The sequence below is a fragment of the Aedes aegypti genome, chromosome 1 (assembly GCF_002204515.2).
Source record: "Aedes aegypti strain LVP_AGWG chromosome 1, AaegL5.0 Primary Assembly, whole genome shotgun sequence".
Lineage (NCBI taxonomy): Eukaryota > Metazoa > Arthropoda > Insecta > Diptera > Culicidae > Aedes > Aedes aegypti.
The window spans coordinates 189760591-189817306 of record NC_035107.1 but is presented as its reverse complement, the minus strand read 5'-3'; the positions used below and the strand labels follow the sequence as shown (position 1 = coordinate 189817306).

The window sequence follows — 56716 nt, the reverse complement described above, 5'->3', positions numbered from 1 at the left end:
TCCCACACGAATGTTGTCAAAAATAGAGAGAGCTGCATCTACCCAATGGGGGTACTTTGGCCCAATAAGCCAAATTTGGGTAAATGCAACTTTTCTCATGTTTGGGTCGAAAGAACTCAATTTTGCGTTAAATCAACCCAAAATTGAGTATATTTTTCTAATGGAATCAAAGCCAAACTACCTAGTGGGGACCTTGGAAATTTAGCCAAAATTGAGTTATTGGGCTCAACTACGGAATTGCGTTGAAACAACCCAAAATTGAGTTGAATTCCGTCTCCGTGTATGATTCGAAACGTCTCATAAAATGGCTTATTGCCAACACCGCCAACACATCCGCATTAGTAAACTTTTTTTCTATTTTTATTCTTAATTCTGCATTTCAGCAAAAAAAAAATTTTTTTTTAATTTTTTAATTGTTCTGATAATTATAGTATAATCAGCTTTTCAGATTGATACACCTGTCATTCAATTGAATTTTCTTGTTTACCCAATAGTCCATTTTACAAGACGTTTTTGAACAGCTGATCGCTTGATTTATGAATGAAATGTTGACAGTAGGCGGTGTCGTAACGTGTGAAAGTAACAGAAATTTCATCAGTGTTGCTGTTTCGTAAAATGGACTATTGCGAAGTGCATCTTCAAAAGTGCGAAACTGACAATAAAAGTGCTGGGTTTTATCGAATAGTTTTGGTGTCTTCAGAGCACTTTTTCTTTGATTTAAGAACAATGAGTTATCTGAAGACTCCGACTCGATTTGATACAATGGATCATTGAAATAACCAGAACGGTCGCTATGGAAAGCATAGATAGCGCCACCGTAGCCTTGTGTGTTTGACAGAACAGCAATGTTGTCACAAAGTTAAATCCCATATACAGTGGCGCCTTTGTTTTGATGCGGTGAGCACCTGCAAAAACTACATTCAATGATCCATTGTCCACTTTTATTACAGCGGGGATTCGCTGGTTGGAACACGACTGCCTTCCATCATGCGAATCCTGCGAATCGGACCCGTTAGTTGAAACGACTGACAGCTGGTGAAAATGCTCCACATTAACGCATTCGTGACTACGAAACAAAAAGAGATTTACAAAGCACTCGCACTTACGGAAAACCTCGTAAGGAACTGTCATCGTGTGCGTGAAAAAAAGCAAAAAATATATCTCTCCTTATTTTTCTCACAGAAAACCGAAGAAAACATCAGCAGCTTCGTAGTCCCGAATCTAGAGAGCAAATCGTCACGAAACGCACATATACATATGTATTTGTTCTACATATAGAGACTTCAATGCGACGGTACTCAGACGTCAATGGTGAAAGAAATGCGCATAATGTACACGGGAAAAAATTCTGTGGTAAAAATAACTATTTTAGCTGACTACGCCCATTCTTAAAACTACCATGGAAATTCAGACCAATTTACTATGTTTACGGTACACCACACCGCATTACTGGTACATTTGACAGAAATAAGTTACAACAATCTGATTCCAACTACAGACATGATAAAATCAAGCGCATTTCTGGTCTGCTGAAAATTGCCGGTGCGAGCGCTTAAGTTAAAAAAAAAAATGGTAGTTTATACTGCACAATTTTTTTGCGTGTAGTATAGATGTCAGATTAAACAGTTGATTCGCAATACAATGCCGTGCACGGTGCACCCTAGCTAAGCCCCACGCAAACCACCAAGGTTGATTTTTAATTTGAACTTTTAGTCATCCTACGATCGTGTATCTGGTTACATCTTGGGCTGTTTTGTTCTAATTTTGTGCTTCGGTTCACAACGTTCCATTTCGCTGTTCCATGAGTTGAATGATGTTTGAACCATGTTTTGAATGAACGAACGAAGAGCACGTTAGCCGAAAAGCACAAGTGGCCAAACCAACGGGGACCCCTAATCTAAACACTTTTTTATATGTACCTCGCTAATTTGCACATCGTTCAGATTGAAAATGGTTCAAATGTCATTTAGCTCATGGAACGGAGTAAATTGAAATGGAACGATGTGAAACAGAACGCAGAATCAAAACAAAACAATTGGGTTTATTCTACGACTGGCGTGAGGTGACAATTGTCGGTGTCGTATAGCGAGGTGACAAATGTCGACTCGAGTGAAGTGACTATCCATTTGATTTGCACGGCGAGTCACTTCACTCGAGTCGAGAATTGTCACCTCGCTATACGACACCGACAATTGTCACCTCACGCCACTCGTAGAATTAACCCGAATGAAAGAAGTAACCAGACACAATTCCAAGTTGACTAGATATCGCGACTCCAGTTGGAAGCCGGAATCATCGACACGCGTCAATCGATTATTTTTTGGGTTTTATCACCGTTGGTTGATATCTATTGATTTTATTGATGTTTTTCGGTGAATAAAAATAAACAATGTTTTGTTTGTTCACCGAAAAACATCAATAAAATCGATAGATACGCGACAATCGATTTTTCTCCAAATCTTTGCGTTGAATCTGGTGGACTACCCAGCGCACCTTACCCGACGTAGCTCCGACGCATAAGTTTGGAGAAAATCCGTTTTTCGCGTGTCAAAAATTCCGGTTTTCAACTGTGTGAATAATATTCAAATTAAAAATCAATCCTTATGATTAGCATGAGCACCGTTCAAATTAGCGGGGGTTCACAGTAGCCTGGGACACGATTATGAAACATTTAGATTCTCGCTCCAGTCCACTTTTTGGATTGCATTTGGATCCCATAACAGCTGTGCAAAATTTCAGCTTAATCGGTGAAACTATGTTTTAGCGCCAGCCGTTCAAAGTTTGTATGAGATTTACTATGGGAAAACTTAAATACTTTTGCAAAGAAAAATCGCCAGAGGTCGCCCATTGTCCTCTATAAAAATTCTTAACACAGATCTCGATAGGTATTTCTACGATGAACAACATTGCCGAAGACCGCAAAGCAATCCGATGCTTGGGACGACGCTTTGACAGAGTTACATTCGGATTTTTGTGGTTTTTATGAAGGTTTATCAAAGCCCACAGTGAACTCCATCAACTCCTGGTTCCGTTAAGCCCTGGACTTTCGTCCCTGCTGCCCCCGATGCCCATACTTTCTGGGACCCTATATGTTTTTCTTTTCCCACTAATTCGTATATATTTGAGGGTTTAAGGATCAGCTGGCCATACGTACCGTATTTGAAGGGACAGTTTTTTGGCGGACTGTCTCATGGTTTTACTAAAATTACTTGGATCTATTCTACGAGTGGCTTGAGGTGACAATAATTGTCGGTGTCGTATAGAGAGCTGACAATTCTCGACTCGAGTGAAGTGACTCGCCGTGTGAATCAAATGGAGAGTCACTTCACTCGAGTCGAGAATTGTCACCTCGCTATACGACACCAACATTTGCACCTCACGCCACTCGTAGAATAGACCCCAATGAAAATGTCCCGTTTTTAAAAAAGGGTGTCACAAAAAGCGTTGCGCATTAAGTTATAACGGACTTGAATTCAGTTGCGTGATTAATGCCACAATGCGATGATAGAGTGGTAAAGCAGGCCGGATCATGACAGATTTGCGGGATGAAAAACAGCCTATTGCGATGAGAAATTGCAAAAATATAACAATAAATAAATGAAGATAATTGTTTGGGAGCAGAGCTTGGAATATTAGGTAGGGAAAATATATATCTTAAATCTAACTACTACAGCACACACAAATTTTCAAAATTTGAAGACATTGAAGTAATCACGTATGGCGAAATAGGGAACCACTATGTCCATAACTGGTACACCTACCCTAGAATTTCCAGGAATTTTCTCAACCAGTGAAAACAACACCCATGTCAGTTTAGCACGTTTTCGTTTACTAAAAACATTTTTCTGACCTTTTCCATCGCTTTTCAGCGTTTATTTTTTCTTATTTTTGTTTCTCGTTATTTTGGTAATTATTTCTGTTGTGTATTTTTCAAAATGTGCTGTTGTTTGCTTGCAACATCTGTTGATTTTATATGTTTTTTTTGCTTTCTTTTTTCAATTTCATATGCTTGAGACATCAACATCAGATTACACATTGAAATCCCTCATCATCGGGGTACTACAGTAAGAATTTAGGGTACTTTTTCGTTTTGTATGTGTTCCTTTCTTTGTCTCCCGATCATATTAACAGTTTCATTTTGTTTGAAGTAGTGTGGAGAAGTTTTTGAAGTTAATATAATTTTTTTTTTAGTTAAACAAGGTTGAAAATTTTAACAAAAATATGATGTTTATTATGCGAGATAAATTGTACAGACGATCATCTTAAGTTTTTATGGATTGATTGTTCAATTCAACGTGCACAATAGACCTCTTATTTTAGAAATAGATATCAAAGTGGAAACAATTTTATATTTTTCTATTGTTAATGTTCCATTTATAAGATCGATAATGAATTGGATGACTGATTTTGGCTTGTTCTATGAACAAAGTACCTCTTCATACGAAACACTTGCCGTTTCATGTGGTTTGGTTTACTATTAGGCAAGGATATATTTTCTAAATAATTTAATTATTGTTTCATCTGTGCCATAGTAAGGAACATGTGGTTTTATTATTTTTTGTCTTTGTTACTCCCAAGACGAAGAAGATAAATTCGAGTAGCCGTAGTAGCATGAGCTGTAGCTGATCCGGAATATGAAGAGTTTATCGCTTGGCTATGAAAGGTGGGAGATTTTCGATGATTAAATATTGCCTAACAAGCATTCCAAAAACCTTCCCCATTGTGTCTAAAACATCCCATCAAAAATCCCTACCTAGTATCGAAATTTGAATTTTATTCTCATCAGTCTCACTCCATTGCCAATGTTTTCTTTCTTTTCTACCATACTTCTGCTAATCAATCTGAAAACGAAACGAATGGACATTCTTTGAACAACGTTATCCCATGAAATAAAGAAACTCTGGTTTTCCATCTTTCCTTTTTGACACTGCCTGAGCGTCGTCTATTTGTCACTATTTTCACAGCATCTTGAATCATCTTGGCTCTAAACAATAAATTACACAAGCTAAAGCTAAATATGGTCGGGAGTAAGTTTGTTACTAGAACTATAGTTGAAGTATCGACCATCTCTACTTTTGTTCCTGGGTTCCTACCATCTAGAAGGGCCAAATTAATCAAAAGAGCACTGCTATCGTGATTGCAGGGTATTTGAACGAACAAATTATTTTCAAAATATAGATCACCCAAATGTAATAGCCGAATCAGATCCGGAAAGTGTCATTAAAAATTTAAGTGCAATTTTCTTTTTATATTTTATTGTTAGTTCCTAACAGTAACAGTATAGTTCATTCTATGTATTAGATCCTAACACACCTGAATCAGTTGGTTTGCATTTTTATATGTGTTTAATACATATACACACATACGATTTGATTTTACTTCGGTTTGGACATTGATTAAAGTTCATTTTACTCATGAATATGCGATTAGGGCCTCTTTGCAGCCTAAAACATAAAAAATCATTCGAATCAACTACTCAACTCCTCAAAGTCCTGGTTTTTCGTGAGGTCTCCAGCGTCTTTTGCAAAATGGGATCCATTTTCGACGGGAGACATTACTTATTCAATAAAAAAAATCACGTGAGTTCCCATATAGAGGATAATAAAATACGCGCGCTCTCTGTCTCTTTCTTTCTTCCTCGTTCGCTCCCTCATTCGCAGGCCACGCCACGTGGTACTAAGGTTATCCTTGGTCCTAGGCGTTTAAGCCCTGTTTCTCCTCGACCTCATTACTCATCCTTCCGGTTGAGGATATTGGCGTGCTCGATCTCGATCTTGTCCTGATCCTTGTCGCCCCAGCCCCAGGTGGCATGCGAACCGTCTCCCGTCCGCTTGACTCGCCTCTCGATGATCTCGTTGGAAACCGTCTTCAGATCGTACGCCCATCCGATCTTGGCGAAGAAATCGATGAAAGCGGTAGTAAAGTTCAGCCGGTAGTTGCCCAGTTCGGCAGTCTTGTAGTCCCAGGGGAACACGTGATGGTAGTTGTGCCAGCCCTCGCCGAAGGCGAATGTGGCCACCGTTTTGTTCTCCGATGGGTTGATGGTGCTAAAATGCGGGAAAGGAACATTAGAACCAATCGAAAGGGGGTGTGGAAAAGAGCTTACCGGTCATAGGGGCGATGTCCCCACTTGTGAGCGGCGCTGTTCACCAACCAGGTGGCATTCAGAATGAAGGTCCAGCGGAACAGTGTGGCGACGAACCATGCGTTAGTCCAGGTTTCGTTCCAGAAGTAGACTGGGGCCATGGTGGGCAGGATAAAGCACAATAGGGGCATGAGGATCATGTAGTATCTGGAAAGGTAGTCAAGTGCAAAATGATTTATTAGTTATGGTTTTCTGCAATACTTCTTTGGAAATGTACAAAAATGTAGCTGGTATAGGTGGTGGTATCATGTGCTCGCAATTATTTAATAATTCATGGGAAACATTTAGATTCATATGTGGCTTCTGTATTACAGTAGGCGCTCTATAGAAATCCAAGATCTAGTCCACGACTTTTTTCTAACCAACGTTAGCTTTAAATTCTCTCTAGTGGGTTGAAAAAACTTAAATTCAAGTAAACTAAAAAAGTAAGTTTGACCTATCTTTGAGTGGCTTTTTGCCCTTGGAAAGTTCGCTAAATTTGACTTATTTCGACATATCTCTCTGTTTTTTGGAAACAAAGAGACAAAACAACTCAACTGCGGGTAGAAATTAAATTCGTTTCACTCAACTTTAAGGTTTCAAAACATGACACGTGTACACGACACTGAAGACGGCCTCATAGTTGAGGTTGAAATACGTTTATCTGTCAAAGGATACATACTCTAGTGGAATCAAATGGTATAGTTTTAAATTCGGTTTTTCATCTACTTATAGGTATTGCACTAAACAGCTCGAAAATTTGTTATATTTTTAAAACATATTTTATGGGTTATAATACTTCTTTGTGAAGAATGTTTAGGATAGCAAACCTTAGGACTAGCAACTGAGCGTCTTAAAAATTGGAATTTTAGACACCTCATGCATTAAAAAAGAGACCAAGCAGGAACCAATCGTGAATCAGGAGGTAAGAGTTTTTATAAAGCTTCCTAAGAAATGCCGAGCAGACACTACTCTAAGGATGTTATTCTAGAGATTTCACCAGGAATTTCTCCAGCAATTTTTCCAGAGATACGTTCAGGCAGATTTCAGGAACTCATTGAATGATTCTACTAAGACTCTTTCAACCAGAAATCAATCCAGATGTGCCTCCAAAGATTTCATAGGATCTCCTCCGAAATTATCGTTCTGGTTACCTCAGAGATTCGAACAGGAAAATCTTTTATCATACCTTCAAGAATAACTACGATTCATATTACTCCATTTCTACTGAGATTCCTCCTTGAATCCTATGAGAAATTTTCCAGAGAAGTTCTCAGTCAATTTTTAAGACATTTCTTGGGAGAACTCATGGATGATTTTTTGAAATAATTCCTATGAAAATATCTGAAATAATACTGTATGAACTCCTGGAGGAATTCTTGCAGGATTCCTTGGTGATCAATTTGCAAGATTAGGTTATGAAAGTTTTGCAAATTGAAATGGATATCATTTCCCTGTGCTTTTATTTACCCAAATGTGATAAGTAAAATGATCGTGATTTTTCTTTCAAGATTAATGGAAGTAACTTTGATTGGGATGTGCTAGTTAAGTTTCCAACAACTACTACTACTGAAAAAAAAAACACTGAAGGAAATTTTGAGATCTTTTTCTCATTCCTTCTGGGAAAGAGTTGCTTTACCTACTGGGAAGAGCCTGATCATTAGCTTATGTTCTTCTGAGCACTTCCACAGTTATCAACTGAAAGCTTTCTTTGCATACTCACTATTTTTGCATTAGTATGCTGCCAATGAAGGCCTCCTCGCCCTCGTTTGATCCATTTTACAAAACCTTGACACGTTATTTTCACTACTTTTTATGTATTCTTTTTGACAACAAAGTCAAAATTTTCAGTTGCCAAAAACGGAACTGTGGCAAAATCGGATCCCATTTTTTTTAATTTCAAGAAAGAATGGTCATTTCCGTAGGAGAGTTAGGTTATAAATCCATAGATCCGTCATACTAATTGTGACAGGCGTTCCACATACTTTTCATTGCAAAAATATCTTCAATGATGTTCTATAAGCTTTATGTGTACTATTTGTATACATAAGTTATGTAAAAACAATAAACACATAAAATACCTTTATTCAAGAACTGGACAATTCCTCAATATAGTGGAAGAATATAGAAATGCAATACATTTTATTAGAAACGTATTTACAAAAAATGTTCTAGGTCACTAGGAGTTAGAAAACTGAATGTATCTAGTTCAATGAACTTAACAAAATACATTATCTGTCAAGTCCAAGTGTCAAATGGAACAATATTCGGTAATTTTTAAATAGCTCTTAAAAATTATATTTCTTGCATAGTAAGGCATCTCATATCAACTGATTGAATACAGTCATAGGGCACAGTCAAATGATTTTTTTGAACTGTATCACCTACCGGCATACTCAAGTGGGCTGGTCATACAGCGTGAATGCTTTAGATAAGATGTTGAAAATCAAGTTGAGATATTCTTAGAGATTAATGACTTCATTAAACATTGCGAACGGACGACCAATTACAACGTGGAGCAGGCTTGCTTTTCAAATGACTAAAACAAAGAAAATAATGATATTTGCCAAAAATTCACAAATTTTAATGCTATTCAAAAATGTTACCAAAAACGGATCAGTTTTGTTGCCAAAATCGGGGGGTGCTAAAAACGGAATCCCTCTGTATATATACACAAGATACACTTCTCCGAATGTGAATTTAAGGCGAAGTAAGCCGTCATTGAAATCGTTGATGATTGTTGGTAAATCAAGTCACAATTTGGAATTGAAGAAAACCAGTTGGTATTGCATTGATGTATCTAAAAAGTATCAGCATGCTTTTTGCATGTCAGCGCATATAGTGATACTTTTCCGGATCAATATGATTTATGAGGACTGAGAATTATCATTTTGAAGTTGCGAGCTGCTTTGTCAACATGGCTGCTAAAACAAATGACAGGCTACTTAGCCTTAAGTAAATTTAAAGTGTGATTTCTACATACCGTATTCATTTAACACAACCACACACATAACTTCTATTGATAAAAAAAATATAAAATTGAACACAACTAATGTTTTGCAGTTGCAATTAGAGTTTAATGTTCATATAAAGACTGTTATGCCATTATTTTTCAATATGAGACTGCACTAACTTCATATTTTTCCACAACATATTCAAACAAAGTGTGATATTGTTTCAAATATACTGTAAAGTATATATTGAAACATGGATAATGCGACGAAAAGAGGTGTTGGTTCGAAAATCCATATGGGACATTTAATCTTATATGGACAGTATATTGTGTGGCAAAAACATTAAGATAGAGTGATGGAGATCGAAAAAAACCAGATGGAATGGATTCCTTCGCAAGAAGGAAGCAGTAGCCTTTGAAGTTTTAGTGCAATTCATGAAATTCGATTCCAAACTTTTTCAGCTTAGAAGATTACTGTGTTAGACTAAGCTTTGCGACCTTATATCAAATGATTATGGATCTGCTTTAAGCCTTTCACTACTAGTTGAAAGGGAATGACAATGCATGTTCCGGTGCCTTGATACATCATCGGAAATTGTGGACTCAGCGTTTCACATTACTCGCTAAAAGTATGGAACCAGTTCACCGAGTATTGCAACATCCCACAATGTTTAAGAATCACCAGTTGACTCTCGTTAAAGCTATTCCATACTGTCGTCTGGTAGTGTATGCCTTATTACTTCCTAATCGCGGTTTTGTGTCATGTTCCAATCAAGTTTACTTTTTACCACAATTCCCGTGCGGCAACGATTAAGAGCTAATTTCACGCTTCATGCTAAATTCAGGCGCACCATTATACCGGGAAGTCCGTTCGGGGCTGTTCATGAACTTTGTTACACACAAAATATGAATGTATTGTTAAAGTTACCAGAAGGTCAACGTGGTTCATGAAGCATTCCTGAATAAAAAGAATCAAGTGACTCAAATTCATATTCGTACAGAGCACTATAGAATGGTAATAACTGTTGTGCTCATTGAACACTAAACTGAGTAGCACTCTCTGTTCCAGTGATGACTTAATGCCAAGAAGAAGAATATGAAGAAGAAACCATCAGAAATTTCATAAAAGAATCTGGGAAAGATTATTGTTCTGGAGCTGTCATAACTTCAAAAAAGACAACTTATAACTTCTCTCGGAATTTTCACCCAAAATTGTTGAAAATAGACTTAATGTCGGAGCACGACTTAAGTATAATACATATTGGTATTTTATCTATAATTTTAAATAGAGTCCTAAAGCCTTATCCCAATTTCAATAACAAACGCTTAAGTTTAGGCCAGAAACACAAGTTTACTAATTTTTTAAAATGTTCTTCGTGGATTCAAGTTCAAAAAACATTGTTTCCGCTTTTTGTGATTTTGTCGTACCCCTTGGTTTAAACTCAAATTTCCGTGTCCCTTCCAATATGTCAAAAATGATAGGAAAAACTTCAAAGTTAAAAAATTGAAGAAAGCAAGAACAACTCTATCGTGTCATTTAATAAAAACAAGATTTTATCAACAATTTTAGGACTCTATTTCGAACTTTGTCAGATTGAAGTAAATATTTGAAAATTGCAAATCACTGTATTCCGACATTGAAGCGTTTATCACGAATAAAAATAATTTGATATATTTCATATGTTATGTCTTTTGATATTTGTGGACCCTGGAGAACAGTCAATTTGAGGATCAATTTCCGATGTTTTTATAATTGACAGAACTTAAAACTTAAAAGGAAGACCTAGAACGAATTCTTACCAAAATTACAGAACGAATTGTTTACTGAGTTTCGGAGGAGTTCCTTGAATAATACATGTTTGAAGTTTTGATGAGACTTCTTTATAAGATAGGTCAGAGATCCCTCTTGTTTATCTGCCTAGAATTACTTTATAAATTTGATAGCAATTCGTTGAACGAATTTGATAGCAATTCGTTAAACAGATCTGACGGACATCATGGGTTTCAACCAAAAAATACCTCACCCATTAAATTCAGGCCAAAATTGTTTCTCAAATTTTACCTGCGTTTCATCACAAATTCCTCCTAAACCTCGCCAATCGAATTTTAGATAGTTTGACATAAATTTTGCCCTGGTGTTTTGTAAAAAAATCGCCAGGAATCCTTTCTTGTTAAGATTAAAAATAATGGCTTTTTAGTGACCATGTCACTAAAAAGTGACTCGCTAACGGCACTGCAATATTGTCAACAACCGATCAAGTCAAGTAGTGATGAAGGGTCGTTTGGAGAAATTTCAAAAATTATGTTAAGCTTCCTTCTAAGAGTTCTGTGAAATTTTTTGCCTAGGTTTATGTGAGCATTGTGTTATATACTCATTATAATATCAGAATCATTCAGAAGCGTTTTGAAAATATTGCTCTGGTTTCTCTGAGAATGGTATCTATGATTTTTTTTCAAAACTTATTCAGAATTCAGTTTAATCTTTTTATTATCTCATCATCCCCGAAGAATTTTGATGAGACTCAGTAGGTAACAATCTGAGAGAATTTCGTTCGGAGCGTACTGCGGGAGATATGAAAATCGAATTCATGTGAGCAAAGATTGAAGGAACGGCACATAGCGAAAAACGGTTCGTTATATCCGTAATTAGTTAGAGCACCATGAAGAAATATGAAAGTACTAGAACGAAGAGGACGGTGAGGTACGTTGAAATTGAGAAGCGACAGCAAATATGGACAATCAATTTTCAATTGCAAAAGATCTGATACAAACAAAGATTTAGAAATTTCACGGCGGACGCTTAACAACGCTAAACCAATCGGTTTGCAACGGTCCTTGTAAATGGAAAAGTTTGTTGGGTTTTTTCATGGCAGATGGCGCTAGCCAAAGCGTACAAATCTGCGCTGAATTGCCTCTATGCGAGAAATACTGTTTTGATAAGAGGGCGCCCAGGCTACTGACAAAACAAAGATTTTAAACATTAAATGTTTTTAAACTGCTTTGCACTGTTTATTAGCTAACTAGCCTAGAAAAGGGAGTGCATGATTAAAACTGACCGCACGGATTAGTATCGAGCTCATTTAACCCGAGTTCCTCAATTTATCAGATTTTCGATAGGATTTCCCATATTATATGCATTTCCTAAGCGATAACAGTCTGAGCATGGATGTACATGTGTTGAAACTGACCGCACGTTCCATTAAAATGCCCATTTTAACCAAAAGCATTGGATCACAGCTCGGCTTTGTTCAAAATAATATTAGAATTAATACTGCTCATACTCACATAACAGTCCCATTTATTTAGGAAATTTTATAGAATATAGGACTGTTATGCGACTATGGGCAGAATAGTTTCGCTTAAAATTTAAGCTCCCTTGCACCTATAGTAGACCTATTGTTCCTATAGTAGCACTACAAAGAGGTACAGTTTTTTATTATACTAAATCAAGAAAGAATAAGAAATTTTTACATCAATCGAAAGCTTTTAATCCATACTTTTAAAGAAAAATATTTAACTTCTGTAAAAATACGATTTATTTTTTTTTTTGCACATGTGACACAAGCGATATTAAATAACAGAAGAGTTTTCTTAGTTTTCTTTTTTTTAGAAAACTAAGATAAAAAGCTTCTAGATGACGTTGAATTAATGAAGCTGGCTTTAGTTTTCAATTTTATAGGAATATTGATTCTTAGCTATGCGGCTATTGACACACCGACCTTACTGTACGAATTTCTTACTGAATTCTTAGTTCATTTTTGGTTGAAATTGATGGAAGGACTTGTAATAATTTCTTTGTATAATTTTTCGTTGGAATTCTAGGCAAACTTCTGGCTTATATTTGTTGAACATTCAATATAAGCTTGCGGAACCTTTCTAGCTTTTCGCTTTTTATCATACAAGTGACTTTAGTTATCATTTTATTGGAAATAGTGACTTTTTGTTGTAATTAGGAACTTTTTAGTGATCAAGTCGAAAAAAATCACCATGTAAAAAGCGACTTGCTACCAGCCCTGTCTAACACAAAGCTAAAATGCGTAGATGGCGCTTTTTTGAGATAGTGATTAGAGCATCCCAATAGAAGTTACTGGCGCAGCGCTAACATTGGAAGAAAAATCATAATCATTTTGCTGATAAGATTTTGCAATTTAAAACACAGGGAACCATGAATATGCATTTTGAATAGTATGAAATGGCGCAATCCATTGATTTCTTATGGAAGTCTCCACAATGGGTACTGTTGCACCACAAAGAGGCAATTTTTAGGCAAAATAATTATTTTTAAAACCTTTAAGATTAAATATTATAGATATTATTCGATTGCTTTCGCATCGCACATCATAGAAAGATATTACATTGTCATGAATAATTATTGAATCAATTGAATCAATTATTGATGCAAAAAATGCCACAACACATTTCCTCCGCCATTGGAGCTGCCTCCACTCACCCATCCCGTTTCCCCTAGCATTACCCACTGGTAGGTACTTACTTCCTCTGGAACCGCAGCACCGGATCGCTCATCAGATCGGAAATGTCCAGCTGGCGGCCCTTGGCGACGACTTCGGGGTGCTTCCGGCACAGCAGCCAGCCAATGTGCGAGAAGAAGAACCCACGGGTCGCATTGTGGGGATCGGCATCCGTCTCCGAATACTTGTGATGGACGCGATGATCCCGAGCCCAGTGCAGGGCGCAGTCCTGGAATGCGATGGTGTTGAACACGCACAGAATGATCCGCAGCGGCAGCTTGGCTTTGTACGAGCGATGGGCCCATAGGCGGTGAGCACCGGCCGTAATTCCGAGTCCGGACACGACGTATAGCAGGAATGCTGTAATGGGGATAGAGAAACGATTTCATTAGCTTTGGGACATTCTCGGAGTGGATAATCTGACGAGGGGTTACTAACCGAAACCGACGGTGTACAGCCTGGCCGAGGTCAACAACAGCCAGAGGCCGTACACGGCAGCCAGGTGTAGATATCCAAAGGCGATGACATTTCGCCACACGACTTTGATTTTGCGCTTCTCGGCTCGCTTCAGGGGGGCAATATCCTTCGACAGGCCTCCATCGACGGTGTCTGCATCGTTCTCGTTAAGAACACCGGTCACTTCGACCGACGCATTCGGTGCCATCTTTTTCGGTAGAGTGCTGAAAGTAGAATAACGAAAATGGAAAGCAAACGGTTAGAATTGTGAATATGGTTGACACTGAACTATTAACTTAAAACGGAACCATAGAATAAAACTGAACAAGAGTCACGGGGTCAAGTGGATTATGCACCAAATTTAGTGATCGATACCTGGAAAATTGCGCCACTATTAGAACTGCCAAAGAAGGCGTGCTTTCACAACAGAACCGCAAACACAACTGATGCGACGACGGCTAGAGCACCACACTGAACCAATTTGCGCTAGGAAATTTTTGTTTATTCTAATCGGAAACGTAAAGCGCGTCGTCGTCGGCGGAAAGCACGAAGCAAAAAGATGGGCTCGACACCGTGATTGGAATTGCTGATTAGTGAGCGCGTAAGCGCTATCTATCACCCAACAGCAGCTGGTCAGCCGCGTGCGTCGGTCGTCGGGATGGGATGATGAGTATGAGGTGATCGATGTTGTTGATTAAGTACTGGGAATGGACGATTATGGGATTCTGTTGCGATGGTAAACAAATCCAAAAAGAAAGGCAATATTTGCCGAACTGAGAGCGGGATTAAGTTTTGCGCGGGAGCGATAGAACGTGTGCAGCGCCGGTTTTGCGTCTGTGATGAGCGGCGTGGCATGTGTTTACCAATTATGTCGGTCTGCTGACGTTTGATGTGGCGCAAAAAGTCATTGATGGGCGTTGCGTGTTACTATTTTGAATTAAAGATTATTTATATAAATAACGTCTAAATTTTGAACTAGATATGGCATAGGAGAATATAGCTTTTGTTATATTATAACAATGATTTTGCATTTTACAGTCAACTCTCCATAACTCGATATTGAAGGGACCATCGAGTTAAAGAGGTATTGAGTTACAGAACGCAAAACCAGTGTAACTGCGATCCAAGGAACCATCGAGTTAGCCACGAAAACCAACGTTTACTATTAACCTTTTTCTTATTTATTTTTAATATAATTTCTTATTTGACTATTGTTAGCAACCTCATTCTCTTCGGCAGCGTTTCCATAAGAACTGCAGACGAATCTGTATGACATCTCCAAATTAGTCGTATTTTCATTTGAATTGATGGCATCCCTGGCGAAATTGTTTGTTCAGTCTCAGAAATCTCGTCAGCGGGAAGCTTACAGAACAAAGAATCATTTCAATGTTTTCATTGGTGCGTTTCGATAGAAAAATAATTTGTATTTAGCGTTTGAAATTTGGTTGCCGATAATAGCCGAATGGTGCCGAAGCCATAAACTATCCTATTTAAAAAAAAAAGTTCCAAACAAACAACTCGTGTAAAAACACCAATGTGTGAAAAAATCACAATAACATTCACTAACTAAAAAATTACAGCCTTTCACAGTTCTCTGGGCCATGTTGACCCCGGAAAACAGACAAAGGGGTCATAATTGGATGCTCAGATTTTCTGTGATTTTTGTGCTCAAAATTAGCTTTAAAATCCGTTTGAGAACCCAAAATTTCTTCAAGTCTTCATGATTTCTTTAATTTAAAAATTTCTAAGCTGTACTGAAAGCATGGGTACAGCCTTCATTTTATCATGTTTCGCATACATCCTGTTCCGTGCACACAAAATACATTAAGAAGAATCATAACCTGTCTTTTAAAACTGTTTCATAATAAATCTTCTTTTTACCGCATACATACATACTGGGATGCAAGAGCCACCATTTTGAAAGAGCACCACCTACGCATTCGTGCTTTGCGTTGCGTTAGTTGATGATTAACTAGGTAAAAATACATAGTTTTTTGTGATGTAAGGTTGTATAGAATAGGTATAACCTGAGAGAGAGGAGACAGCTGGCTGAAGCTATCAGTACACACTTTGTCATATGTGCAAAAATTTGCCAAATTTATTTATTTGTCGTGTGTACTGAATAAATATATTTTCAAAAAAAATGTTGTACAAATATTTGCTTGCAGATACTTGCAGATACGGCAAAATATATACTTCGAAGGTATGCCGAAACAAATATTATTTGGTCAAGTTTGCAACTCCGTTCAGATTTCGCAAACATGGACAAATAAGAGTCTGTCAAATTTTTGTCCACCGTGTACTGACCTTTGGCAAAACGACTAACATTAGGCAAACGTCTGAAACGTCAAATAGCCAAATATTTGCACACTTGGCAAAGTGTGTACTGATTGCTTTAGATTGCGAGCTCCCAAAAGTCAAGGGAACCTGTCACCAACTGTCACTGGAAATCTAACACAACCGGAGGGCAGAACGAGAAAAAGCGTCAAAATTCAAGTAAACGTAATTTAAATTTCTAGGTGTTTTTCGATGATTTCACATTTTAAAAAGTAGAATACCTAAATATGGTTGTGTGTTAGCGGACTGCTATTGATTTTTTTGTATTCATATCCTTTTTCATAGTGAAGAACACGAAGAAAATATGATTTTGACCAAAGAAAGTTCATCTGACCGTTGTGCACTACCCAAGAATTAGAAAAGAAGTCAAAGAAGGCTAGAAAACATGCCAGCTGTCAGTGAGATGTCTCCTCTCTCTCAGGGTATAACTACATTATATACATACATACATATGCACTCTGGAAAGTTCCCTTATAGACTGGAGGCCAAACATATTTTTGCCATCTTATCTCAAATATATGAGTTTTGATGCAAATTAAATGTATTGTTGAAAAAAACAAAAACAAGTTTTCAAGACAAACTTTTGAGTAGGGACTATACCGCCCATAAATGCATGTCAGTCCCATGTTTGCTGGATTTCCTATTGACATGGGACAATTATGCGTTTATGGGCAGTATAGTGAGTTAGATCTAGATTTAGATACACATAGGCCTTTTGTGCGAAAAACGCTGCGAAAACCATTCAAAATAGTAGAGCTCTTAGTTATGGTGATTTAATCATATTGCGATATTAAATTATTCCTAGAAATTTAGTTTTAGCAGTTATTAAAGCAAAAAGTTAAAAATGCTTTCAAATGAACTAGATGAAAAAAGTGCAAATATGTGCAGCTAAATTGTTCACTCCTTCAGTTTACATCTTATAGTGCACTTGGAAAATAAATTCTAGCCTGGAACAACTTGGGACAAGAAAGTATGTGATGTGTAAGGTTTCGATAAAAATCAAATATTTTTTTAGGTGTGCTCCTTGAATTTTTCCGAAATACAGTACAAGTTTCTTTTTCATATTACTTTTCTAAGATAGTATTTTTTAATTAGCTTTCAAACAGTGTATTAAGATCTATATTAAATATTACGATTATGTAGTATATTTTGTTTAAAGTATACCTTGCGTTTGCCTTTAATTCCCTATTTTCTTAATTACTCTATCTTTGACATCTGATAACAGATCTACACTACAACAGATCTTGCTCTTATATTCCAGGGATACCTCAATAGAAGTATTTACTATGCAATTATGTACGAGAAAAACCTATCAGAAACATACAGTTTTTCGAGTATTGGACACCTGATCAGTGATCACCCATGGTAAAATAATGCTCTTGATCTTGCAATTTTAAATGCATGCTCTTTTAAACAAATTTACACAAAATCGAGCTCTTCTGGACCAACACAACATGTGTGTTATTTTCACTCATCCTGAAAAATCGATTTTGTCTGATTTCTGCTAGATCTTCTCAAACTTTGCTATGCACAGAGACGATTAATCTGGCGCAGGGAATTTATGTGTAATATACCTTGCAAAAAAGAAGAAAAAATCATCCCAGGAGCAGGTTTTCAGCATGTGTTAAAATTGCACACCTGATGTGTTGCTCTAGAACAACTTGATTTTGTTCGAATCATACTCAATTTTGTGTAACTTCGTTTGAGCGTGTGTTGCATATATTCATAGACATCGATTTACTGGCTTTTTCAAGCTTGATTACTTTTATTACAATGCAATTTCACACAGTCCTAATGCTAACTGGGAATACAGACGCTATACATACCAATTAGGGATCGTCCAAAAATGACGTAGTTTCCTAAGGGGAGGGAGATGTCTGTAAATTTGTGTCAAATCCTAGATTAGTATCGATAAATAGGCCACGAAGAGGGAATACCAACATTTGGCCGAAACATTCCCCGTCATTCATGGATGCTCCCTTACATCTTTGAGTTCCTTTTCCTTTGTAATCCAAGGCGGCATCTACCATCACGGTTGATGCATAATTCAGAAGCAACAGATGGGAGCTTTCTCTTGCGCTGAACAATGGGAGCAGGGGGTGGCGCGACGAAACGAACACCAAGGATATAATCACAAGTGGGCCAATCTACATAGGGAACTAAAAACATCCCATAGGAACACAAGGACACGCTGTTATTACCGAGGATGAAAGGATTCTCTATATCCTTATTTTTATACCACTTGTCTATATGTTCCCTTGTTGCTTTTTTCCTGTATCACTGGCTAGACGTAATAAGCAACATATACGTACATACAGACAAAGATCAAAAGCTTATCCTATCAGCCATTTTCTAGGGTGAAGTATCATCGGAAAATGAGCTGACACCGCGAAGGACATATAATCAGATGTCAAAAGACCTTTTAGAGTAACATTGAGGAAAAAATGTCAAACTTTATCGATTGTCTCATTCTGATATAACGATGACAAACATCCCAGGATTTCAGGAGGGAAAACTCCAATGCGATGGATAATGCGACACTATCAAATAAATGAGGGGTGGGGGAGCTCGACTGTGCATAAAATCGACATTTCGAAAGAAAAATCAATTTTCGCACCCGCACTGCACTGCAGTCGAAAATGAGGGGAGTTCCACGTAAAATTTTCGCATTATATAAAGATGTTTTTTGCAATTTCTCATCGTAATAGGCTGATTTTCATCACGCCAATCTGTCATGAAACGGCCTACTTTCCTGCACTGAAGTATGCAGTGCGGGAATAGTCATTACGCAACTGAAACCAGTGCTGTAATGATTCATTACGCAACGCTTTCTCATTACGCAACTGATTTCAGTTGCGTAATGAATCATTACACAACCATTTTTCAGAAATTGTAAAATGATGGTGAATGCATTCCGTTTTTATTTCTGATACCCTCAAATGGTTTTCAACGAAATTGCAAAAAATGTTGTACGTAACTCGTTGCAAAACTCGATTTTTACAGCACTCGTCGTAATTATCCTACTCGGCAAGCCTCGTAGGATAAATGTACGACTCGTGCTGTAAAAATCATCATTCTGCAACTTGTTCCGTAAACTACTATTACCTGTTTGCTGTGGTGAACGCCACCATTTTTAGCGAATTCGAACTGGTCACTGGGATTTTCAGCTCAGCAAATTGCGGAAGGGTGACTCGAATGTAGTTTTTTTTACGCCAGGGAAGCACAGATTTCGTTCACTAACACGGTTTACTTTGGGTACTCTTTTCTAGTTGTCGGATGGATAGACGATTACTGTGATTCGTCAAAATGATGCTTTCAACGAAAGACGTCACTAGACATTCTTCTAACAGCAGAGCAGGCCAAGACGTCGAACTAGATAATCCCAATTTTAGCGCACTAAACCAAACGGATGTCCGTTTTATGTAATCCGAGAGTTGTTCGTTCGATTGGTTTCTACTCCGTCAGGGACGAACTGAGCTGCTTTGGATACCTACTACTTGGCGTGTGGCCACAACGATTGCGAAATGAAATCGATGTGCTCTGTATGCCTGGCTGGCTTGAATCATTGCAAACTCTCCCAGTTTTCGAATGGAAGCGGAGCGAGAGTTCGCTGAGCAAGAATCTGCGTCGTTCGTTTCTAATTGCGAGAGAAAAGGATATCGCATTCACCGGAGAGTGAAGAATCGATTCGCAGACGGGAGCTCGAATGTAAACAATGGCACTAGGCTGCAACCCCCTTTCAATAAATTCAGCTGAGAATTTCATCAGCTGTTGAGATACAGTACATAGGGAGACGGATCCTATTCTTGGCACTTTTGATTCACTTCGGCAGTAGGGTTTTTTTGAAAGCTACTGAACTCATATTTGGCCACAATATGCGTCGTATTGATGTGCTTCCCAATGCAAAGTTTCAGACAATTTGGTCGAGAAAAACTCCCCATGCCAAAGTGAATCATGGAAGTGCCCGAGTAGCTCTGCACCCTATCAGAAAATTTTATGATATCAAAATTGATTAACGATAGAAAATGATGGAGCGAGTTGACTTGCCTATCGTTATTATCAAATATAACTTATCTTTGGGTCAAACAAATTTCAAGTAGGGTAGAATATATGACAAATATCTGGGCAGAAGCCTGACACGAATACAAGCACGAAGTTCAATCGAAACCGAGAGTGCTTTACCATTCCTCGTCCAGCTCCAACGCCACGTGGCTACCACTTGTAACCTGTTCGAGTGGTCCACGTGTCTCTCTACTTCTGAGTACAGAGGGACCGTTCCGAACCGAGTATCGAACTTTTGTTAGGATGAATATTGGCGAGTGGGATAAGTAAGGGACAGTTACCCTATGGTTAAGATCTAAATCGGCTGATAGACAAGCTACACTTTTCATATTATTACAATATTGTGCTCATAATGACATTTCAATGCATATAATGACAGCTTGTCTACGTAAAATTTGCCGAGGGGTGATGCACTTATTGATTTCAAACGCGTTTTAAAAACAGTTTCAGGGCACCAATATTTTAGATATTATGGGGTCTGGATACCGCCAAACAACCGAAATTTTAATGAAGTACCTAACGTTTACGCTGTAGTTTACCAGCCTGCACAGGGTTCATCTCGATTAACTAGAGGTTTATCGTACTTGTATTCGTGGAAATTGTACGCGTATGTGTACGGGGCCGGAAAAATCGATAAGATGGGAAAAAAGGTGACGCGACACCATACCACCCAACAACCACCCCAAAAGAGGGTGGCCTTTTGTGTGGCACAGATATCACATAATCTCTCCCATCCGGCAACCCTTGGCGAGACGGGATCGTCAGGGATGGGATGGGATGGCGTGTCTGTTCGTCAGCTGATATCGCGTGTTCTTTGTCAAGGGGAGAAAATGTGTACGTGGCCTTTGGCGATGATGAAATACACTCTCATTTACGAAGACTTATGTCTTTTATAAGATGTATGATGTGTACTTCACGATAAATTTGCATGCCCGCTATTCTTAAGCAGAAGCATTTCATGGAACTTGAGCCGAAAAATACAGAACTGTCATTGAAGGTCACATGCATCACCAAGGTTTTTTTGTGGTTTACATTAGCTTAGTTGCGTTACGTTAACTGCGCGGGAGCAATTAAAAATGTGTTTGATGGTGAAAACATTAATGACACCGGCACAAGCTACGACAGAGCTGCAATGGATTCTCCACACTTTAGTTCATAACGTTTTCATGACAAAAAAGTTAATAGAAAATTGTGGTTACTCTATGAGATGCTTTGACGACATTGTGATGTCCGACTTATTGAAAGGGTTATAACTGCGTATGATTTACAGAAAATATAAGCCTTAGCTCAGAAGGTCAGTGTTAAGTCAGACTGGGCTAGATGATAGGTAAGCCTTGTAAAAATAAGCAAAGGATTCCACCAATAGGGTCCTAAAACTAATTTTAAAAATAGGTTCAAATTTGAACCTTGACACTTTAGATCATGTTTGATATTCAACTTAACCGTTTGGCATTAGAATTAGGACAGGGCTTTACTTAGGCCCTATTTTTTTGTCGATGCTCCTAGCTATCGTCCAATCAGCTAGCTTTCATCCATCAGCAAACTTTTTGAAAAAGTCATTTTGAACAGAATGATGGTACACATCAACGAAGTTCAGCTTTCGCCAATGAACAGTTCGGATTCCGACATGGACATTCGACCACTTATCAACTTTTACGTGTAACAAATTTAATACGTTCCAACAAATTTGAAGGCTATTTAACGGTCTTGCTCTTCTAGACATAGAAAAAGCATTCAACGGTCAGAGAATTTGTTTATGTAGAGAAGCGCGGATTCTGAAACCAAAGGTTCCAATTGAACCGTCAAACGTGGTTCCAATCGAGCAAATTCAATGAGACTCAGAGAGATGTTACGCGAAAGAGACGATGGATGTGTGTTAGTGACAGGGCATACGAAAGTGACGTCATTGATAAGCTTGGTTTCTTATAGCGACTGACAGGATGACACGCACACTAAAATATTGTTTGAATGACCTCAATTATTGGTAGTCATTGCACATATGGTTTATAAACAAAGTCAAAATCCTCTCCGCGTTTCTCTAGTATAATCATTTTCTCTGTCAACGGTGTTTGGCATGAAGGTTTGATCGTAAAATTAAAAAAACTTTAATTTTCCAACATACATTGTTAGAATAATTCAATATCTGTCAAATCGTACACTTCAGGTTCATTATCAGAACTCCAGATCTGAAAGACTTCCTGTAAGAGCTGGTTTTTCCCAAGACAGCATTTTGGGACCAATATTATACAATATTTTCACATCTGACTTGCCTGAGTTACCTCAGGGATGCCAAAAATCCTTGTTTGCGGATGACACAGGCCTCTCCGCCACAGGACGAAGCCTGCGTGTCATCTGTAGTCGATTGCAAAAAAGTTTGGATATTTTTTCTTCATACTTGCAAAAATGGAAGATTTCTCCTAATGCTTCCAGAACTCAACTAATATTATTCCCACATAAACCAAAAGCTCTTTATTTGAAACCTTCAAGTAGACATGTTGTCACGATGAGAGGGGTTCCAATAAATTGGTCAGATGATGTTAAGCATCTAAGGCTCATGCTAGATATGAATTTAACTTTCAAAAATCACATTGAGGGCATTCAAGCCAAATGTAATAAATATGTAAATGTCACTATCTCCTTATTAATAGAAAATCAAAACTTTGTCTTAAGAACAAGCTTTTGATATTCAAACAAATTTTCAGGCCAGAATAAAATATCCAATGTTGAAACATTGGAACAAATGTCAAATAGAATAATCAATAATTTCAGGCAAAAATCGTTACAATCTTCTATTGCCACGATTAATGCGTTATATGTTTAGGTTAAGTTAGGTTAAGTAAATTGAAAACGTGTTTTTTTTCTCTTATAAGCAGGTGAAATCAACTCACCTGTAAAAAATCTGAACTGCTACGGCTAATGAAATGTAATATGTTGTAAACAAAATGTTCATAAAATCTTAAATTTGTTTTACCAAATTAGGATGATAGTGTTGTCTAATAACACAGAATACCTAGATATAAAAAATGAATGTAATGTTTGGAATGATACAAATAAAGAAAAAAAAAACGGAGTGCGGTAATTTTTGACAGTATTCTGTAAAAATTCACCGTAATCCGTATAATGCCGACGAAGTTACGGTGTTTTATTTCATCGAACTGTTCAGCTGTTGAGATTTCGGTGAAATTTACCGATTTCCGGTAAAATGAGCTTAGTGTGTATGTTTGAATTTCAAATTATAATTACAAAAATAATTGTCTTCTTGAAGAATTCATCAATTTCACCAAACAACTTCTGCTCAAGATCTCACCAGATATCATTCGACGATTCTATCAACAGCCTACTATATATCTTGAGTGTTCCAGGAATTCATCAGAGAATATGTCAAACAATTGGATAAGGATTATTCCTAAGAAATTTCTCCTCAATTTTTTCTAGATATTTTTTTTCGATTTTTCAAAGCTTTCATAAATAATCACTCCAAGGCTCCAAGGTTTATTTCACAAACTGTTTCTCAGAATACCTCGAATTTCTTCAATAAGTCTGCAGCAATAACTCAAGTTTTTTTTTCGGGAATGTATCTTTGTAGCGCTACCAAAATTTTTTTCAAAACACAAGCAAGCATGGGAAAACTCACTAACTCACCTGAACGCTACCGATCTGCGGCCACCGAAAGTTCAGTGACTGCCGAACGCTACTATGGTGACCGCAATCCCGACGAATCGCAAACGATTGAGATCAACCGAACATCGAAAGATTCAAGGAGCGGAGAGAGCATCAATCCGCTCTTGAATGGGACACACGAAAGAACGCGTTCGCCATTCAATCATTGCGGAATGTACGGATTTCGCGTTCATTGAATCATTTCACCGGGTGCATTCCCACGAATGCCACCAGTGTTGCCACATTTTGTTCGAATCTCATCTGTGATTTAGGTTGAAAAAATCTCAACCTTTAAAAATCTTGGTAAAAATCTGTGATGCACAAAAATCCATTTTATTTTCACTTTTAGTTTTTGACCTTTGCAAACAAATTATGGCAATCTGTAGGAGGCAACATGAAAAAATCTGTGTAGTTACAAATACATCTGTGTATGTGGCATCACTGAATGCCACTCGTGAGAAATCGGAATGTAAAGAATCATTCGCTACAGCAATCGGATGCCTTCGGCACACGGGGTCCTTAGGTAATTATTCTGTTGCCGTTTTTGTCTATTTTGCCGCTCGGCGAACAAGTAGAAAGCGCATTGGAAATTGAAACACTCAGCTTGGTTGGAGAAACGGCAACCTTGCTCTTGACTGCGTGTGGAAGTGAGGAACGCAATAATCGAGTGAATGTTTCCCATGCTTGAACAGAAGGTTTCATGTTTTTTTTCAAGAGTTCTAACAAAGTAATTACAGGAAGTTTATAGAGATTCCTCCATTCGCCTAAAATGGCACCTTCGACACTTCTTCGGCATATTTTTTGATAAAGTTTTCAAGTATTAACTCTTGAACTCGGTCAGAAGATAAACACGGAATTTTGCTTTAGGAATTATTTATTTATAAGGAGCACTTGAGTATTTTTTTTATTCCTTAGTAAATTCAAGATACTCCTTAGGAATTGCTTGAGATTTATGAACAACTTCCTCAAAATTCCTCAAAAAGTTACAATAGAGTCCTAAAGCTCTGTCCCAGTTTTAGTACAATCGCTTGAGTACGATTGTACTCTATGCCCAGGGAAGTCAAGAAAATTTCCGTTACGAAAAGATCGAACCCAGACATGCACTCTTAAAAATAATGAAAATCACTGCGGACGTAATTTACATTATGACTGAATGACACATGATGTAAGTGATGAAATGACGTGAAAATGTGGTCTAAAAGATGTATTGAACGAAAAATGTAATTTTACATGATGAAGGACATGAGAACGATGCCACTAGGATAGACAATTCCCGAATCAGATACCATCGTATTTAAAATGTGACACTAATTCACGTCATTTGGCTCGCTTATGTGCATCCAAAAGACGTAAAATCACATGATTTTTTGGGAGTGTGTGATTTTGCTTCGTAGCCACGAACTCTAACCACTTGGCTAAGGAAGGCCTCTGAAAGTTTACCTCCCACAATTGAAATTTGTGTAGAAATTTCTGCTGTGTATATTTTTTTAAAGCATTTTTCAAAAAAATGATTCAATATGATTTCTGTAGAAAGTTCTCTGCGCAGTTTTTTGGTGTTTCGTCAAATATTTCTTTAATCCTTCCTGCAGTTCTCTTAAAAGTTAATCGATAATTCTTAATGGGATTGCGGAATCTTTCATTTGTCCCATTGGAAAAATAATTTAAGAATTGATTCGCCCAAGAATTAGAACCTGTAGTTTCCTTCAGAGTTTACTATCATTTATCTATGAATGCCTCTTAGAGCACCAGAACATCCCCTGCAGCATTCGTAGGAGTTTTTTTTTCAGAATTTTGCTTCTTAGCTTCAGCAAATTTCTGTAGGATATTCTTAGAAAAATTCTGGATAGAACCTTGGGTGAGGTGAGTACGCCATAAGCAACTTCTCGATGAATTTTCGGAGCTTTCTTGGGAACATCAATTTAGAAATCTGTATATGAAATTATGGGGGAATTCTTTCAAATTTAACGTTTCAAGCAAAAATAATGATCGTTTTGTATGACTTTCGTAAATATGTTTTTGTCGCTTGCCCCTCTCTGATAGAAATCCTGACTATACCCATGGTCATATCTAGTTAATATTGATTTGGAAAAAATATCACCTCGTGCGCTTACATGCAGAAGGAATGATGATACTTTTTCAGTTATGCCAGTGTAAAGCCAAGCGATTTTTATGCATTTGAAAGCGGGAGATGAATGGATCATTGATGGTAGCTTTTTCGGTACTCACCACATCATAACAAAGGCGCCACCGTATATGGGATTTAACATTGTGACAGCATTGCTGTTCTGTCAAACACACAAGGCTACGTTGGCGCTATCTATGTTTTTTTGCATAGCGGTCGATTTGGTTCTTTTAATGATCCATTAGCCACAATCATGCGTACAAATCAGGGTGGGTGTACGGCTGTCAACTACAAACAAAGCTCGCCTAACAATCATCTCTCGGGCGGGCCGTCCCAAACAGCATCATCTCTCACGCGGGTTGATCCAAACAGCACAGATCGAACGCGGGCCATGCCAGGCAGCAAATGCTGATGCATTTCAACACTCAAACAGCGGGATGCCTAGCAGCGTTGTGAGCCAAACGAATACACCCACAAAACATGAACGGTAGGCGCTTCTCGTTGCGTATACCCCCCCTGGTACAAATATCAAAGACGGACTACTTCGCCCTTATATTAAACAGAATCTCAGAAGAATAAAGGCCGATTTGCTACTGACAAGAAAAGGAATCGCCTATCTCGATGCGTGGAAAATTTCTTCCAAGAAATGGTCAAGAAAATCACTTTTTTCTGATCGCAGTACGCAGTTGAGAAGAAATGTCACTTCAAAGGGGGCTCTCTGTAGGAAATTTCTTGACCCTTTCAGTCAAGGAATTTCTTTACTTTTCTTGAGCGAAACAGCATACTTAGCTTAAACAGGAGTAATTTCCAAAGAGATGTCCTATAGCTAAGTATGCTGTGCCGCTCAAGAAAATTCAAAAATAACTGCGGAAGAAATGTTCAAGAAATTTTCAACAGTGAGCTCCATTTGAAATGACATTTCTTTCCAACTGCGGACTGCGATAAAAAAATGCTTTTTATGTCAATTTCTTGCAAGAAACCTCCCACGCCTCGAGATGGGCGATTATTTTTCTTTTCAGGTGCATAGTCCCCATGAGGAAAAAAAAATGGATGATCTTTTAAAGGAATTCTTGAAATTAATCTTGAGTTAATAAGTGAGACAGCTAGTGGAATGTTCCTAGGGAAAACCTTGACGGAATCTGAGAGAAAATTATAGTATATGTCTAGGAATTCCCGAAGCTATTACTGCCAATATAAAAAAAAATATTCAAACAGACTCAAGTCAGAAAAGTAAACAAACATACTTTATCAATTCTACGTGTTTCGCAGACGAAATTGTACACGTTCCGCTCTAAATAAACTGGATTTTTGACTTTTAGAACGTTTAATTTCAGGATTTACAAAACGGCATAAGAAAGATTTCCAACTTTCGCAAAGTAACCATTTCTTTCACCGATCCGTTGTATGGAGAGACAAAATGACTTAACCACGAATCAAAACAAAACACTACTTGAGTCGATTTTACACTGATAGAAAAACGTCATAGGTAACTGAATGGAACGGTTTATCATTTTGTCATACAATTTGTATGGAAAACGATAGGAAGTAACTATTGTTTTAACGCAAGCTGATTGCATGCAAAATTTGAGCGATTTACACGGAGAAAAAAAATGTTAAAAAGGAGATTCATTTTACAACAGATAGGTTGTAATTCTTCTTAATTAATTTTCTCAAAAACGGATAAAATTTAATATTTGATGGAATTTCTAGAAAATTTCTGGAGGAATATTAGGATTTTTGCTAGCTTATAGAAGTATCCTAATCATATCCAATTCTGCGGGATTTACTATCGATCTATTTCTACAAATTCTTCAAAAATATCTCTTAGGAATGTTTGGTGAAATTCTGAAGTTTTTCTTGAAAGAAACGCTGTGACCGCCACCGATCGATTTTTCTGATGTTTTCAAATCGGAAATAATACAAACCTTCAACCGGGCGCATAAATTAGCTGAGAAATGGAACTCATACATAAAATTTGAATGATATATAGAATTTATAATGTATTAATAGAATTCGATGGGTGTCAAAAATACTGATTTTCGTTTGAAATTCATGAATCAATTTCGGAGGTCATTTGCATCACAAGTATGATTGAGGCGATAAATTGAACCTACTGTCATAAAGCATTCGTTTTCGTTTTTGCAACGAAGTCTTACAAAGGTGTCCTTTAGACTCTCAATAATTGTGGAATCATGCTGGTCATCTGTTTTCCCATTGTTTAACAGTTTCTGTTGGTAGAAAGCACTGAATAAAACATGAACACTCTGACGATCGATTATCACACTATCATGTGACCGGCACCCATCAGACTGCAAATCCATTGATAGATTGCCAGCGACCGCATTATCACGCATTCTTGCACCAGTGATTCTATACTCATCTTCCACTAGATTGGCACAAATTGAGTGACAATTGATCCCGGAATTGCAACGTGACTTCCAAGCCGAAACAAGAATGACTCGGTCGACGACGTGTTCACAAAATGATTCGTGGAAAAGGAAAACACGTCTTTCTAAAATTGCGAATCGAGATAAGGGGCAATATAATATTTTTTTGCACATTTCAATAGAAACTCTGCGACGACGACGTGATAATCCGGACGGTGATTATGGCAGAGAAAGCTGCAACAGTTACCAGACACTGAGACACACCGCCAAACTGATAAGGACCGCGTTTATTTTACCTTACAGTGCAAAACAAACGGTTACGTTTTATCGATCACGAGCATGCTCGCTGACTGCGCCAGCTGTTGCCGGTCACTTTCAGTTGAAAGGACGATTTATATTGGTTTTGCTTTTTGGCGTTACGTCCCAAGTAAGGCAGAGTCTGTTTGCACAAAATAGAATTATGTACGACAAAGTCTGAAGACGGCGCTAGTTTGAAACGTCAAACACGATGGAAAACGATGCCCGCGCCTCTGGTTGTGAGATATGAAACATAGGAAATTTGAAATGATCGTTTAAAACGTGTTCGATGGATTATTCCATTAGTGTTACGTCTGTTTTTCTTTGAAGATAATTTATGAACCGTGCAAAAATCACACATGCAGCAAAATGATCAAAATTTGAGTATTATAGCATTTCGTGGCTGCAGTAGACTGTTTCTACCTGTGTGACAATTTGCAAGCGATAAGTTATCGTCGATATCTATACTAATCATCCACCTTTGAATTGAAATGGTAAATCGCCATCAGACTGCATCCAACAACCATCTAATGAACGATGTCTTGCTCGGCCAATTATCACCGGTAGGCTATGAACCAGCTACCCCCAAGATGATAATTTGCCGATCAGGCGCGATTGGCGGAAAAACACTCCTCTTACCTTATGATTTGCGAACATAGGAAAAGCGCGCCCCATTTCAAGCAAAGTATTTTTACCATTGCAAAAAAAAAACAAGAAGCAAGAAACGACGCTGGTCAGAAAATAGAATATCTCCCTCCGTCTCTAGGTAGGTATACCACAACAGGGCAAGTTTTTCGCACTCTAGCGGAAAGAAAGTCGAAAACCAATGAAGAGACTGCGCTGGCGAATTGGTCATGTGTTCGTTCATGCTCTTCTGGTGCGGATTTATATTTATAAACCGATTTTTCACGCTCCCTGCGCTAGGGGTGATTGTTCCGATATCAATCTTTGAAATGATTTATCTTTAATCAATTGGTTTTCAATTCGTAAAGCTTAGCTGCGAGGATTATTCAATCGACGTGATCGAAGAAATCTCCAAATGTTTAACTGTTTCAAATTTGTTAATCTGGCAAGTGGTCTGCTACGATTATGAAGGCCCAATATCGGGCACGTCACCCTGAATGCCTTGCTGAACAAGATGCAGATTTTCAATTGCAGGTACCCACCGGTTGCGGGAGAAGAATTTCAACTCAGGGCCTGTTCAATGTATTGTGCATTTAGACAAAAATTGTCGGCAAGTCGCTGCCAAACTGGCAACTTTGCTTACTTCCGATACAACTTTCTGTTCAAATCATATCATCCCGCAACACTACACCTAGCATATCAAAACAAAAACATCGTGCAGGATGACACACTAATGGGTGTGAAAAATCTCCTGTGGAACTTTTGCCTTGCCACTTCATGGAATAGGACTGGTTTACGGCGGTAAATGTCCACTAGCCATTCCCTCATTTCGCCACTGAGTTTCTTAAATACCTGTTTTTGCTGTTTTTTCTTACGGATTCCATTTTATTCGTAGGCATGTTGTCGGCGCACTGTATCAGACTTTACTTCCCTTTTCTGCTAGCCAAAACAAGTTCATCCTCATCATAACGTAGCTGCCAAATTCAAATGTCAAAAAACTTCGGAAGTAAGTTCGGAAGTCGGAAGTCTGGACTTCCGAACTTCAATTTAGTGCTGGCGACACAATAACATGATATAACATTTTTCTCAGCCTGCAACTTGCACCCATCTATACTTCGTTTATTTTGCAAACCGATTTTTATGAATGGTTACGTAAAGCACTCCAAAGCACCAAGCATCGTCAACCACGGGCAGTTGCTATATAGTACAGAGCAGCAGTGGATTGTACCGGTAGGAGCTGCAAGTGCGCGAATTGATATATTAAGGTACCGTGAAACGGGTAAATTTCCATACATTTATGGAAAATTGTAATTTTTATTTTATTTTTAAAACTAGTAATGCTATCTTAGTTATCGATTGCAGATGGAAGATTGCATAACGATTCATTTAAAATACACCTATGATCTATTTAAATAAAAACAGGAATGGTGTTTGCATGTCACGAAATGGCTTAAGAGCAGGCTAACGGACTTACATGGGGTCTTAAATAATGGACAAACATGATAAAATCGCGTAATAGATCAAAACACATTTTTGCATTTCATAAAAGGAGACACAAATCGAATAAGCATCAATTCATGCATAGTTAAAAGTAATGTCACGAGAGTACCTTTTGTTTTGATTGAATGTGAAGTATTGAAATACGCATGGCCCTTTTCTCATGTTTATCCGGAAAGAACGAAGGTACACAACAACAAAAAAAAGTAGCAATTTTCATCAAGCCTGCCTCGATTGTCGTTGGCAAGCTGGATTTATCTTGCGAATGTTTTTTTTCGTTCAGTGTATTGTGGATCCCGCGCCATCGAAGTTACCCGCATCATCAAAGATACCCCGCCTTACGGTACCTGCATTGCCGGTATTAGACTTGAAGAAGCAGACTGCATAAAATTCACCGGCTCATTGGGTGGGTTAGGCGATGTGCCCATGTGTCTTAATCGCGGCGATTATTGCGCGCATTTTTAACGCTCTGATTAATCAGTTAGGATTTCTTCTTTTGCTGCGTTGACTGACTGACTGACCGGGGCTACAAAGAAGGAAATCCTTATGGTTCAAACAAAGGGTGCGTACATCGATTTTAGGTTTGAACTTGGTGCGTCGATAGTGGTTCTCTAGGTCAGTAAAACAAACAGTTCCGCCTATTGATGCCGGTATCATTTCTATTCCGGTGGTTAAGAGCGCAATTTTTAACGCCCATCGATGAATCGTTATCATTCATATTTTCTAACAAAGATAAAGGTTCAAATTCAGTACCAAACGCTTAAGTTCAGACAAAAAACACATGTTTACTTAATTTTTTTAGTGATTTTCGTTGGTTTCACTCCAAAAAAACATTGTTTACGGTTTTTGAGATGTTTTAACACCCTTCGGTTTGAACTCAAACTTCGGGTGTATTTTGTTTTCCGTGTCCCTTCCGAAATGTCAGATAGGAACAACCCCTGTGTTAAAAAGTTGAGCCTCTGTGGTGTTGTTGTCGACAAAGTGAACGTCAAACATGATCAAAATTGTCAAGGTTCAATTTTAGACCTATTTTTTAAATTGAAATTGAAATATGATTTAGTTGTTATTTGAGCGGGAAAATTTTCCATAGTAGTAGCGAGAACACGTTCTAACGTGTTATTTAATAAAATTAAGATTTCATCAATAATGTTATGCCCTATTGAAGACTTTCATTTGCTGTATTTTAGAAAAAATATTTTCTCGTAGTCTGGCCAAAACCGAAATGTTACAAGCTTGTAAGTGAGTAACATACCATAGTCAATTTCTCTTCATTAATCCTTTTTTCAATGATTAAAGATTACAAGATGCGAGTTTGTTAGCAGTTATTTACTTCAGAACGCTTGGTGACGATTCAATTTTGTGTCCTGAGGTGAGAAAATTTAAACAAAGCTGCATATTGTCACCTTTATTCACTGAAGAGAGAATCGATGAAGAGAATTATGTAATGTTACTTACGCCCTTATTCTATGCTTAACGCTATTCACTGGACTTTGTTAATGCCCTCTACGATAACTACTATAAGTCTATTATGAGAGCAAGTTTATTTCTGATTTCAAAACTGTCACTTATGAGTTTAGGTTAAACATAAAACAAACCCTAAATTTCAATAGATTTTTTTTTTATTTTGCCATACGAGACAAACTCTAAGTTATTCAAGTTTCATCAACATATTTTTCTAATAGCTAACACCGAACCGCAATCAGTTGCATAAACAGCTATATCACACATTTACAACCATCATCGTCACTGAACTCGGGAAAAATACCATCACTGCCGATAACGTCAACCGTTGAGCTTCAACATGAACTGCGATTGCAATCTCGAGCCGTCACGAATTAAAACAAATCCACCAAATAACACAAACAAGTTCAAGAGGTTCAACGATCAAGAGCTGTGCGCTTAGCGCAAATCAGACACCTATCGATCGGCGGGAAATTTGCACCAAAACACATGTGCTGCCACTGAACAGCTGTTTGTTTATTGCTATCATCGATAATGATGCGCACTGACGGTAAAGCTTTAGGAAACTCAATATAATTTTAAACCCCTTTTTATTTCGTATGCGCTGGGCCATTTTCCTCAAAAATTTCCCGGTTTGGAACAAAATAGCAACTTAATTTGCAAGTTGAGTGGATAGTTAAGATAAATTTCTGCACTAAATGCGTCAAAGTCATTGCGCATCTTCCACTGTTAATGGGGTCCTAAAGCCCTGTCCTAATTTTAAAAACGAAAAACATTTAAAAGTTGAGTAAATGTGTGATTCTGGCCTAGTCTTAAGCGTTAGGTAGATTTAGCCACTAAAGGGTGTACGGAATCAAATTGCACCACTTTTAAATGGCTGCAATTTTTCACCCGTTGCGGATTTTATTTTGAAACTTTGGGTTTAATTTGCTCAATGAGTATTTGTTTACGCTGTGTAAGTTTCACTAGCAGATGTGCAATCGTTGGGAAGATGGAGTCGGAAGAACAACAGCGGCACAAAGAAATTTTGCGCACGTTCCTCGAAAATCCGGATCCATCTCTTCGTGCCATCAGCACAAAGCTGGGAATGGTACATTCTACGGTTTCTCGTGTTTTAAATCGGTACCATGAACGTTTGACCATCGATCGGAATGAAAAAAGTTATTACGGATCACAATCAAGTAGTTAAAGTTTTCAAGAGGAATTACAAGCGTTCAGTTCGAGATGTGGCGAAGAAACTGAATCGCGATGAATGGTAGAATATGGTAGGTAAAACACGTGCACGGAAACTCTATACCCAGATGTTGACGAAACCACATTGCCTCGTTATGGATGATGAGACGTATGTAAAAGCAGACTTCCGGCAGCTTCCGAGGCTCCAGTTTTTCACTGCTCATCATAAATTCGATGTCCCTGAGGACGTTAGAAAGCAGAAGATGTCAAAGTTAGCAAAAAAAAAAAAAAAGATTTTTCAAGCAATTTGTTCGTGTGAAAAGCGGAGCACCCCACTCCACAGTCCAATCTACTGGTACATTACAACCATTGGTAACGGCACCCTACTAGATTGAAAACCACTCATTTTACCAAAAAAATAATAAGCAAGCAGACACCATTTCGCGTTCTCAAATTGTTTTGGATCACTAAAACCTGGTACAATGGCCTTTAATAACGGGCATAGTGACCTGAGAGAGAGAAGAGACAGCTGGCTTAGATTGCTCCCAAAAGTCAAGGAAACCTGTCACCAACTGTCACTGGAAAACCACACATTCGACGGGCAGAGTGTGAAAAACCGTGAAACTTCAAGTAAACGTAATCAAAATTTCAACTCTCCATAACTCTGTATCGAAAGGACCATCGAGTTAAGGAGGTATCGAGTTATAGAACACTAAACACTAAAAAATTAGTACAAATGCGATCCAAAGACCATCGATGTAGCCATGAAAACCATCGATATCGAGATACGGAATATCGAGTAAAGGGAAGTTAACTGTATTGAAGGTCCATAGGCAGGCTATCGACATGATGGAGACACCATCTTCTATGGTGACAGAGGGCTCGATAGATAGATCGGGAACAGGGACATCCTGTCTACTGCAAATCGCTGCAGTTGATATAGGGCATGCCCATTGCCTGTCCATAGGGCACTGCACTATTTTGATTTTGCATGGGATTTTGACGTTTACTGGCCTTGTTGTTTACAAATTTTGCGAAGGAGTAAAGGAGAGAGAACGATTTTTATGCAGACCCGACTAGAGGCTCCCCCCTAAAAAAGCTACGTCATTTATGGATGACCCCTAATTTGGTTTGATATGTTTTTGATAGAATTAAAACACATTTTGTTATGTTTATGTTACTATTCATACCCTTTTTGTTATAATTTTAGTTATTTCAACAACATCCTGTATCAAGTTTGTAACAACCTATGTTCGAAAAAAACTTATAACATAATAACATATGCTGATATAATTTTGTTATGTACCCTTAGTCGGGGAGCCTCATGGGGCTCTGCACTGTTTTGATTTTGAATGGGAGTTTGACGTTTACTGGCCTTGTTGTTTACAAATTTTGTGAAGGGGTGAAAAAGAGAGAAAGATTTTGGTGCAGAGCTCCATAGTTATGTTTCTTTTTTTCTGGTGATACGTTCCAACTGGCACAGAGCCTGCTTCTCAGCGTATTTGGGCCTTCTTCTCTGCTGAAATTCAGCAACATAATTTGTTTGAAGACAAGGCAGAAATTGTGGTGAATGTTTAGTAACCGCACAACCGGAATCTTGACTGTACCCTTGAAGATAGTCGCAAAATCTACTAAAATCCGCACGCATGTCTCCCAAATTATTTTTTTGTGACATCGGAATGATTAGAAATAGGAAACTAATTATCCGAGTTTGTAAAAAGTTGCTCTAATAGCATGGGAAGAGTCCGATTTTGGGTGATGGGATGACGGCGCACGCCCCTTATAAAGAATCGAGCGTCGTTCGTCAGTTTGACACTTCTTCGTCTGTTTTCTTTCTGACATCCCATTTGGGTCAAAGCCTGCTTCTCAACTTAACAACTACAGTTATTAACTGAGAGCTTTCCATTACGAAAAGGCCCACGACTGGCGGAATTCGAACCCACGGCCCTCAGCTTGGTCTTCCTACATAGCTGCGCGTTTACCGCTACGGCTGTTTGAGCCCCAAGCAAAAGCGTCGCTTTGCGGATGACCGTCCAGCTGTGCGAATTTGATTGCGGGAAGACCGGCGGAAAGACGCGCGCGGTTGCCACAAAAACACGTGATGATGGGCTGATAGTTGTAGCTGTGAGGCGATTGGTGCATGGAGAGAACGCCAGACCGATCGCTCGATGTGGTGAGACCGGCGAGGTGACGCGCGCGATCCGCACAAAAGCTTCTCCATACAGAGTACTGACATTACGCGATGGGAGATGGGCGGAAGGGTTCAATTTCTAGGGAGATTCGGGAGAGTCGGCGCCGCGTGCTCGTGGCGGAGCGTGGGTGTGATGTGAAGCCAGAGAGCGAAGTGTATGTATCTATAACAGAGCAGCGTGACATGATAGCTGTTTAGCGAGAGCGAGCCCATTGTTGTCTTGTCACTGGTTTGAGATCAATGATTTTTGCGCTCTTGCATTGCTGGTCACCCGGTTGGTAACGAACAATAAAACGATTCAAGCCACGAATGAGCCGATAAAGGCGTTGCGTCGTATGGGATATATGATGGGTTGGGGTGGAATCACACAGCTCGATATCAGCTGTTTAGCACGTTGTTGCGAGGTAAACCTGCGTCTCAGTGTTCTATATGCATTCGAAGAAACAAAAATAATAGAACAATTTCTAACAAATAGAAGAAAAATTGCGAAATTTCTTCAATTTTGAGGAATGTCCAGAAATACTGAATGGATTTTCTTTAGAAACTTGTTGTAAAGTCTAGAAGTGAATTCCTTGAAAATAGTTTGTACCCTTTGACAGATATGAGTATTTTGACCTAAACGATAAGGCCGTTTTCAGTGTAGTATAGGGTAAGTGTTCCCTTAGTTGTTGGTGTTCCTATAGTTGCGGTAGGGCCGTTTTCACTGATTTTATTCCACTAATCACAGAACCGACACTGCCAATCGACGTATTGGCTTGTTGATACACGGAATAGTTAAAAAAAGCGTTCAAATTGTTTTAAAACTGATGCAATATCACTAAAATTGCTAAAACTTTACTTGCTTGTACCAATAGTTGCGGTAAAGTGTTCCTATAGTGGAGGATTCCATAAGAAAACAACGGATACCGCAACTATAGGAACACAAATTAAAAATTTACCTCAACTAAAGGAACAGTGTATCAATAGTGGAGGTATTATTATTCACTGACATGCCGTGGATTACTGCGATGAAATCATTTTTCTCATTAAGTCAATGGTCGTTACTTCCCATTACAACATTACCACATACAATTAATTGCGCATCTTGAAATTGGGCGTTTAGATGAAGATCTACCCTACTTGACACACAGACTTGACTTTCTTAATTTTTTTTGGAGGAATCCCAAAAATAATTCGAAAACAAAAATCGATGGATAATTTGCGAAGGAATGTCTGTAATTGTCTTGGTAATTGTGTTTAAATATGTAATGATATTCAACAATGTTTGTATGGATGTATTAAAATCCAGCTTTCGGCGAGAAAAAAAGTTCGCTTACGTGACAAGAAGAAAATGTTGCCAGTTGACATGTACAAGAAAGTCTCCCATATGCCTAAATAAAGGTAAGAAGCAGCTAATTATGGCCACTTTCACCAGGTCACTTTTGCCTTACCCAACCCAATGCGAGCCCGAAGTAGATGCGATATTGTGCAAAAACTAAGAGCCATCAGCCATCAGAGTGCCCAAAAGAAAAGGTTAATTTTCATTTCAGTTTGGGCTTCCGCCAAATATCTGGGAGTAGGTATCTGCACTGCTACGTGGAGAGCCCAACGAAGCACGCGATCACGATCGATTCAGTGGACTGGACACTAGGGCGGGTCAGAATACAAAAAAAGTTTGGTAATAAAATCTTCCATAGCATTCTTACCATCCTTTGAATAAAACCAGTGTTCGAGCCAACTTTTGGCCTTTTCGGTAGTGATTCAAAGGTGGCCCACAGACGACCTAAGTAAATATGAAAATTACAATGGAAAATTTTTGAAATACATACAGCACTCCCATTACTTGATATTGAAGGACAATCGAGTTAGGTAGGTATCGAGTTACAGAACACAAAACCAGTGCAACTGCGATCCAATCGAGTTAGCTATGAAAACCAATTTTTACTATGGTTCTAACTCGATATCGAGATACAGAACATCGAGTAAGGAAGAGTTATTGTATGTTCCAAACACGTTAGTGCTGTACTGTAAGTACAAACTTCTCATCTCTTAGTGAATGTAAGTACAAACTTCTCATCTCTTAGTGAAACTCATTCCTCATGACTTTATCAAAGGAGTTGCTGAATAGAGCATTTCCAACGAATGAGAGGAAAGATATTCATGAATTCGCTTGCTATCATTTAGCTTCATATGAGATTTCGGCCCAGCAAACTTCTGAAAAAATCTCAAACAAAATTCATTCAAACTTCCTTTATTAAGGCTGAAATACTGAGTTTGTTGAGAAGACAATTTTGTATTTTCGTAACAGTATGACCGTATTATAAACATTTTCCAAAATGTCCCCTTGGTAATTTTCAAAAAAACTCAAATCGTCTTTGGACTTCCTTTAGATATTCACCGAAAAAGCTTTACAGAACACTGTGTTATTGTAAAAATGGCAAAAAAGATATAGAGATTGGGTTTTTTTAAACGTTTTTGCATTTGTATCCACCCTACTGGACACTGCACAGTGGCCTCGCTTGAAATGTCCATTCACCAGTGGGGCCGCTGGCACTGACAGAGGGAAGCTGGAGGGAAAATCGCGCGCGGTAGAAATGTGCGAATCAGCCGATGTTGGCTGCTCTCTTTTGGTCTTTGTGTTCGATTTTCTTGTTTGGTGGTGCCAGACATTTTCCTTTCGTCATAACCGACCCTTTTTTTGGCGGAGAAACAAACAAGGTAGTGACGCGATGTGTAGGGTTAAATGCTACTTGGGCGCTTTCATAATTCACTTAGGCATGGGGATTTTCTCGGTTAAATTATCTTCAAAATCGTTAGTAAAATAATCATTTTTGACCAAGCATTTTGCTGCCAATTTAGAGTCCAAAAGCTATCAGAAAAACACGATGACAAAGTGAATTAAAAACGCCCCTCTCGAATATTGACTCATAATGTTGCATGAATTAATGAAAGGCTTTTTGAATTAAATGCAAAGTATCGATGAAACCGAGGGACATGGCAATATGTGTCAAAAAGCTAATATCTGAAGCCCTTTACACCGCACAAGAAAATATTGATTTAATGATTTTGTGGTAGAAAGTCATAGTAAAATTTACATCACATCAATTAGAGTTATGTTGACTGTACATGACCGAAGATTACCAGCAAACCTTTAAAATGCAACATGCATACTTTTCAAGCCCCAAGGTTAGGATGTTTGTTTAAAAACGACGGCCGGCGCGAGCTTCCCCATAAACGTGATTAAGAGAAAAATGCAAGTTGAAAATTTTCCACCCGATGCATACCGGTTTTTTAAGACTGAGATATAGTTTGTATTCGGTGGTTGATAGTAGCAAACCAAAGCGCCCGTATACAGGCGTGCGATGTATCGGTTAGTTGCGTTTCAAACTGAAGAGTGCAGATTAATGTGAAAAATGAGCTCTATGTACGCAGGCACTAGTAGAAGTATAAACGAAATAGAGAAGCGTGCTTGCGTTGGATTGAACCTGCACTGGCACAATGTTACTTAACAGGGGGTTGGATTTCTTGGTTTTCTTAGTTGACTGGAAAAACTGTCTATTGGTTATCGTGCTGCATGATGTATTTTTAGTATGAATTCTACTCGAAACTATAGTGTCACATTGATAATGTTAACTAATGTTAATCTACCCCTTATGTGCAATCAATAAATATTTCAAATTGTCTTGCCAGAGTGAACTTTTGATCAAAATTTAAGATTGTTTTATGTCAATTAATTGATTGTGGGTTAATTCTCAACTTCAGTAGGTCATAATAAATCATTATCAAACAGAAAACTAGTCGCTAAACTAAATACTTCTATATAAGAGCTTCTTCTGCTATATAAAAGTTTTTCAATCACAGTTGTATGGATTGAGCAAGTTTTAAAAGTGTTAAGCCCATATTTGATCTTCGTCATACTCGAACCATACCTTCAAAGTTTTTTTTTGTTTCTTTATTAGTATCATCTCAAACATTACATTCATTTCTTATATCTAGGTGTTCTGTTTTAATAGACAACACTATCATCCTAATTTGGTAAAACAAATTTAAGATTTTATTAACACTTTGTTAACAACATATTACATTTCATTTGCCGTAGCAGTTCAGATTTTTTACAGGTGAGTTGATTTCACCTGCTTATAAGAGAAAAAAAAACGCTTTGAATTTACTTAACCTAACTTAATCTGAACATATAACGCATTAATCGTGACAAAAGAAGATTGTAACGATTTTTGCCTGAATTTATTAATTATTTTATTTGACATTTGTTCCAATGTTTCAACATTGTATATTCTATGTAACTCATTGGTACTATACCAGGGAGGAAGCTTCAGAATCATTTTCAAAATTTTATTTTGAATTCTCTGCAGAGCTTTCTTTCTGGTATTACAACAGCTAGTCCATACTGGTACAGCATACAACATGGCTTCAATGTGATTTTTGAAAGTTTAATTCTTATCTAGCATGAGCCTCAGATACTTAACTTCATCTGATCAATTTATTGGAACCCCTCTCATCGTGACAACATGTCTACTTGAAGGTTTCAAATAAAGAGCTTTTGGTTTATGTGGGAATATTATTAGTTGAGTTCTGGAAGCATTAGTAGAAATCTTCCATTTTTGCAAGTATGAAAAAAATATATCCAAACTTTTTTGCAATCGACTACAGATGACACGCAGGCTTCGTCCTTTGGCGGAGAGGCCTGTATCATCCGCAAACAAGGATTTTTGACATCCCTGAGGTAACTCAGGTAAATCAGATGTGAAAATATTGTATAATATTGGTCCCAAAATGCTGCCTTGAGGAACACCAGCTCTTACAGGAAGTCTTTCAGACCTAGAGTTCTGATAATGAACCTGAAGTGTACGATTTGTCAGATAACTTTGAATTATTCTAACAATGTATGTTGGAAAATTGAAGTTCTTTAATTTTACAATCAAACCTTCATGCCAATTCATTCGACAATGAATGCTTTTTCTATGTCTAGAAGAGCAAGACCAGTAGAATAGCCTTTAGATTTGTTGGAACGGATCAAATTTGTTACACGTAAAAGTTGATGAGTGGTCGAATGTCCATGGCGAAATCCGAACTGTTCATTGGCAAAAGTTGAATTTTCGTTGATGTGGACCATCATTCTGTTCAAAATGACCTTTTCAAAAAGTTTACTGATGGAGGAAAGCAAACTGATTGGACGCTAGCTAGAAGCTTCTGCAGGATTTTTGTCTGGTTTTAAAATTGGTACAACCTTAGCATTTTTCCATTTGTCAGGAAAATATGCTTATTGGAAACATTTGTTAAATATATTAACTAAGAATGATTAGCTACTTTCTGGAAGTTTCTTGATGAGGATGTATAAAATTCCATCATCGCCAGGAGCTTTCATATTTTTGAATTTTTCAATAATACATAGTTCTCACTTCTTTCAAATCAGTCTCCCAGGAATTTTCGAAAACGTTCTCTTAATTGAGAATATTTTCGAAGTCCTGAGTAACTTGATTTTCAAAATTTTTGTTTCTTAATTGAGAAAGACGTTTCTTGATTTCTTTCTGCAAGTCCTGCCATATAATTTTCATAGCAGGATCGCGAGTGCCTTCTCCTCACGTTTTTAAGACGGATCAAGAGTTTAAGATCATCGGCTATAATCATGGATTCAAATTTTACTTCACATTTTGGAATTGCAATGCTCCTGGCTTCAACAATGGAATTTGTTAAAGTTTCAAGAGTATTGTGAATATCAAGTTTCGTTTGTAAAGAAATGCTAACATCAAGATTAGAGTCAATATATGTTTCATGTATATTCCAGTCGGCTTGAAAATGATTAAAAGTTGAGCTTATTGGATGAGAATCGCTTCATGGGATGGGATATTTGAAATGTAACCGGGACATGAAAGCATTCTGGTCTAATTTTGTGCATTACTAGATGTACACTGAGGAAACAAGCCATACCAAAACATCATGAGAATTAACTATGCGATTATGCTACAAGATATATTTGATTGCGGGTGTATTCAGTCGCTTGAAGTCTCCAACCAATAATTGAGCGGAGAATTTTGTCACATAGATTATAAAAGATTTGAATATTAATCAATTAAGTCGAGAATTTGGTTAGAAGTTCTGGTCAGCATGACAATTTGTGATATTGGTTGACCTGAGCATTTCCAGACATTTTTTCGAATATGAACAGGTCCAATGAGCAGTTATATAATGCTTGCTTGGGTAGTTATTGATAAATCTTGCTATATAATGCTTGGGTAGTTATTGATGAACCACTCAAAATTAGCATTTTCAAAGTTTGCTGAAGCTACTCATATTTGAGATTTTATCATTTACAGGTTTTGATTTGCTATTATTTAATACTTGTTCATAACGAGATGTTTCACAACGTTTTGTTAAGAATTTATAATTGAAATGGTTTATGTTGTTAATGGATTAATGATGTTGAGTTAAATTCATGCATTGGTTTTAGTTTTTTCCTCATCTTATACACTTTTTTCTGTGAAATGGGGAAAAAATAACAACAAGTTTCTTTGTTTCACAATGAAAAGTAGCCGTACGACAGTCATAGATCATGTACATCAGATTTTTAAGCGTGTAACACAGAAATAAATAATATTTTGTTAATCGAATTATTTGTCGGTTCAAAAAGATACTTTTATAAGAAGATACTTTTCAGGTAATATGCGCAGAAAAACTGTCTAAAGGAGATAGTCCATCAGTTTTAGAATAACTATTCCATATTGTGGCAGGTAACGTAAAATAAAACATTTTATGTTATGTTTTGTGTGGAAACGATTCCATTCCTGATTTCCTGATTTCTACGAGTATGTGAAACTTCGAAGATAATTCAGTGGATGTTTGAGCATTAAAAACACTTTTAATCATTATTTTAGAATATCTGTTTTTGACAAATGCTTGCTTAAAGTTTTGAAAAAATATATATTTTTCATATGTCAATATATTTTTCTTTGTTTTGGTTTTTATTTTGAGATAAAAAGCTAGTTTTTTAATCTTAAAAAATGTTGTAATTTAACCACTGTCAAATTTCCGTATAATATTATCAAAATTTGTATCTAGTTTCGTCAAATTTTGCATCTAATACGTTATCCGAACTAAGTATATTAAATGTTTCATCTCATAACTATGAAACACGTGTCCTGCTCATTATAAACCACTCAAATCTAAAAACTTGAATTCCCCTTTAGCTTGACGTTGTGTGCAAACCGGAGTTCCCCTGCCGTCGCTCCCAGTTCCCCCTAAATGGCATCTTCTGCAGGTATCCGTCCTGCCATTTTGGTGTGCAGCGAGTGCAAAATTTTAATAACCCTGGTTCGCCGTCGCCGAAAAATGGCCATCCAGTCAGTCAGACAGTCAGCCAGCCAGCCAGCTAGCCATCCAACCGTAAGTTCTCCCGCAATGTTCGCTGGTAGTGGTGAGAAACGGCCATTCAGCCGTGTTCGATCCCACTTTATTTATATGTATTTAGCGTATAACCGTTTTGCAAATTTTTCGTTTCAGAACGATTTTTTTTCGGTTTCATTCATCACTGACAGCCCTAATACCACTGAAACACGACATCTTCAGACTGAAGTTGTTCGGTAATGGCAATCTGGGTATGTTTTACGTAACTTAGTACAATTGCTAGCCGAATTATTTTTGCCTAAAGCACGCACGCAACAGTCGAAAACCGTCGAGACTCCATAGATAAGGGATGGAGGAGAATTAGAAACCACCCATTCATGGTCCCATTTTTTATAAGCACCTGGCTAATTGGTAGGTACTTGCCGCATAGGCAGTCACGTACACCGCTGGTTCTCTCGTGACATTGAAGCACTCACCTTTCTTCAAAAATATGGGTTCAACTGGAACAAACTGCTCGATCGATCTGTCTGCTCCGAAACTTCTTCTTTCGCCAAATCTGAGTGCAGGTAATTCACACTTGTGCCAACTCTTCACCGAATTCTCACCTCGGCAACAAGATTCGAAATCTGCAAACTATTCTTCTTGTTCTTCTTAGTAATCACTTCTTCGACACGATTGCACTTCTCCGCCTTCCGAGACTCACTGAATGGTGCGGGGAAGTTACTCCCGGTGTATGGGGTATGTTTAGCGACAATCCGACAGGAATAGGTTACAAACCATTCCGGGACAAGCTCTCGATTCGTACTGATCCGTTAGAATGGGGCGCTATTGTGCTTTATAACAACTCGCTGTATGCGCGAGAAAAAAACAAGAGTTGCTCTCTTACTCACGCTCGTACGATTTGACCATCCGTTCGGTAGCCGTACTAGATTTGCGAGAGATTAGTAGAACCCTCCGCACACCGGCCGATTCTGAAGCGCGAGAAACCCATCCCGATTTCACCCAGCACTACTGATAATGCACTTCTTCGCCGCCACCCCGCACTGATAACACTAAGGATGACGTTGTCTCTCACTTTTCATGCGAGCGGATCGAACAACGTGATAAGGAGTCAACCCGAAGAAGAGGAGGGCTTCTCCGGTGCTGCGCGAATCTTAATGACCCGTGACCCTAAACAGCACTCACCTTCTTTTCCAGACGTTCCAGCAGCCTGAACGGATGGTGATGGCAACGTGTTTCCTATCCTCGCTCGTCACGTACTCGAACAGCGGACACGATGCTGCACTGCTGAAAGGTCGGAGGACGTCGATGGAGAACACTCGACGGCTACTGAGGCCGTTTCAAAGGGAAGATAATGCCCGTCCGTCCTAGTTAGAGGGCGCGTCCCGTGACGATGGTAATGCTGCTAAGCTGCCGGCTGCCTACTAGTGACTGATCGGCGGCAGTTGGAAATTTGCAACTTTTCCCTCTATGCACTGGTGCTACTCGGTCGGAGATGCTTCATTGCCTCAGGAGAAGCTAACTCGCTCGTACGATATGTGTTCCTTTCTCCGAATTCGCGAATACGGCGAACGGGTTGTTTGAGTAGTTTTTGTGTTTGTATTGGATATCGTTGGGAAGTATCGTTATTTCTATCAATTTGCTTCTGTATGAGTCAAAGTATTGTGCATTTGTGTGATAAATTCTTGCGCCGACAATCTTGGAAATCGTTGAAAACGCTTTTAGATCGTTGGAACAGCCTATATAGGGTTCATTCACATATTTCATAACGCTTAAGGGGGTGGGTGGGTGTCTGTGAAATATTTCAGCTCATACATAATTCGTAGAATATTAATGCAAAATGCGTTACCAATACACCATACATACAAAAGTAATGCAGCATACTCATACAAAATCTACCCACAGTTTGTATAGCAACATTTCATAAAAATAATAAGGTACAGTGGGTGAGGTGTTCCAGTGCGGTAAGAGGATTATTTGTCCATATTTAGTATAAATAAAATAAAAATAGTATTCTGTGAAATTTTCAACTTTTTAGGTGGTGATTTAAAGGTGGCCCAAAGACATTGTAGGTTTACATGGAAATTACTATGGAGAAATTTTGAGATATGTTCCAAACACGCTAGTACTGTAATGTAAGTACTAACATGTGATCCCATAGTAAAAACTCATTCTTTAAAACATAATAAAGAAATTTGCTGAAGAGGGAAATTCAATCCGACGGATAGCAGAAAAGATATTCATGAGTTTGTTATTTGTTTGTTAGTTTATTGGTTATAGCCCTGTAAACATGCACACAAATCCCAAGCAAAATTAGCTCAGAGGGTATTTGTTTCTGCAGCAACATCCTTCATAAAGGTTTGAAGAATGAGTTTTCAATATGGGATGATAAGTTTCTACTTACATTACAGTACTAGCGTGTGTGGAATATTGCTCTAAATTTCTCCATAGTAATTTCCATATAAACCTACATTGTCTTTCAGCCACCTTTAAATCGCCTCCTAAAAATCTGAAAATTTTACAGAACACCATTTTTATGGTAAGGAGCATATGGGAGATTGGATTTTAAAACATTTTTAAAATTTGGATCACCCTAGTGGATACAGACATTTTATATAATTGAAACATTTGGCTTGAATGCCTGCCCTCAATTTGATTTATGAAAGTTAAATTTTTATCTAGCATGAGTTCTATATACTTAACTTCATTAAATTCCGTCTCAAACAACAACAACAATTTAACTTCATCTGACCAATTTATTGGAGCTCCTCATCGTGACAACATGTCTACTTGAAGGTTTTAAAAAAAAGCTTTTGTTAAATGTAAGAATATTATTAGTTGAGTTTTGCTCGCATTAGAATTTTTTTTTTGCAAGTATGAAAATAAAAATATCCAAACTTTTTTGCAATCTACACAGGTGACACACAGGCTTCGTCCTTTGGCAAAGAGCCCTATGTCATCCGTAAACAAAGATTTTTACATCCCTGAGGTATGACAGGTAAGTTAGATGTGAAAATATTGTATAATATTGGCCCTAGAATGCTGCCTTGAGGAACACCAGCTCTTACAGGAAATCTTTCAGACTTGGAGTTCTGATAATTAACTTGAAATGTATAATTTGATAGATGACTTTGAATCATTCTAACAATGTATGTTGGAAAATTGAGTTTTTTTTTTTAAATTTTACAATCAAGCCTTCATGTCAAACACTGTCGAATGCTTTTTCTATGTCTAGAAGAGCCAGACCAGTAGAATAGCTTTCAGATTTGTTGGAGCAAATCAATTTTGTTACACGTAAAAGTTGGTGAGTGGTCGTATGTCCATGTCGGAATCCGAACTGTTCATTGGAAAAAAAAATGAATTTACGTTGATTTGGACCATCATTCTGTTCAATTATGTCAACTGAAAACATTTGTTAAATATATCAACCAAGAACGATAAGCTACTTTCTGGAAGCTTCTTGATGAGGATGTAGAAAATTTGATCATCTCCAGGGGCTTTCATATTTTTGAATTTTTGAATAATAGTTCTCACTGCTTCCAAATCAGTCTCCCAGGATTTTTCAAAAACGTTCTCTTGATTGAGAATGCCTTCAAAGTCTTGAGTAACTTGATTTTCAAGTGGACTAGTGAGTCCTAAACTGAAATTATGCGTGCTTTCAAACTGCATAGCAAGTTTTTGAGGTTTTTCGCAATTAGTTAGTAATAATTTGTTTCCTCTTTCAATGCCCAAATTGGACTCTAATGTTTTTTAAATTTGTTTGATAATTTCCAGTAGGGCTGAGAGCCAGGGTCCAATTGAGAAATTACATGGAGTACCGTGTACCTTTTAATTCCGCTCCTAAATGCTTATCTTTGACAGATACGCGTATTTCGACTACCACTTGCAGTCTTCTTCAGTGTCAATTACTCGTATCCACTGAAGAAATCGTCGCATCTCTCTACCTTAAATACTAACACCAGATAAGTACCTACACAATCAAACTACCTAGGAAAAAATTCGACAGGAGTATACCTGTCATGTCTTGGTCAGAATTGAAAAGGGGGGATAATAATAATAATAATAATAATCGACGCATCAGTTCTCAGCACGCTCGTTCAGATCTACTCAAAAGTGAGGAGATTTCGACTCACTTCGGAACAAATTGGAACTGCTCAAAAGTGAGTAACACCATCGTTACTCACTTTAGAGTAACATTGTCAAATGTCAATATGGGAGTAACACTTACTCACTTCGTTTAATCTGAAATTTGCGAAAGTGACTAGATGTCACTCACTTCAGGAAATAATATTTTTGGAAATAATTGTATTATGTTGTTCATAAAATCAGAAGAAATATTCAAAAAGCATAACATTTATTCATGATCTCTTACATAACTATATGAATAATACATGTATGACAAGTAAAAAAAATGATATTTGTGTTGAAATTTTCGCTGCTCTGGAATGGATCCCCGGATGTTATAAATCTCTGGGGGATTGATGAAAATCATGGAGGATGTAGTTTGACCGAGCCAGTAGCCTTCCCAGTTAGACTGTAAAGAACTGATAATTAGTCCAATAAAAAGTGCGACGGTAAAACTTACTGTTTATATTTTTTTTCTTGCGATTGTTCGATCAAAACCAGAACTTGGTCATTTTCACTCCGACCTCGCTTCACTTGATATCAGGATTATTGACTTCGCAGCACTAATCTGAAATTCGCCAATTCGACTTCCGAAGCGAAGTTTTAAGCAAACTAACTGTCATTGCTCTGCCGGCTAGGCTTTTGTCTTGATTGTTTTTGAAAACAGTCCGATATCACCGTCGGAAGAAATTTCACCCCAACGGAGGATTTGTCAGTTCGAGCGCGCGAAATTTTCACAAGTCTTTTGACGTTTACAAAGTGAGTCAAATATGTTTGTGTTTACTCAAAAGTGAGTAAGGTTGTTTTCTTTCATGGTTGAGTAAAAAGTTACTCACTTTGATAAAATAAAGTTACTCACTTTTGACAGCTAACTTGAAACTTCTAAAGTGAGTCAAAGTTACTCTCTTTTGAGTAGATTTGAACGAGCGTGAGAAGAACAATTGACACTTCTCAATAAGGGATTAGCATATGCGGTTGCCACAAAACCAGATATTGAACAGACAATAATCGATGTTGAAACCGCCATTACACACACAATACCAATAGAATTTCAAGAATCTGCTAGAAATGACACTGAAGAGTCATTAAAAGGTAACAAATTTCAATTTAGAGGTCAAAATAGTGATGAGGTTAAAGTTTTGAGTGAACTTCGGGATAAGTCGGTATACAGATATAGAAATATTCTGAAGAGCACTCATCAAATAAAATTCTGCCGTTGCACTGTGTTTTATTTTGTCGATTTTATGCGCTTTTTGAATAGCGCCCAAATCGTTCATTTTAGCGATATAGGTTGTTCGGAGAAGTGTCTTGGTATATTAAAGCATATCTTTTGATGCAAAAAGTTTTGTGATCAATCCACCTAGCAGTGCGATAGAAAATCTATTTTTTAGAAATATTCAGATAGACATATGGTGTCTTCGGAAAATTAGTAGAACTAATTGTGTTGTATTAAGAAATACAACAATTTTGACTCAGATATGATTTTTCTATCTATTATACTTTTTGTGATATACGTGAATGTACCCTAAAATCCATATTATTTATCATAACTTTTTTTTAACATTTTTGTGCTTTCTACAAAGTTGTTTGTCGTAAAAAAAACTATATTTTTGCTGAAACTGTCATCTTGGTATCTCTTGAAATAGCAAAGTTTTTCAAAACATACTCTTTTTTTCAAGGGGCAGTTTAGGCCCGAATACCTGCTTCCGGCGCAAAATGGCGCAGACAACCCTCACATATTACACAGTTCGACAAAAAAGTCGATTTGAATGCACAGAGTTGTAGTATTGCTTTAATCGCCTATTTCAACCATTTATATCAAACATTCAATCATTTGCGAAACTTTAGAAATGGAGAGGGTACCAAAAAGGGGGGAGTCCATGCAAATCGTAGTACAACTCTTCATATTGAATTTCAAGTTTAAAACATAATATGACACAAAAATTATGTCCTGAAAATAAAACACTGTTCCGGGTTATTGATTAGATTAGATAGTCGAATGAATAATTTAAAATGTTCAAGTATATGCAGACACGAACATTCTGAAAACGCCATTATTTTTGTTTATTTTTTTATACCTTCTAGCCCGGGTTGTCCCGTCTCTGTGCATCCCGATCGACTTTTTTTGTCGAACTGTGTAATGAATGTATTATATCTTCCCTTCCTGCAGGAGATTTCAATTTTTGTCTATAAGTGTATTTTTATGCGTTTTTACTATCAACCAAATGAGCCTTACGTAACCAAAACCGACCGATAACTTTTTTACTTTAAGAGATATATAGGGAAAGTGTACCAGTTATGGCCATAGTGGTTCCCTATTTGGCCATATGCAAAATATGGATAAATTTTACATTTTTAATCTTTCTGAATGTTTTTAAAATTAAGATTTATCCTTTATCTTACTGCTAAAACACAAAAGATTTTTCAAAATGTGAAGGCATTCAAGATATCACGTATGGCAAAATAGGGAACCACTATGGCCATAACTGGTACACCTACCCTAGTTGTGATGTTTTAGCAAATACACGTGTTTTAGATATAAAACAACTTTGTTGAAGATATGAAAAATGTTAAAAATCTCCTAAAAGAGTTATGACATTTGCAACAAAATGTGCACAAATTTGTATGGAAAAAAAAACTCGTTTGAAATCATTTATTTCCATAACTTTTTAAAAAGATTTATAACATTTTTATTTCTTCTACAAAGCTGTTTAATATCTTGAAACACGTGTTTTTGCAGAGCATCGCAATTTTCTATCTCTCAAAAAAAAGAAGTTATCGGTCGATTTCGGATTCATAAGGTTCCACAAGGGTTGATAGTAAAAACGCTTGAAAAGACTTTTATAGACACACGATTTTATCATCTGCGAAAAGGAAAGATATGGGTATTTTCATAATAGGGAAAGTGTACCAGTTATGGCCATAGTGGTTCCCTATTTGGCCATACGGGGAATTTCTGGAGCTTTCGCATTTTAAATCTTTTTGAATGTTTAAACATCAAGATATATCTTAAATCTTACTACTACAACACAGAAAAATCTTCCAAAATGTTAAAACATTCCAGTAATCCCGTATGGCGAAATAGGGAACCACTATGTCCATAACTGGTACACCTACCCTATATAAGGGTTGTCTGCGCCATTTTTCACCGGAAGGAGGTATTGAGGCCTTAACTACTCCTTAGAAAATAGTAATTTTTGAACACCTTTGCTATTTCAAAATATAGCGTGATGACATGTTCAACAAAAACACGTGTTTTTATATGACAAACAAAGTTGTAGAAACACACAAAAAATGTTAAAAATGAAAAAAGTTATGATAAAACATTTGGTTTTTGGGGCATATGTATCAAAGAGTATAAGAGATATAGAAATCATGCCTTCGACAAAGTTGTTTCGACATGCAACTTTCTTTGCGGACGACACAATATGTCTATCTAATCGTTTTGACAAAATAGTGTTTCTATCGCACTGCTAGATCACAAAACTTTTTACATCGAAAGATGCGCTTTAATTTACCAAAAATATCGATTTAATATCGCTAAAATCAACGGTTTGGGCGCTATTTTGCATTGACGTTACCAATGACAACATATTTTGAGTTGTTGCGAGTCAATTGTCCCAAGTCATTTTGAAGCAAATTAACTTGCTGCTCAGTGCACTGAAAAGCCTAATAGGCCAAATGAAAGTTTATTTACAAAGCAGTGTTTCAACAGAAACACCCAAAGTTTCAAAATTTTTGCTTTCGAATGACGAAAAAAGGTGATGTTTTATACGCCTATGAATAATGGTAGCAACTCCCCACATGCCCCATCAAGTCGATCATCACGATAAACAAAAAAGTTTGGATCTCTTCTGAGTTTGGATCCAGGTTTCAAATAAGCTTCATTGCTAACTGCTATATGTATGTTATTAGCTGTCGTTGGCTTCGTAGCCGTGCGGTTAGTGTCATCAGGCATTTAGCCGCATCGTGCAAAGGAGTGTAGGTTCGATTCCCACCTAAGGCCGAAAAATTTTTCGACAGGAATGTTTTCCGACTGTGCCACTGGGCGTTGCATGCTAGTCCATTGTATAGTGTGATGCTTCCTTAAAAGGGCAAATAGCCCAATGGAAGCATTAACGTGTAGTGTATTTTAATAATTAAACAGCTGAGGACTGTTCATTTTATAACACTTTGTTTATGCTATATCTTTTTAATTTATTGATAAAATCGTAATTCGGTTATATGTGCATCGTTCAACTGTTACTGTACAATGCTATAAAAATATATGATCTCACAAAATGCTTTTAGTTGAAGAGCTTAATAGTTTTTTTATTCCAAAAACTTCTAAGAAAAGCTGTTCGTCAAAGTTTAACATTATTTTTCTCATAACAAAAATCCTCATTTTTATGAACAAATTGTATGTTGGTATTCTTTGCTATTCTACTTAAGGTAGAGCTTAAAAAATAAATAATATTCCACCATTCTCCGAAATTGAATCACTTCATAAGCGGTTTCTTCATTACCGCTTAGACCTTAAACCTGGTTTAATCGTATGGGTAAACGTGGTTTACGGCTTAAGCGAAGGTGAAGAAATCGGCCCTTAGTGGTTTATCCATTTATGGCCAAATTTGCTTATACACAATCCTTTCACTGTCAGCAAAAAGGAAAAGTTAAAAGCGTGTTCATAACTTGTTTAGATTACTGAAAAAACTATAATTGTATAAACGAGAGCTAAATCGTGAGTTTCAACAGCATTTTTAAGTATTTATTTTAGTCTTTATGGTACTTTTATTGAACAATCTAATACTTTTTAAATCATGTACGCATATTTATCGATCTCCAGCAAATTGTAAATGTTTGTCTCCAAATATTTCAATCGGTAATCTCAGAATAACATATTACGAAAATAATATATGGAAAATAATTCATTACATTAGTGTTGCCAATTTTGATGATTGTAATTGTGCTTTGAGTGGTCTTCTAAAAATAGAACATTTGCCTTTCTATTGTGCGTTAAATGTGACGTGAGGACTAAATAGGCAACTCTATGGATGCGTAGGTTATTTTGCATATTAATACCTGAGAGAGAGGAGACAGCTCACTGATAGCTGGCATGTTTTCTTGGCTTCTTAGTCCTCTTTATTTTATTGTTGGGTTGTGCACAACGGACAGACGAACTTATTTTGGTTAAATTGTTTTTCGCTTCCTGTTATTCAATATAAGAATGGTTATGAATGAAAAAAATATCAAAAGCAATTTGCCAACACAAAACTATATTTAGTAATTAAACTTTTTGAAATGTGAAATCATCAAAAAAACACTTAGAAAATTTTATTTGGTTCACTTGAATTTTGACGTTTTTTCACGCTCTGCTCTTCGAATGTGCGGTTTTCCAATGACAGTTGGTGACAGGTTCCCATGACTTTTAGAAGCACGCAATCTAAGCCAGATGTTTTCTCTCTCTCTCTCTCTCTCTCTCTCTCTCTCTCTCTCTCTCTCTCTCTCTCTCTCTCTCTCACTCTCTCTCTCTTTCTTTCTCTCTCTCTCTGAATTATACTATAATCTGCCCATAACTGCATATTTCTCGCGGAACATTACTAAAGGACCTATGTACAAATGAGAGATTCTCTCCTCTCTCGTTCTCTTTCGATTATAACAGTGGAACACTAAAGATTTTAGGAAGTTTTTCACTATAGATCGAAAGTCAATTTCCTTGACTAGCGTTTCATACAAAAAACGCAACAGAAGAGGTTTATGTGACTCAGTTATTAATGAAAGAGAAAGTAAACAAAGAGAGCCTCTCAATGTTAGATAGGTCCTTTAGTAATGTTCCGCGAGATTTGTAACATTCGACAAAAGTAGGCATTGAGGGGCCCAGATAGCCGTATCAGCAAGACCAAGCTGAGGGTCGTGAGTTCGAATCTCACCGGTCGAGGATCTTTTCGGGTTTGAAATTTTCTCGACTTCCCAGAGCATAGAGTGTCTTCCACAGTATCCAGAAACTCCAAACTGCTTATTAGAGGCTGATATTTTGTACAACTTACAGGGGATAGGCAAAATGATTGAGATAGGCAAAATTTTGCCCAAATTCAAATGCTTATAACTTTATGAAAAATGGATGAAATTTGATGCATCTGGAAGCAGTCGACGGCAAATTTGATCCAGTTTTAAGAACTTCCTTGGCCATGCATCTTGGCCAATGGACACCGGAGATGTTCCGGATTTTCTGAGGTCATGTCCAAATGTCATTTTTTCTGTCGCTTGTATTTTTGTGCGGTGTAAAGTTCGATAGATGTTTGCAATTTTCCTAGTTACTAAAACTAATAGGAAGTTGAATGCCACCGGACGCATTAAGATTGGTTGGAAATCTTCAGAAATATGACCATTTCCGTAAAACTGGTTCCGGAAAGCATGGTCAGTCATGTTTGTATTTCCAATCATGTAAATATTATCCGGAGCTATATCCAAGTGGACATCAACCTTAAAAATGATGTTTCCTGCAGCGTATTCAGAACCATTAGATGCACATACCACTCTATAGAAGGTTCCAGGTGCCCTGGGGGAAGTGGTCAATTAGGAACATATCCGGAACCATATCAATATGGGCATCAAACTTCATGATTTTTAAAGGTTATGCTTTCCGAAGCATTTCCAGCACCACCGGCTGCCATGACCACTTTATAGTAGATTCCAGGTGCCCCGGGGCACATGGAACCTACTATAAAGTGGTCATGGCAGCCGGTGATGCTGGAAATGCTTCGGAAAGCATAACCTTTGAAAATCATGAAGTTTGATGCCCATATCGATATGGTTCTGGATATGTTCCTAATTGACCACTTCCCTCAGTGTACCTGGAACCTTCTATAGAGTGGTCTGTGCATCTAATGGTTCTGAATACGCTGCAGGAAACATCATTTTTAAGGTTGATGTCCACTTGGATATAGCTCCGGATAATATTTACATGATTGGAAATAAAAACATGACTGACCATGCTTTCCGGAACCAGTTTTACGGAAATGGTCATATTTCTGAAGATTTCCAACGAATCTTAATGCGTCCGGTGGCATTCAACTTCCTATTAGTTCTAGTTTCTAGGAAAATTGCAAACATCTATCGAACTTTACACCGCACAAAAATACAAGCGACAGAAAAAATGACATTTGGACATGACCTCAGAAAATCCGGAACATCTCCGGTGTCCATTGGCCAATATGCATGGCCAAGGAGGTTCCTAAAACTGTACCAATTTTGCCGTCGACTGCTTCCAGATGCATCAAATTTCATCCATTTTTCTTAAAGTTATAAGCATTTGAATTTGGGCAAAATTTTGCCTATCTCAATCATTTTGCCTATCCCCTGTATATCGCATACTAGATGAATAGCCAGAAAATAATTCTGATAGACATTTCATTGCTATTACATTACGAGGCTCATTTATAATCTCAATGTGACTGTTATGCGATTATAATTACCAATGTGACACAACAACTTCTTATTTTTTCGAATTTCTAGAACAATCTCACAGATTTCAGGAAGTTGATCGAAAGTATTAATCATTTGATGACTCTCCATGGTATTGCTGTTTGCATTTGAGATGCAAATCTTGACTAAATGTCCTCCAAATGCGGTAACACAAACCAATCAAAGGACTCCTAGCAACGATTATCTAAATCACCGCTGACCTAGATAGAAAAACCTATCTTTGACATCGCATTTCTTGTGGAAAATCTTACCGCGTTTGGTGTTCCCGCATTTGATATTTGCGTATCAAACGCACACAGCAATATTAACTCCAATTTGTCAAAAATGTCGAATGTGACTGTTATGCAGTTATGGGCAGTATATTCGTACTTCCGTCAGGACGTTGTTTAAACAAAAACATTTCACTCATTTCTGTTTCCTTTAAATTTAAAATATTTACCCAAAAAAATCGATGAAAAAAGATTTTATGATATCTGGAAAATTGTTGCACCAAAAATAACCTGACATTTTTCAGCAGGCTTCTGATTGGTGATGTCTTTAAAAGCCTTTTTCGAAAATAAAAATTATAGATTGTCGAATTTTCCAGCCAATTTCTAACAATAATTGATTTTGATATCCTCCAGAAATCGACTAAACGTTCTAAACGTTGTTCCTTATTTGTGTGAAATTTAATTATTTTGAAGGCTCTTTATTATCACAACTTTGTACATTATTAGTCGTACGATGAACAGAAAACCGATTATTATTATTTTGATTAATCAAAAAGATACATCATAAAATGAACAGTCCTTAGTTTTCTTTATCATTCACAAAACGAGCATTCCAATTCCAAATATTAAAAACAAATTGGATTCCTTAGAGAAACGTAATTCAATAAAAAATTTAATAGTAAATTTTACACCAACTTGGACTGCTTCAGCCATTGTGGTGGTTTTGAACATGGCATCAATCGTTTGATTCAATTGTTCAGTTATTTTTTGATGTTTTTTTGTTATGATTATCCGTTTGTGAAGAGATGGAATGTGAATTGCCTGCGGTGCCAGGGGTACTTCCATTTGATTTGAAACTATTAGAACAATTTGTCATAGGAAAACAACTTGAAAGGGAGGAACTGAAACTGCCTGCTACAATTTTGGCATAGGAGTTTCCTTGGATAAATCCATTCGAAATTAAAAGATTCGAACGGTTATCCGACGAAAGAAAATTAGCTTGTGAATGAACATGATGGGCGAGCGATCGTTAAGGTGAAACATCTCATAATCCAAAGATGGCCGGCACAATGGCTGACTTGTGCCCCTACTTACGATTTCAAAGGCACAAAACTGGAGAAATAGTTGGCAAACGTTTCTGATTTTCTTATTTTAAGCTTTCTGCTAGTGCACAAAGCCAAAATAAAAAGTGCACGGTTGTTGGATGCTTTCTTTGTGAGATTTGTGCCTTTAAAGTTTTAGTGCAATCTTAGAAGTTGATTCAAAACTGTTTCACCTTAACTGAAAGAAAAAAGAGATTTTGCCTGTGGAATTTCGGCTCCTTACTCTCACCTTCAGCCACACCCATACCTGAGCTTCTCACACGATCTGCACCACACACGAGCCCGCCGCTTTCGGTTAAACATAAAGCTTCAGGAGCGCCACATCCAAGGAACGGTGAAGCATGGAGGAGGAAATGTGATGGTCTGGGGGTGTTTTTCATCGGGTGGAGTAGGAAGCCGACGGGATAATGACGGTAGATTCCTACATCAACATCTTGCGGGAAAATCTGGAGGTTTCACTGATCCAGACGGGCCTTGAAGAGAAATTCATATTTCAGCAGGTCAACGGCTCGAAGCATACTGCCAAGAAGACCAAGTCCTTCATCCGGTCTTGTCGGGTTAAACTGCTGGAATGGCCTCCACAAAGCCCAGACCTCAACCCCATCGAGAATTTGTGGGCGATTCTTGATGCCAGTGTTGACAAAACTAGTGTTACCAACAAAAA

General features: G+C 37.6%; 1 protein-coding gene across 4 annotated transcripts; it reads right to left on the bottom strand.

Annotated features, from left to right (window-relative positions):
• Positions 1-3990: 3990 nt before the first annotated feature.
• LOC5577524 (acyl-CoA Delta(11) desaturase) lies at positions 3991-44598 on the bottom strand. Of its 4 annotated transcripts, none has more exons than XM_001656495.2 (5): positions 44337-44598; positions 13985-14226; positions 13570-13906; positions 6107-6292; positions 3991-6047 (listed from the first exon to the last, which is right to left on the bottom strand). In XM_001656495.2, exons 2-5 carry the CDS (start codon positions 14208-14210, stop codon positions 5729-5731), a joined length of 1068 nt encoding a protein of 355 aa, XP_001656545.1. In that variant the 5' UTR covers positions 14211-14226; positions 44337-44598; the 3' UTR covers positions 3991-5728. The 4 variants fall into 4 exon arrangements, with proteins under 4 accessions (XP_001656545.1, XP_001656546.1, XP_021711176.1 ...); XM_001656496.2 differs by lacking the exon at positions 44337-44598 and adding an exon at positions 43628-43984; XM_021855484.1 differs by lacking the exon at positions 44337-44598 and adding an exon at positions 19445-19836.
• Positions 44599-56716: the final 12118 nt, after the last annotated feature.

What these genes read in the sequence shown, in the direction of transcription:
- LOC5577524 (XM_021855484.1), bottom strand. Translation starts at nt 19,470, where the DNA reads ATGGTGGCGTTCACCACAGCAAACAG. An exon ending in GCGTTCACCACAGCAAACAG is followed by an intron (nt 14,227 to 19,444) that starts GTAATAGTAGTT and finishes TTCTACTTTCAG; the next exon opens with CACTCTACCGAAAAAGATGG. An exon ending in GCTGTACACCGTCGGTTTCG is followed by an intron (nt 13,907 to 13,984) that starts GTTAGTAACCCC and finishes TCCCCATTACAG; the next exon opens with CATTCCTGCTATACGTCGTG.